General features: G+C 44.6%; 1 protein-coding gene and 1 pseudogene across 1 annotated transcript; both read left to right on the top strand.

Moving 5' to 3' along the window:
* Positions 1-34,132: 34,132 nt before the first annotated feature.
* LOC123166158 (protein GLUTAMINE DUMPER 1) lies at positions 34,133-35,075 on the top strand. Its single transcript, XM_044583929.1, has one exon. The coding sequence runs from the start codon at positions 34,262-34,264 to the stop codon at positions 34,910-34,912; it is 651 nt and encodes a 216-aa protein (XP_044439864.1). The 5' UTR covers positions 34,133-34,261; the 3' UTR covers positions 34,913-35,075.
* Positions 35,076-38,742: 3,667 nt separating this feature from the next.
* On the top strand, positions 38,743-41,893 carry LOC123168844 (protein GLUTAMINE DUMPER 4-like; annotated as a pseudogene).
* Positions 41,894-72,089: the final 30,196 nt, after the last annotated feature.

The following is a 72,089-nucleotide window of genomic DNA, read 5'->3' as shown; positions in this document are numbered from 1 at the left end:
CAAAGGATACTAATGGCGCATTACCCCACAGTGCGCCATTAGTATGACAAAGCACATGTGTAAATATCACCCCCTGAGAGGCACACTAATGGCGCATGTTGGTCTATACTAATGGTGCACGACATGATGCGCCATTAGTATACCAGATACTAATGACGCACCAGTGATGCGCCATTAGTATTTAATACTAGTGACGTGGTACTAGTGGCGCACCAGTAGTGCACCATTAATAGGGAAAACTGGTGCGCCACTAGTAGGCCTTTTCCTAGTAGTGGGATATGCACTTGTGTACGGTTGCAGCGGGAGTCGTCTCCCAAATTAGAAGAGCTCACTACACACAAGACATTGTCATATATGTGGAGCTGAGATCCACACAAAAGAGGCATCCATTGATATTGAGCTAAGCCCCATACGCATGTGGTGTGTGACCCTGACCCATTTTGTTTTTTGTAGTGTAGCAGCCACCATGTTGAGCTAGAGAACGTACATTGGGGTTCGTGTCTGCACACTGGAGACATATTGCAACCCTTTTTCTTCCACGCAATCATGCACGTTGTACCAAATACATAACCTATCTTAGCTAGCTCCGACGGGACCATCATTCTTTTGGTATGGATAAGGTCAAACCAAGCTACAGCAAGAGAGCTGTCCTTGTAGAATTTTGTATGTGCATTCATATATATCAAGTTTCCATGGTGTAGAGAAAGCACCTTTCTGATTAGTTGATGCACTATGGGTGTGTTAAGGTCCCTACTTAATGAGAGAGGTGGATACTCCCTAACAAAAAGTGGTTTCTGAGGGCATATATGTTTTGGTTAAAAGAAAGGTTAAAGTAGCACTACACTAACAAGTATAGTAATTAATCTACTTACTTGGAGATAATCCACAGAGTAGTACCATCTTATTGGGCATGTGTTGGGCCCTCTGGCCACTCATAGTCTGTCACGCCAAGCTAGCTCTAGGCTAACTAAAGTTTGCAGACGTAATCCGCATTCATTTTGGTGCTGGTAAAGCTCCACTAAGTGATGTATTTAGCTTGCTAGCCAGGTGGTCATGGATAAGGACACGGCCTTGTTAATTAACCAGAGTAATTAACAAGTAACTTTTGACACATGCATGGAACCATGAATATTTTGATCAACTTTGCATAGTGATTAAACTCACATATGTCTTGTTTGATCCCACAGATGATCTAGACATATCTACCGTTGTCGATTCGATTTTTGCAATAGTTTTTTACTCTATATAAAAGGTAAAGGAAGATCGTACATATATGCCAATTTAGATCATATGCGTTCAACAATGAGGCTATAATGTGTAATGATCTAGCTATTTAACTTAACTAGAAATATTCGCCAATGATTAGTGTCAATAGGACAGTACTAATATTACCATCAACATCGGGACACATCCCCAATGCTCTCCTTTTATTGCTGCTAACATGTCTATGTCTTTTCATTAATTTACTCCAAAGAAAGAAGGACGATGCTTACGTCCGGCCTAAAAGATATCATGAACTTGCCTTTTTGTATCTGGTTTGGACTTGGAGTCTCCCTATAATAAGTGCACAAAGCAATAATTCTAGTAGAGTCCTAGATGATCTCTCCCTCCCATGTATCCGCGTCTACTGGTATCCACACACACTTTTTTCTTCTGGAGAACAGTATCCACACACAAGACACAATTAATTAGTTTTCTTAACCCCTTGGAATAAGCTTACTTCAAATATGGCAGCACAACTATTACGGAATCTTCCTAGAGTTGTATGAAATACTGATTGCATCATAAAATAGTTAGTGATCTTCCCATGAAGTAAAGTTACGTATGGCCAAGCTATTCATTAATTAAGCTAATTGGTACCACATAGTTAAGCAGGTTTCAGCATAAGGTTTGTTTGTGCATGAAATTTATTCACTAACACATTTTGTAGAATCTAGGCCAAACTATTCACACCCCCACATTGAAGGAAACTTCTATCGTTCTAATTAATGCAGTTGTAGTGACTAGTGAATGAATGATTGGTTCACCCAGTATTTGAGAAAAAAAAATTGGTTCAACCAATGTTCTATCTTTCCTAGTTACTTGAAACTTATGTAGTATACCTGGTAATTTCATGGATATTTTTTCTAATTCTCAAGTACATGAATTAATTTAAATCTTAGTTGGCTAAAAGCGTCACTTAGACCAAAATGGAAGTACTTTGTGCACAAATGCAACAAAATTTACGTGATTTTTGGCGGTAAGTTATATCTAGAAGCGATATTAGGAGAATAATGGCCAGGTGTTGTTCCGAAGATCTAACTAATATTTAATAAATTTATAGTTAGTAATAAGTAGACAACTCTACCAATTAATTGATGATTGTCAAATATGAACCAACGTGTGATTGCTATATGGCATCGACCCGGACCCTATGAAATCGATTCGCCCATTGTAGAGCTACGATCTTTTGCTCTAAAACTAATCAATTTTCTTGTATCTGCGAAGTACTTCCAGATTAATACATAGGAAGATTTGATTTTTTTTGTATTGTTTCTTTTGTATGACCGAGTAATTTAATCCTTGTTTATTTCTTTGCACTAACTATATAATACAAAAACCTTAGCTGGAAGGTAAATAGGAAACACACTGAATAATCAGCATCTAGTGGTATCCAGATTCCACACACACAACATAATTAGTTAATTTTCTTAACTCCTTGAAACAAATTTAATACTAATATAGTAAGCCCATGATTTACTAGTAGTGTTAGATTTCTAATAAAAAGAACTAAGAGAAAGACAAGTTATTTAGTCACCTCCCTCATGAACAAAACAAATGCCCAAGGCCACTATGTAAATGGCTTCATATATATTAAGCAGGTTTTAACTTAAGCTTTCTTTATGTGTGTGGAATTTATGCAACAACACACGTGATAGAATCAAGGCCAAACCCATGGCCAAACTATTCACAACCCCTTACCAAAGGAAACTTCTAAAGTTCTAGTACTACTTAATATTATAGTTGAAGTGGCTAGTGCATGAATGATTAGTCGACCCAACACAACATACCTGTCAATGTGATTAACAGTTTTGCTAATTATCAACTGCCCATTTTTTTACTAATCTTAGTATGCTAAAAGCATATATCACTAAAAAAATTAAAGTGTTGAAATCCCTCAATTGCAGCAGAGCAAAATTTATGTAACTGTGATTTCTAGGCATTAAGTTGTATTGGAAGCATTGTAATTAGCTGCAGTGGCTAGTGCATGAATGATTTCTAGGCAAAATTTATCCCTAATTGTAGCAGAGCAAAAATGGCCGTAAGTTTATCTGAAGGTCTAACTAGGATTTACTCAATTTTGCTAACTAATAAGTAGACATCTCCTTTAGTTAATGAACATTCTAAAATGTGAACCAACATGTCAGAACTATGAGTTTTGGGCATTGACCTGTATTCTACGAAGTCATTTCCGATGCCCGTTTCAGAACTATAATTTTTGGTTGTAAAGGAAAATCACTATTTCCATGCAGAGAGAAGTCGAAGATTAATATGAAGGAAGATTTGAAATTTTACTCTTACATATGCTCAATATAAATTATTGTTGGGCTCTATGTACCAAGGAGTTAAGAAGAAACTAAGCCTAAAGGTAAAATAAAAGACACACCTAACAATCCTCGTTGTGAAGGGTGATCTAGAATTTACTACCCCAACTCCCCCCCCCCCCCCAATCGTGAAAATGGTGTGAAAATTTCCTCACTTTTTTTTTGCGAAAGAACGACGCTTGGAGCGAAACCATGGTACCGTGCCAAAATTACACCAATAACCCCGTTCACCTCGCCCATTACCCCATGCACATTGAACTCAATTGTCCGTTCACTCGCTATGCTACGGGTCAAAATAGCTGGAGGCAATTACGAAAATGAGAGCCAAGATAGTTAGGATTGAGGAGATTAAATTAACCACCTCTAAGGGGTAAAACAGAAAGCTCTACCTCTTATCGCACCTCCCTTGGTCTATGAGAAAAAAACTCATAATTTTCTCCGTGGACAGAAGAGTACCTCCATGCGAAAATAACATGTCGTTTGGAAACTGTCACTGTCTCTAACATGACAATTTGAAGAAAAAATGGGTATATCTCTTGCAAACATACATGGAGGGGGTGGTCTCTAGAAACAATAAGATGTTTAGGGACATAACACATAGTCTTGAGGTTGGAAGAAGGTAAGCACATGAGCTCACCATGCTTGGGCACATGGTGGCGATCTTAACCAAAATTCCGAGGAAGGCAAAATACAAAATGTGGATGTTTGGGCGGTTGGGGGACACTAAAATTTCCTTAATCTGAACTAAGCTCGGCCACCGGGCACACCATCTAGGGAGGCAATATTCCCCCCACCCTGCACTCAAAATTTAGATCATGACTTAGTAATCAGTTTTAACTCATCAGAGACAGCATTAAGACGGGAATAGAGTTATAGATACAAGTTAATGGAAAGGAAAAAAGGTCCGTTTGCGAGAGCAGTAACGGCTATACAAAGGATCTGAGTCTATGTCTCCCACGCCTCCTGGAGGAGGCTAATGCTGTCTCTGATGTTGTTGGTAATCTCCGTAGCCGAGCTGACTCGTTGCTGAAAGATCCTACCATTGCGCTCCTTCCATATATTTCAGACAGTGTAGGCTGCAAGTATCCTATCGGTGGTACACAAGTTACTCCACCAACCGTTTATGGTCGACTTGGACAAGGCATCCTTGGAGCCTGGTCGAAAGTTCTCCCCAATGCAAAACCAGGCCTCTTTGGTGAATGAGCAAAACAGGAAGACGTGAGTGCAGCACTCTAAGGTTTGATCACAGAGTGGGCAGACAGAATGGTTGCACTACTAGGGAAAAGGCACCCGCGCTACTACTACGACGCTACAGCTAACTTGTGCATGCTGTCAATGGCAGCAATGCTTCGATCCAGCGATGCTAGGGGTCGCCGGAGCTGCGGAAGGGCAGAGGCAGACAAGATCTAGCGCCGGCTGCTGCAGAGGGCCCGGATCCATGGCTGAGCAAGGTGGCGGCGTGGGGCTCTTCTTCGCAGCCAAGGCAGCGAGCTCCTGGTCGTCCATGGCGATGACCTGCACGGGCAAGGACATGGGAGGGTGCGTGAAACTAGAGGGTAGAGGGAAAAGGAGAAAGAAGGCAGAGCGAGGAAGGAGACGGAGGGAGCACCGGGGCTAGTCGTTGGTGGTGAGGTGCTCCGGTGTGGTGGCGGGAGGCGAGGGGGAAGACCGGCGAGCTCCTGGATGCCAGCGGCGTGACGCGATGGCCTCGTTGGGCGCCATGGAGGAGGGGACACGAATGGGCAGGAGCGCCATGGGAGAGCCTATGGAGAGAGAGGAGGAGAGGGATGGGGGAGAGGAGTGATTTGGACGAGGAGATGGGGATTTCAGGACTGTTAAAAAAATCCAGTACTTAGTAGTAGCGCGGGTTTTTACCCCTCGCTGCTACTATGGAATGTTTCAGGGGAGGGGGGCATGGTAGAGACCGCTTAGTAGTAGCGAGGGGTAAAAACCCGCGCTACTACTACCAACTTAGTAGTAGCGCGGGTTTATAACTCTCGCTACTACTATGGCATGTCCCGGAGGGGCACGGTAGAGACAGCTTAGTAGTAGCGAGGGTTAAAAACCCGCACTACTACTATCAACTTAGTAGTAGCGAGTGGTAAAAACCCGCGCTACTAGTAAGTAGCAGTAGCGAGGGGTATAAACCCGAGCTACTAGTAAGCGTCTATGTATAAGCTTTTCCCTAGTAGTGTTGGACCATCCCCTATTCGCAAGGCGATCAGATGCCCAAAGTCTGTTTTGCAGCAGAAACCACATGAAGAATTTGACCTTCTGCTCGATCTTGATTTTCCAGAGTTGGTTCAAGCGAGGGGTGGGGATGCGGCCGAGGAATTGCACAACATATGCTCAAGAAGCAGAGTACTGTCCATTTGCCGTCAGGTTCCATCGGATGGTGTCGGTTTGATCCGTCAACTGCGTATTGGAAACCAAATCCCAGAGAGCAAGGAATTTGGTAAGAAGCTCTGTCGAGTTAATGCGTTGTAATCCTCGCAACCATCTGACATTTTGAAGAGCCTCATCGAGCTTATGTCTTCTATTTTTTAGCTCTTTTGGCTTGTACGCATTTTCTTTGATATAAAAATTGCAGTGGGCGGTTTCCCAGCGGCTTCACCTAAAAAAGTGGTGGTATCTAGAAGGGCAGTGCTACGCGTCCGCCGGGTGATAGACCGATTAGATCAGCCGCCTCGGTAGCCATCGCATGGCACCCGAAACAGCTGTCCGATCTACCGTTTCAACCAACCGAGGACCTTTGCAACATCTAGCTTATTGCGCTCAGGGGCTTTGCAACAAGGGCCTTGTTGCGAAGGTCCACCGAGACATCACCGCTGCCCCGCCATGGCCTGAGCGCCACCAGCCACCAGAGTTGCCGCGCCTCCTCCAACCCAATACCCTGAGCAGCCGCCTCTACTCCAGCACGACGACGACGAGTTCTCACACCGGGCACTCCTGTGGTGAATTCTGCAACTGGAGCTATGTTACTGAAACATGCGTCGTGTTGCAATGCTTGGCCACATATGCTCTAATTCCGGGCACTCCTCTGACGCTTTTTGCAACCGGGGATATGCTTCTGAAACAAGAGCCCTGTTGCAGAACAAAAAAAATCTTCAGCGTCAAACCATTTTTTTTCTTTCTGAAACAAGACCTCGCTTGCAGAAACTTTCTGAATCTAGACCGTGTTGCTGAAAAAAACTTCACCACCAAACCATTTTTTTCTTCTGAAACAAGACCTCTATTACAGAAATCTTCTGAAACAATGCGCTTGTTGCAAAAAAAAATTGGCTGCACAGGACTGGTGGCCGACATGAGTGCTTGATCAAAATCGATCTGACGGCTACGCAGGCGGCGGACGCTGCATGTGCATCAGTCGGCTGAAGGATAGCGTTTTCCTAATTCTAATGGAGATTCTTATCCTTTATCAACTAACCATCTATTACTGCCAGTAGCTTTAGTTTCGTGACAATGTGGGACATTGTATTTCACAGATATTTCTGTATTATAGTTGTCTTGTTTGGGATGTGGAACTTATTCTAGTAATATCCGCTCAAAGATTTATACATTATCACCCCCCCCCCCCCCCCCCGCCCCCCTATCCCACAGTCCTCGTCTTCTCATAGAACGCTTCTTATCTTGGTGAAAATAGTCAAAGTACTTGCTCAAACCGTTGCATGTCTACAATGCTCTGTTTCTTATGTTAGTGAATGTTGTGGATAACATGTGCATGACCATTTACGCAATGACTTTGATTTCACTGATATCATTACAAGTTGCTTGAGGGACACGGAGTATCTGCTCCCGAGCTCAAATACTCCCTCATGATCAGTAAAATAAAAGAAAATAGTAAAAAAATCTTAAATATTTTTCTGAGAAACTTTGAGAGATGTTTTGTATGCTTGCAAACATTTATCATGAAATGACATTCTTGCAAGTTGTGGCAAAAAAAATATCAATGCTCTAAAAATGCTATTTTAAAAGCATTCTGGAATCCTGATTTTTATTCATGACTTCTATGAATGTCATTTCGTGCTGAAATTTGTCAAGCGCACAAAACATTTGTCAAAGTTCGGTAAAAAAACATTTCAGAATTTTTTGAATTTATTTTCATTTTTTGGAGTTTATTGTTCATCCTGAGCTCTTATGAGCTCGAGCACAAACGAGGACTTTTGTTGCTTAAGTTCTTATTGTAGAGGTCGTGCCGCCACATTCTTCGCATCATATGCTATATTTGTGTGAAGTTTTCATACCAGTTGACATCTAGTCACAGGCCCAAATTCAAAAGCAAGAATTTATTAATAATAACTGCAGTATCTTTAGAGATTTTTCAATGAGAGAAAACACCAGAGATACCGGTATCTCGGATCCCCGCTGTAAATTCTGAGTCGGAGCGTCGCGTAAAGCAATTTCGAAATATCGGGCAAAGATCCCCCACAAGGATAAGAAACGCCGGGTGATCTTTTTCCAGATCATTATGTTGGATTAAAGCAGCAATCACCTAAATGAAACACTTTGCTTTCCTGATGGGGACATGCACTGACACTTTGCTTCTCTTAGATGCTCCTGCTGCATGAAGCATCATCTGTCAACTTAATCTAATTACAGCATCACGTTTCTCTACCTGAGCAGATGATCCTGGACCTGCTACATAAAGATCTGGCCCTGCTTTTTGGCGTTGTTTATTCCTGCTCCCTGCGAGTGCTGGTGTCACTAGCAGCAGTGAAAGGGACCTGACAAATGCCATGGATCATGCTCTTCTCCTTTATTCAGGTTAGGGGAAAGGATTTTTCCTGGGAAGTGCTGGTGCAGAGCAGTTGAGCGCAAGGGCGGCTTGAGCAGTTGAGCTACTAAGGGCTGATGCACCGGACTATCGCCGAACAAGCTTGTGGGCGACGGCGCGGTCGCTATCACGCGTTGTGCTCGCGGCCTCGGTTCGTCATCTCGACAGCGACCGGTCGTGGGAAAGAGCTGGTGCAGATCAGCACTGCCATTCGTACCGGCCGGCGACGTCGAGGTTCAGTTGCATTATGGCGCACCATTTTCAGGCACAAGTTGTGGATTGATCCGGCCCTCTTGTTATGAGGAAAACAGCCCTTCCGGATAATGTCTTGTTTAGTTATTTTACCCCAAAACAAGAAGCGTTGAATAGATATTTCTTCAGGCTGCTGGCTGGGTGGTATCCTATCAGATGCTCCCTCATTCATCATGATCAGGGAGAACTCGCCCGGAAGCCCACCGGAACAGCAGGCGCGCGGTGCATCTGCTACAGTCTCGGAACACCTGAGCACTGTTACTGTGGGGAGGTAAGAGGTTCTCATTCGTGATTCCTGCAGCCCCTAGATTTATACAGCTTTGCACCTAGAATGATACTGCCGGCCGCCCTGGATAGTTTCTGGCCAGCTGATCCTCCACACCATCCATTGCAACGCCGACACGTCACCGTCGCGGCGGATTAGTGGCCGTGTGTGCTTAGGATGTCGTCATCGAAGATGACTGTGGAGCAACTGAAGACAGTGCGGCGAGATGCATTCGCTGGGCATTATTCTGGAGACATGCTGGGACGGCGACGGGACGCGGATTCAGTACATACACCGATGGAGAATGGTGTTCGATGGGGGTCTCGGTCTCGCGTTCACGTCGTCTGATCCCTCCACAACTGGGCGAGACATGTTGGGTTTACTGCTGCACCACGACCCGGAGCTTTGTGTGCTCGAGTCGGCACGCTGTCCTCTCGAGACAGTGATATGCTCTCTCCACGACTCCATGGAATCTAGAGAAAAGAATTTGTGGGCATAGTGTGCCACAGGAATGATAGGCTAGTGTATTACCTACGCCCTGTAAAAGTTGTCGTTTTGGATGAGGACATTTAACAGAAGGTGGTGTTGGTCCTAGTCACTTCTCTCACCATCAATTTAACAACGACGTGCAATGAAGATCACAAAGTAACATGTTTTGCACGTATTTTCGATTGGTTTTACCTGTCAGAAGTAAGGCCGGCCCTTCATACACCGCCTGACTCCTCTGCGTTTCTCTCCGCCTCCTAGCTCCGTAGCATGCTCGACTGAGGATCTGTGAAGATTAAACCAAATGATCGCAGAAGATGATTTCAGAGGAGCTACCCCACCCAGACGAAGCCGTGGCGCGAAGCGACCTCTCCGTGGAAGTTGCGGACTTTGTGGCCCAGCATGCATACAACATTCAGCGTCGAACTAGTAGAAGTGCACGTTACTCCTGCAGCTTCCTCCGCCTTGGTTCAGAGCTGCTGCTGCCAAGTGTCATTTCTTTTTTCTGCAAATAAATTATATCTCTTTTTTCTCTCCATGTATATCAACAAGTGTATCAATAAGTGTACGTGTATCAACAAGTGTATGTACTCCCTCCATTCCGAATTACTTGTCGAATAACGGATAGAAGTGAATGTATTTAGAACTAGCATACATCTAGATACATTCATTTCTGCGACAAGCAATTCCATACGGAGGGAATATGTACATACATACGTGAAGATAGTTATCCACAAAGTTGGCAACGGATAAGAGACTGGGGACTAGAAATGTACAGCATGGACATACCTAGCTATAGTGTACACGGGTGTACTATATACTTCTGGGGAACTCTCGATCATCTCATACACAATACTACTAGTAGCAGGCAATGCAAGGACCACAATATTCTTTTCTCAGAAAGAAAAATGATATATGGGCAGCGTCATCCCTTTGGCCGGCCATCATCTGGACCGGCCAGACAGGTGTGTGATCAACCTTGCAAGACATGCCCTCCCATTTGAAACTGTGCCTCGAGGAGATTGATGAGATGCACACCTATGAATTGATTCCCGCTTCATCTATCCACATCGAATACTTCATATAAGACAAGGTAACTTGGATACGTACTCCTCCTAGACCCTCCCTCGTTGGAGCCAGACAAAATTTGTTGTAGTAGACATGGGTCTTATTCACCAAATATCACTTAGAATCAACCAAAATTTCAGAAGTAGTTTGGATTTCATTTTTTAGAATTTTAATTTTAAAATTTGGCTTGGGGCCCTTGTTAAGTGTCAGTGCAGAACGTGATCGACTAACAAGTTCACAGCCTGCACAAGATGGACTTACCTTTGCTGGATGGATGGAAACCTGATGTGTGTCAAGGCCAAGTTGATGTTTCTGCGCGGGAAAGTCAAGGCGGGCAATGATCTCAACGCCAACCGAAACCGAGCGCGACACGTACGGTGCCCAACCATCGTTGCGGACACATAACCACCCAATTAGCGCCCCTAACATGTGATCGATCGACGAGCCAATCGACCGGACATCGTTGGGGACACATAAGTCTTGATGGCCTCCTTCCCTCCATCGCTACTGCGCGTACGTACGTATGCACGTATTGCCAATTGGGCCCTGTGAGAGTGGAATGGATCGTCATTTTGTTTGTTGAGGAGAGAAAATGGGTGGAATCCATCCATTGATCATGGAGACATGCACCATGGCAAAGTAAATTGAAGGGGAGATGCCACACTGGAGAAAATCGATTGAGGTGCCGTGGACGCATTCGTGGAGCCAATGATTAATCATGGATACTCCATTACCTAACGTTTTGGCTACGTACGCGACTTACTAGTAATGGCTCGAGATATATTAAGTAGTTGCCTGATGGTCCTCGAGTATGCCATTACTCACTCCTAGCTAATGTTAACAGGTGCGCTGGTATTTGCAGTTTCTTCTTTCTTATTACTTTTCTGTAGCACAGTTCTTTTATCTGCTTCTTGCGATGTGTTTTGCTGTATTTGCGCCTTCTGGCATTTCTTCATCCAATGATAGGTTTTCAGCTAATCAACAACTCATTGTAATTTTTGGGCGTATTAATTTTTGGTTATCTGTTAAAATTTCCATACAGTTATAGTTTGTTGTTGTACCATCTCTTCAAGGAATGTTGTGACCTAATTTACTCATACACGTTTAAGAAAATACTCCCTTCGTCACATAATACAAGATCTTTTTACATCCAATTTACTCATGTATTGGATGTAATAACATCCTATATTATGTGACGGGGGAGTGCATTTTAATACTTATCCAGTAAAGATATAAATTTTGTGGCACATAACCCACGTAGTATTGAATTAATTCATAGCCAAACCTTGATCGCAGTTTGACAATTCTAATAGGATTTTCATATCTGGATTGAGGTTTATTATTTTTTCTCGGTGGTTAGCGCACATCATGCCGTGCACTGAATGTATATTGCAAATGATAGACACAAACAATACATCATGATGATGAGTGGGGATCGGGAGGGGACACAATCCCTCTGAATAATCAGTGTGATCGCCGTCAATATTAATTCCCAATCCATACATATATCCTTGCTTCCAGCAAAAATATACGTGTATAGTTGCAGCAGAAGCCATTCTGGAAGAGCTCACGTCACATGAGACATTGTACGTTGTGCAGACACGCACACAAAACACATTCATCCCAATTGAGCTCACCCCGAAAGACATCTGATGTGAACCATGTTGTTTCTTTCTTTTGGACAAGCCACCATGACGCGCTAGAGAATGTGCATTGGGGTTTGTCTGTGCACACTCAAGACATATTGCATCCCTTTTTCTCCCGTGCAATCATGCACACTATACAAAATATATACTCTATTTCAGCTACCTCGGTCAGGACCACTGTTTTTTTGGTGTGGATAAGCTCACACCAAGCTATCCCGCAGAAAAAAAACACTCACACCAAGCTACAGCATGGAGCCAGATGGATACTCCCTCACAAAAAACAGTTTATGAGAGAATATATGTTTTTTTAGAAAGCAAGCTTAAAGGAGCACTACACTAAGTAATATTGTAATTAATCTACTTGCTTGGATATAATCTACGAAGTAGTACCATCTTATTGGGCATGCATGTGTTGGGCCCTCCGGCCACTCATAATCTGTCACGCCAAGCTAGCTCTGGGTTCTACTAAAGTTTGCAGACGTAATACAAATTCATTTGGTGTTGGAAAAGCTCCACTAAGTGGTGGATTTAGCTAGCTAGCCGGATGCTTACAGATAAGGACATGGCTTGTTAATTAATTGTAGTAGTTAACAACTTGCGCCACATGGTAGTTTTCAGCTAAACTATGTGTCGATGCTCGAGACACATAAATCCTCCTATCTTGATCTGATTGTTGCGTGCGATATATTTTTACCATATCTGAAGTTGAAAGAGGAAGATCCTACATATGTTCCGGTACAAATTCATATGTGTTCAGGAATGAGGCTATCATGCGTAACAATCTAGCTAATTAGCCTAGCTAGAGATATTCGCCAATGATTATGGTTAATATGATAGTACTAATATTACCATCAACATCGGGACACATCCCCAACGATCCCCTTTATTGCTACTAACATATGTGACTTTTCATTAATTTACTCCAAAGAAAGAAGGACGATGCTTACGTCCGGCCTAAACCATATCATGAACTTGCTTTTTATTTCTGGTTTGGACTTGGAGTCTCCTTATAATAAGTGCACAATACAATAATTCTTGTAGAGTTCAAAATGATCTACCCTTCCAATGTATCGCATCTACCGGTATCCACACACATGACAGGATCAATTATTTTTCTTAATCTCTTGGAATAAACTTACTACTAATATGGTGCCACCACAATTAAGGAATCTTCTTAGAGTTGTATAAAATACTAACTACATCATCAGATCACCCCACGAAGAAAAAGGACACAAAACCAAACTATTCACTAATCAAGCAAATGGGTACCACATAATTAAGCAGGTTTCAACTTATGTTTTTTTTGTGCGTGGAATTTATTCACTAACAAGTTTGGTAGAATCAACGATAAACTATTCGCAAGCCCACACCATAGGAAACATCTATATTTCTAATTAATGTAGTAGTTGTTGTGACTAGTGCATGAATGATTGGTCCACCCAGTGTTCTATCTTTCCTAGTTACTTGAACCTATGTAATGTACACTTAATTAACTTGTTTACTAACTCTCGTGTACCTGATTTTCTATAAATACGAGTCAGCCAAAAGCATCACTTAGACCAAAATTGAAGTACTGAAAGACGAAAGCACAAGCACACAAACAAAATTGCTTGATTTCAAGGTGAAGAGGCTGATATTTAACTCAAAAGACCAAGTCTTCATCTTATTCTCCTTGAGCTAAGGTGACTTAGAAATCGCCCAAACCACTCGTGTAAGTCTTCAAGTTAGACTTCTGAAACCTTCATAAACTTGTTCACCGGCAATCCATATTGACTCTTGGATGCTCAGAACATGATGCATAACTATCTAGAAGACCACAGTCTTCAAGTGTAATAACTAATAAGTCTTCGGTTCACTCAGAACAAAATGTCTTGAGTGATGCTCAATCACTTTGGGCTCTCGGTGTTTGGAGCTTTTACTCACAGGAATTCTCTCAAATGCTACGGAGGTGGGTTGCTCTAAAAAGACAGAAGCCGTGTGTAAGAACTCGAAGCAACCAACAACTTATGGTGGAGAGGGGCGACTATTTATAACTTGGGTAGAAACCAGACATGATATATCTGAAATGACCGTGGGTCAATGGCCAACCGACAAGTGTACCAACTGTCGGATATCAAACACACACGACAACTTTACTTGGGCTACAAGCAAAGCTGACTCAACCACTCGGAAGAGAATTCCAATGCCTTCACTCAAAGAAATAGGTTTGGGATGAGCATCACGTCAAATATCGTCTTTGTTTGCCTCGACCCCACTTAATAGTACGATGGTTCCTATGATTTAAGAAAGAATAAAATGAAACTACCAAAAGACTAAGTCTTCACACCCCATTGTCTTCAAGAAATATCTTCGTAGGACACCAAAGTTTTCAATGTCTCCAGACATTTTATGGGTCGTCTACAATGGTTAAACCAAATCTCCAGAGACTTCTATTTGTGTTATCATGTGTACACTCACAAACACATTAGTTCCAGAACCAAGTTTGTCGTCAGTATTCCAAAACCAACAAGGGATGGCACTAGATGCACTTACAATATGCAAGAAAACTCGCAGTAAAAGCATCCACCTTTTGTTGGGAACCTTTCTTTACAACTTTAAGACAATGAGATGATGACAACTCAGCTTATCAGCTATTTCATCTGATTGTGGGCAAAAAAAGAAAGGAAATAGAGTACATAAAATTGTGGTTAGCTTACTCTTAAACAATTCCAAATTCCGCTTTTACGGGGATAAACAATTCCAAATTCATGTTAAATAGTAATTTGATCCCATGTTACTTCATGCTTATCTGATTTTGTGATCTTACATTCATATGCAAAATGACATTTAGTTAGGCGTGTAGTGTAGAAAAACATTCATATGGAAAATAAAATGTTTTTCAATGTTTTAAGTGCTCATCTTTAGAGTGAAAATTAAAATATACCCCTGCATCTATTATTTCAAATCCTCAATTATCTTTGCTTTGCTTTGTAAGAGAAGTGTACATAATCTTCAAAATAGCTGGATATCACATTACATGTATCTGTAATATTTAAGAATAAGTTGTATTTTATGTACAACTACATTGCCGTAATTGGAAATGTGTTCCTTATACATAGAAGCACGAGTGTATATGTGATTAATATGCACCATCGTAATCAACAACCACCGAAATAAACAGTGTAGGTCATTTTATGTTTTTTCTACAATTTACATGGGACTAGCAACCTAGAGCGACCGAAGGAGCTCCTTTGAATAGTTTTTTTTTGTAAAATCACACACTTGCCAAAACTTCAGAACAACACATTATGAGAACAACTTCTTCACTTTACTAATTAACAATGGAACTATTTTCTTGAGACATTTTTATGTATTTTTGGCCATGAGACTGCACACAGTTCTCCATTTGGCTTTAAATGTCAATGCATAGGATTTCCTTGTGGCTTGTGAAGCATAGATGTGTTGGCTCGGCTAATACCCATATAACAATAGATAATACGGATTACAGACTATAAGGTTAGTTAGATTATGTTTAGATAATGTATAATAACTTTGAATATCATGATGCATTGCAGATGACAGGAAAATCATTCGCAGAGTGTTGATGAGTACCATGCTGCAGGCATAGGTTCCTACATATGTCTTTAAACAAGCTTTCACCTCACCTCATAAATAAAGCAATCTTCACATCCATACAACAAGAGATCCAAGTGTGAGAGAAGGAAATAATACGTTTGTTGGGGCAACCACACAAGACATTCAACAAGTTGGCGACCGAGCACCTAAAGACCATCCAGCATGCCTCCTAGTTGGTCCTTGTCCTGCCGCCTACATAGCGAGTGCCACTGCTATAAAAAATCCAATAATTTAAACACGGAGGCAAAAGCACACAACAAGAAGACATTCTTGATAACCATCTTATCACGCGTAGGCCATAGTCCATGTGATCGCCGCAAATACCAACTAGAAGAGGTGCCTCCTCCTACCAGTACGGTGGGCCTGGGCAATTAGAAAATCACCCAGGCTTGATACCTTCGATTCAGGCCCCAGAGCCTCACGGATAGAACACCGCAAGATCCGGGCAGCGACATATCTAAGCCAAGGAGCTTCGAAAGAAAACATTGTTTACGATGTTTTTTTGTTGTCTCAACAACTAATCAATTGCTGTAAGGTAGGAAGGTAAATTTTATCCTAGAAAGGTTTTTTAATCATATCAGTGTTTTCTTGTAAATGTTACTCATTTGAGACATCAGAAATGCAATAGATATAGTGTGTCCTATCTTCCGAACCACTTACCTTACAATTGGGAGACAGAAAGAGAGCTCTTCTTTAGATAGCGGGGCACACATAGCCCCATTAGTAAGGCTACATAGTTTACTCAAAGTTTAGAGTCCTCATTAATTGTATGAGACATGAACCTATATTGTGCCGCTCATGTATACATAATTCTAGTGGAGATTCTTATACTTCAACTGTACTAACCGTCTAATACTGCTAGTAGCATCGGTTTTGTGATGATGTGAGTGGAATGCTTCTTCTTATCTTGGCGAAAATAATCAAAGCACTTGCAAAAACTGTTGTATGTTTGCAATGTTCTCTTTATTATCTTATTAGGTCAATGCTACGGATAACGGCCATGGCCTTTTATGCAATGACTTTGTTTTCGTTGATATAATTATAGTATGTTAAGTTCTTATTCTAGAGATTGTGTCACCACATTCTTTGGATCATGCTATATATATATGCGAAGATTTCATACAGGTTGACATCTAGTCGCGGGCCCAACTTTAAAAACAAGAATTTGGTAACAATAATCACAACATCTTTAGAGATTAATCACTAAGAGGAAACATCAGAGATTTATGTATATCGGATTTCCACAGTAAATTCTAAGTTGGGGCACTGGATAAAGCAATTTTGAAGTATTGTGTAAAGATCATCCCCCACAAGGATAAGAAACGCCAAATGATCTTTTCCAAGATAATTATGTTTGATTAAAGCTGCAATCACCTAATATAACGCTTTGCTTTCCTGATGGCGACCTGCACTAAGCCCAGTGTTACTTATTCCCCTTCAAGTTAGTGACAAGAGATTTGCATCAAATCTTGTTCTACTACTCCTTTTACATGGTCCTGCTGCATGAAGCATCATCTGCTAGTTAATCTTATTACATCATCAATTTATCTCTTATGGCGGATGATCCTAGAGCTGCTGCATAAAGATTTGGTCTTGCTTTTTAGCGTTGTTTATTCCTGTTCCCCGCAAGTGCAGGTGTCACTAGTAGCAGTGAAAGGGGCGCGCTGAAGGGGAACATGACAAATTCCATGGATAATGCTCCTCTCCTTTCTTCATGTTAGGGGGGAAAGGGTTTTCTGCAGAATAGCAGTTGAGCACAAGGGCTGCATGATCTAGGGTTGATGTTTCGTATGCGGTATCGTATGTGGTACACTGAACGAAGTATGAATCGTTTTTCAAGGCAGTAAGCATGCGGTTGGAGTGGGTGTGGTATCTCGTTTCTTTATATGCTGCGTTCAGTGTGGCGGGAGGGGAATTCTCACACACGGCTTTACTGTTGCTAGTATATCGTTTGTTATATACTTTGTTGCAAGGTTTGTTTCCGACTGTGTGCATCTTACCAATGTATTGATCAGGTGTCGCTCATCATGTTGTATCAGCTTGATGCTATATTTTTTTTTCCAAAAAGGCTGATGCACCGGAGAAGTTTATGGTCGACGGTATGGTCGTCGTCACACATTGTGCTCGCGGCCTCGGTTCGTCATCTCGACTGCGACTGTTCATGGGAAAGGGCTACAGGACAGCAGCCATTCCAAGGGGCCGGCGACGGTGAGGCTCAGTTGCATTATGGCGCCACGATTTTCAGGTACCAAAAGGGGGGCACAAGTTGATGATGATGATGATGCAATAATGCGCCGGTGGTAGTGAACGGATCTGGACCTCTTGTGATGAGCAAAGCAGCCCTTCTGCAACATGTGCAACCGCCTACTCTGGATATTGTTTTATTTCTTAACCCCAACGGGATCCTCCTGGCTGGTATCCTCTGAAGCATCAGATGCTCGCTCACTCTTTCATCATGATCAGCGAGAACTCTCCAGGAAGTCACCGGAACAGCTGTCCCCGCCACCTTTCGCTTTGCATCTGCTACAGTCTCGGAACACCTGAACACTGTTACTATGGGGAGGTTCTCATACCTGATTCCTGCAGCCCATAGAGTGATACAGCTCAGCCGCCGGCCGGGACACTACACTGGCGTGGGCCGCCGTGGATTGTTTTGGCCAGTCGATTCTCCAGACCACTGACTGCTCCACGCTATCCAAGTCGACGCCGACACGTCGCCGTCGCGGCAGATTAGTGGCCGTGTGTGCTCAAGATGTTGTCATCCAGGATGACTGTGGATCAACCCAAGACAGTGCAGTGCGGCGAGTTGCAGTCGCTGGGTATTATTCTCTGGAGACAAGCTACCTAGGAAAATGACAGGACGTGGATTCAGTACATACGCCGATGGAGAATGGTGTTCGATGGGGCTCTCGCGTGCATGTTGTAGGAATCTTGGCCACAACTGGGCGAGACGTGTCGGGTTTACTGCTGCACCACCACGGCCTGGAGTTCGCTGGCTCTCTCTCTCTCTCTCTCTCTCTCTCTCTCTCTCTCTCTCTCGTCAGCAGAGCTGCATTGGCACTGGTGCTTTTATCTATTTTTCTTCTTCGCTTTTCTTTCCTTTCTGCAAGGTGGAATTTGTGGGCATAGTGCACCACAGGATATGCTGGTGAATTACCTACGGTCATGTAAAAAGTTTGTCGTTTTGGATAAGGACAGATAACAGAAGGTGTTGGTCTCAGTGACTTCTCTGACAAGCAAATAAAGCATGCACTAATCACCATCACAAAATATAGGACGGATATGGGGCGTCCGGGCACGCCTGTCACATCGGACCCGACAGCCTGACCCCGCCCCAAATTGCCCAAATTCACCCCGAAGACCAACCGGATCTATTTGCTCTCTCCTCTCTTCTTCCTTCTCCGCGCCGTCCGTTTCGCGCTCCGCCGCCAGCTCCAGCAGAGCCCTCCCATCCCCGCCGCGGGGGACGTCGTCGCCGTCCCGGACGCCACCGTGGTACGTCCGACAACTCTCCGGCTCCGGCTTGCACTTGATGTGTTCGACACATTGTCTATGTTAGGTAAACGATGGATTCCGATGCTTCGTCGGACGAGGAGTATGGACCAATGGAGCTTGACCAAATGATTCAAGATGACTTCTTCGATTTGCCGGATTCAGACGAAGAAATGGACATGATCATGCTCATGAACATGCAAGAGGAAATGGACCGACAAGTGGAGCATATTCTTAACTTTCAAGGGCTCAATCAAAGGGAGAAGAGTGAACAACCGGGACAAGGTGTCCAGAGCAAAAATACTACACAATGACTACTTTGCTCCCAAACCTGCTTTCCCGGATGATCCTTGGTTTCGTCGCCGTTTTTGCATACGAAAACCATTGTTTTTGCGCATTGTGGAGGGAGTGGACGCACACAACGACTACTTCTAGCTCATAAGGGATTGTTGCGGCGAACTCTCTTTCTCGGCCAAGCAGAAGTGCACGGCAGCTCTGAGGATGCTCGCACTTGGTACTGCTGCAGACGTCGTTGGTGAGATGGTCAGGATGGGGGAGAGCACGTGTCTGAAGGCTACTTTCAAGTTTGCCCGCGCCGTGGTGGAGGTGTTTGGACCTGAGTATCTCAGAGAACCAAATGTGCAGGACACAGAGAAGTTGTTGTCTATTAAAGAGGCAAGGGGGTTTCCATGAATGCTCGGATCAATTGATTGCATGCATTGGCAATGGAAGAATTGCCCCAAAGGTCTGCGGGGAATGTATCAAGGTCACACCAGAGAGACCGCCATCATACTAGAAGCGGTGGCATCACATGACTTATGGATTTGGCATGCTTTCTTTGGAATGCCCGGTTCTCACAACGTTATCAACGTGCTTCAACGATCTCCGGTGTCCAGGAGGATTTACAATGGGGAATCACCGCCGTGCAACTACACCGTCAACGGCCGAGACTACAACATGGGGTACTATCTTGCCGATGGTATCTATCTCAGTGGGCAGCATTTGTGAAGACCATATCCGAGCCGTGTGGCAATAAAGAAAGCCACTTTGCAACAATGCAGGAAGCAGCTAGGAATTACGTGGAGAAGGCATTTGGTGTGCTTCAGGCTCGTTGGGGAATTTTGCGGAGCACTGCAATGATGTGGGAATCAGAAACTGTGCAGCTGATGACATGTTGTGTTATTCTGCAAAATATTGTCGTCGAGGATGAGGGTGATGGTGTACTCCAAACCATGATTTCGAAGCACCTGCGGAAGAAGTTGAAATCCCGAAAGATCAAGATGCGGCTCAGCTTATGAACTTTTTGCAGATGCATCAGAATCTTCGAGATCAGCAGGTGCACACGTAGCTACTCAATGATCTTGTAGAGCACATGTGGATCCACAATGACAACCAATGCGGCAATGCTTGAGTTTGGCACTTAAAATAAATTTTATGTAAACGCTATCTATGCTTGATACCAACAATTGCAAGCGACATTATATTGCATGATCGATGTGCATGTATTTAAAAGTCTGGATTTGAGATATGTGAATGCCCGAAAGGAAATATGAGAACCTGTTCGGATGCACCCGCGGAAGTGCCCTGTTGCGTCTATGGATGTTTGAGGGGCCGGATTTGCCAAGTCCGACTGTAGATACTCTAATGGGTCAAGGTTGTGCTTGCAATTGCCGTGTAGGTGGCAGCAAACTGGTGTATGTTTACCTGCGTTTTCTATTTACCTTGGTGGAAAACATAATAAAATAAGAGCATATACTCTGGAGCTCTTATGCGTGATAAATTAGACCCTGATAAGGCGTGAACTTTTGTTTTTTTACCATGGCAAATCGAACATTTTGGATGGCAATTTTTGTGACCCGAGGTCTGAGGATGACAAGTCTAGTTGACACGCATGGAAAATTTGTGCTCATTGTATTTTTTTGTCATGAAATTACCGTGCGCATCAGCTAAACTTGCCATCCTCGTATCTCTAAAATTGCCATTGAAAACGTTCGCGATATGACCATGGCAAATCGAAAGTTCGGTATTTATCATTTCCGAAAATTTAATGATACAATAAATTTCTACCAGCATATACAAATACGTATGATTCCATGTTTTCTTTGACTTTTTCTAGCCGGACCGTAGGAGTTTCTCCCCCACAGTGTGTTCTTTTTTTTGAAAGATCCAGCAAATTGCTGGCTTGATTCAGATTTAGCAGAAAGCAGTGAAAGAACAACATGGTGAAGATCCGAAGATCAAAGAAAATGAAAAACAACATCCCTATTAGCTATAGAACGACACTACACTCATAAGGCGAAACGCCTTCCACCCACGACACAACAATGCAGCTCCGACAACGACAGAGAACTACGAAGAACTAGGCAAGGTTGGCGTCGCGGAAGATTGCCGAACGGACCACCTATCGCGCGTCATCGCACACCACCCGGGGCCTCACCGGCGTAGTTTCGACTTCACAACAACAAAACGGCCGAGGCAATCCCACGGACATGCCGGAGAAGAGCCGACTACCATGACCAATGCCACGCCTTCGACCTCGCTCACCCTCATCATCGTTGCCACAGAAGCCACCGTGCACGTCCAGCCTGTAGGAAGCACCCATGAGATCCAGATCTTCAAGACGGTGCCCTAAAGCGGGGAAACGACGTTGAACACGACGCCACCGTCCGACCCTGCAGTAGGATCTTGGCTTTCGCCCGAAGATCTTGATCCGGGAGTAGAGGTTGTGTGGATCCCGACGGCGCCTCCAAGGAGTGTGTTCTTTTAAATTCCTTATTTATTACAGACATATGGAAAAGGAAAAAGGAGCTGCTACAAGCTTGAGATATTTTGTCTTTCATACCAGCGAGATATTTGCTAGCCGAGTAGACTGGACGTCCGACGGGACGGAGGTCAGCGGTGCAGCACACAGACAGGGGAGGAGGTGGCCGGCCAAGCCGTGGAATCCACCTCACGTCGGTCACGTCTTGCACAAATATATTCGGTTCATCATGCAGCGTGAGCCTGGATTAATCGGAGAGACAAACTATCGAAGAGACAGGCTAGTGGATGGGGCGTGTGATCTCATCTCACCCACCGTTGTTCCGTTGAGGTTGAGGTGGCCGCCAGCTGCTACGTGACGCCACCGTACCCGATCGACTACCCGTTCTCGTAGGCTAACCGAACCCGGCCCCTCCCTTCTCTGTTTGTGAGAACTTCTCGTAGGCTAACCTAACTAACGGCATCCCCTCTTCTTCTTTTCGCTAACGGCCTGAGACTTGGTGAGAGCCGCCATGCTATCATCATCGGCTGGCCGTCGACGTACGTGACAGCTCGGTCCCGTACTAGCCACGGACTCTGGCCGGTGGGCTCGGCGCGCATTCCGCCGTCGCCCAGCACCCCTCGGATGTGACGGGTGCTGCTGGCTTGGTGACCTGCTGCTCGCTGTTTGTGCGTGCATGCATGCACTCCACAATCATGATATGCACTCTACTCCCTCCGTTCACAAATATAAGGTGTTCTAGCGTTTTTGTTTGTCGGATAAATATACACACGTTTTAGTGTGTTTGTTCACTTTTTTTAATTTGTATGTAGTCCATATCGAAATATCCAAAACATAATGAAATATCGATAAGTTCGTATATATTTGTATGGATAAGTTTCTTTTTCCCAAGGAGAAGGAATATGGTACTGTATGTACGTAAATGAAGAAAGGTTCCATAAAACTGGCAACAGATAAGGGATTGGGGACTAGCAATGTGACAGTATGGACATGCATGCCTAGCTCTAGTGTAACAGGTGTATATACTTCTGGAGAACTCGATCATCTCAGATGTGTACTCTTGTAGCCTTGTAGGAGATCCAAGATGAGACCAACTTCCAGTAGGCAACTCATGATTGGGACCTTTATATCTTATCACATTAATAAAAGACAAAACATATTCTTTTCTCGGAAAAAAATGTTTTGTTGGCAGCGTCATCCTATTGGCCGGCCATTATCCGGCCGGACAGGTGTATGATCTACTTTACCCAGACACGCCCTCTCATTTGAAACTGTGCCACCCCAGGGAGATTTATGCATGTACGCCTATTGATTGGTTGCCACCCTCATGTATCCACATCGAATATCTGAAAGACAAGGTATCTTCAATCCGTGTTCCTCCTGGACCCTAAGTGTTTTTGCCACGAGGTGTTCTCGTGGATCCGACCGGCCATCCAACCCCCGTTGTTGGGGATGACTCTGTGTATTGGTGTTGGCAGGGCATTCACTCCACATCCGCCTTCGCAAGAGAGGGCACCTCTTCGGTGATCATGATCACAGCATGGTGGTTCTGGAAGCAAAGTACCGCGATTATCTTCGGCGGCGTATAACCCAAGATTGCTAGCATTGTTCATACGATTAGGGTTGAGCCCGATTGTAGGTGAGAATGTGAGCATTGGCCTCATGACACTCTCCCGATGGCACTTAGCACTTAGGGGCATAGTGTTGTATGGTGTTGTAAATCCGGGTGTGTCCCATTTTCAGGCTTGTACATATTTCTCTTTTTTCTACCGATGCGTCGAGGCGTAAAGATTATTGTGTCTTACAAAAATTTGTTTCTCTATGTCAAGGATTAGACCTGATCATACCCTAGGTCGAGATGAGCTTGGTTTTGGACTAGGCTTGACAGCTCGTTCTGAAAATCCAAAGCATGAGCCTGACTTGGCTCATTTTTTAACATCAATAAGTTATTATACCTGTTTTTTAATAAATCTTTTGAAGTTCACCCTCTTCAGGCTTTTTTCGGACTTTCCTCGAAAAAATTGAGCATGATAAGTTATTATACATATTATAATATATATGTACCCAGGACACCAGGTTAGGATGCCCATGATCAGGCATGGCTAGGATAAATGGCTGCTAGGTAAAATGCTTTGCCACCTCAGTGTGGGCTGTTTGGTTTCTAGCCACATCTTGCCACACTTTGCCACACCTCACCTTAGGCAAGTTTAACCAAGTTAGGTGGGTGTTTGGTTATAGCCACATCTAAGGCAAGATTTTTTTATGAGAAGTGAACCCCACATGTCATAGACACAAAAAGTGTGGCAAGATTCCCTTAGGCAAGCCAAAGTGTGGCTAACAATTTAAGCAACTCAAGTTAGGCAAGTATGGCAAAAATAATGTGGCAATATGTGGCAAACATAGTCACAATCCAAACAGCCCGCCCCATGCTCCTGTCGGTCGTTCTTCACGTTAAAGAGTATGTGCTCCTAAGTGCTACTCTCCGTCGCCCCCCTGGCGTCGATCTTCTTCCATTTGCTGTCCTTTGTATATGTTACTTACCGCCAGGCAATGGAATGAAAATAATAATCCGGTGAACTAACGCCCTGGTAGACTTTTCCAAAATAAATGTACGTAAATGAAGAAAGGTATCCACAAAACCTGCAACAGATAAGGGATTGGGCATGGACATGCATATGCATGCCTAGCTCTAGTGTAACAGGTGTATATACTTCTGGAGAGCTCGATCATCTCAGATGTCTACTATTGTTCTTGTAGCCTTGTAGGCAGTCCAAGATGAGACCAACTTCCAGTAGGCAGCCCATCATTGTACCTTTATATCTTATCACATTAATAAAAGACCAACATATTCTTTTCTCGGAAAAAAATGTTATGTTGGCAGCGTCATCCTGTTGGCCGGCCATCATCCGGCCCGACATGTGTATGATCGACTTTACCCAGACACACCCTCTCATTTGAAATTGTGCCACCCCCGGGAGGATGATGCATGTACGCCTATTGATTGGTTGCCACCCTCATCTATCCACATCGAATATCTGAAACACAAGGTAGTAGCTTCGATCCATGCTGCTCCTAGACCCTAAGAGTTTTTGCCACGAGGTGCTCTCGTGGAACCGACCAGTCATCCAACTCCTGTTGTCGAGGATAACCCTAAGAGTTTTTGCCACATCGAATATCTGATCACGGCATGGTGGTCCTGGAAGCAAAGTACCGCGATTGTCTTCAACAGCGTATAACCTAAGACTGCTAGCCTTGTTCGTACGATTAGGGTTGAGGCCCGATTTTGGGTGAGAACGTGAGCATTGGCCTCACGACACTCTCTTGATGGCGCTTAGCACTTAGGGGCATAGTGTTGTATGGCGTTGTAAATTCGGATGTGTCCCATTTTCGGGCTTGTACATATTTCTCTTTTTTCTACTGATGCATTGAGGCGTAAAGCTTATTGCTTCTTACAAAAGATTATTTCCCTGGGTTGGGATGAGCCTGGTTTTGAGCTCGGCCTTACAGCCCATTCTGAAAATCAAAAGCCCGAGCCTGACTTGGCCCGAAACAAGTAAGCAATACACCTTTCTATTTAAGTAATCATTTTGAACATAAATACATTATCATACATGTTTTTTTAATAAATCTTTTGAAGTTCACCCTCTTCAGGCTTTTTTTGGACTTTCATGTGAAAAAATTGAGCATGACAAATTATTATACCTATTGTATTATTTTTGGACCCATGACACCAGGTTGGGATGCCCATGCTCAGGCATGGCTATGATAAATGACTGCCAGGTAAAAAGCTTTGCCACCTCATTGTAATCTTCCGCTCAGCCCGCCCCGTGCTCCTGTCGGTCGTTCTTCACGTTGTAAAGAGTATGTGCTCCTAAGTTCTTCTCTCCGTCGACCCCCGTGTGTGGATCTTCTGCCCTTTCTCGTCCATTTTATATTTTGCTTGCCGTTAAACAATGGAATGGAAAAAATTCCGGTGGACCAACCCCCCAGTAGACCTTTACAAAAAAAATGGTTGCCGGCGATGTTTAGTGGTATTAACTTCTATTCTTTTTACGGGGTTTACTTGAGAAAGGTCGGTGTTAATTGAGACCAGTTGTAAGTGAAAGTTATGATTGAATATGTGTGGTATGGTTGAAGTATATTGTATTTATCTACCCAACTGTTTCCAAATTTCTGAGAATTTAAAGCATGGATTTCTATTGTTACCAGTTGATGCCGGGTTTTTTTTACATTGTTTATTTTGAGGTTGCTTGTCACATACACCATGTGGTAGTTGATGTTGAGTTCTCGTCGCGAAAATCCCAAATATACGTTTTTGTTGGTGGACCAAGCAATGGCGCCCTATGCCCTAGACTTCCTTCTCTATGGCATTTGAAGCACGATTATGCTTGAAAATGCTCCGCGAGGCGAAAACCGCCTTAAAATCAGGCAAGAAAAAAAAAACGGTCTTAAAGTTCAGTTTTTCTTTCTTTTACAGATCAACACTGGAATTCAGCTTTGCGCTCCTGCAAAGTGTCAATACGGAACGTGACCGGCGAAGTTAATTCACAGCCTGCCCAAGATGGACATGACCTTTGCCGGATGGATGTAAACTCTGATGTAGCTCACGTGTCAAGGCCAAGTTGATGTTTCTGCGGGAGGAAAGTCAAGGCGGGCAATGATCTCAACGCCAACCGGAACCGAGCGCGACACGTACGGTGCCCAGCAACCCAATTAGCGCCCGTAACATGTGATTGAGTGAGCCCAGCAACCAGCATGCATGCATGCGCACACAAAACCCATCTCGTGATCTCCTTCCTTCCTTCCACCACTTGAACTCTTGAGCCGAAACAAAACACATCGATGGATGTTAATCAAAGCAGATTTGTGTTAACCACTACTGCGTACATACGTATGTACCAATTGGACCCCGCGAGAGTGGAGGAAAAAAGGGGTGGAATCCATCGATCGATCATGCAGACATGCACCATGGCAAAGTAACTAAAGGGAGATGCCGTACTTGAGAGAATGGATTGAGGTGCCGTGGACGCATTGGTACAGCTTATAATTAATCATGGGTACTCCGTTAGGGAATATGGATAGATACTTGCCGTTTTGGCTACGTACGCGACGTACTAATGGCGCGAGATATTAATTAAGTAGCAAGTAGTTGACGCTCAGAGTAGGCCATTATTCACTCATATGCAATATTAATGGACCCCAATGCAGAAAATTGATGCCCTCAGGTACGTCCCGATCGAAAGCATGGCAATTAGTCGCTGCAACATGGTAATTATTTTGACAATTTTTTACACTACATGACAATTTTATTTTAGAACATGGCAAATCCTATACAACATCATGGCAGCTTATCTGTTTTCGCATGGTGAATCTGGAGCGTTTGCTGCGAAGCATTGAAAAACTGACGTCAGATTTTTAATATTTCCCATATTAATTAATAGATGCACTGTTTTTGTAGTAGTTTCTTCTTTCTTACTTTTCGGTAGTGTAGTTCTTTCTTTGCATTGTGTTTTGCTGTATTTGCGCCTTGGCGGTTTTGTTCCAATAAATATGATGTGTATTTCGATGTGCTCGAGAAAAGAAAAATAGGCACACGAATAGAATTGCTATGCATGTGACAAATTTGGGTCCGATCTTTGTACGACATCTAACAAGAGTCATCCATCACATTTTTAGTCTAAGCTAGATGATCTGATGACACATCTTACCAACATCGGACTCAAATTCATCGTACATGCAGTATTACCAATCGTTGCTACGACTTGAAGCCTGGACTACGAAACCGACCATATTAAACCTTTGCCCTTCAAAAAACTATTTAGTCCAAACCCTATTCTAATACTGGGTGTGGTTTCACATTTTGTGTTTTTTCAAAGAATGTGAATATTTCATGGAATGCGACCGATCGGAACACCATTTATATATATATATTTGTGCAGTGTGAAAAAAATATAATAGATGAATAGGGATTTTCATCCTCGCATTGATGAAAATTTCACCCTTTTTTCTCCGCATCTTGAATTTTCAGTTCAAATTTGGCCAAAATATTTCAAACATATGCCTTCGAAATGGCTTCAAAAAAGATCTGTACAATTCCTAGAATACTCAGGCAGCTTGCATTTCAACTTTACCAGAAATATGTGAAAACATTCAAATCCCATAAATATCTAGGGAAATAATTTTTGTTTCCTAACACGTTAGAGTAATTAGTTCTATTTACTAAAGAATTCTCACGCTCATGTAATCATAATAATAGAAAACAAATTCAAGTAGTTATCCAATAATTATATTAACTTTGTGACAAATAATCTGCAAACTATGAGATTATTAATTCATAGCCAAACCTCGATCGCAGTTTTACAATTCTAATAGGCCTTGTATATTTAGATAAAAGGTTTATTAATTTTCCCTAGGTGGCTAGCTCACATCATGTCATGTATTGAATGTACGCTGCAAATGATAGACACAAACCATACATCACGACGATAAGTGGGAGAGGTGACACAAGGAATTCCTCTGAATCATTGCCGTGATCACCATCGATATTAATTGCTAGTCCACACTTATCCTTGCTTCTAGCAACAAAATATGTACACACTAGGGCAGACACGAATCTACGTGTGCGGCTGCAGCAGGAGCCGTTCTGGAAGAGCTCACTGCACACAAGACATCATAATGTTGAGTTGGCATCCATACAAAAGACATGCATCCCTATTCAGCTAACCCCCAAACGCATGTGGTGTGTGACCCATATGTTGTTGTTTTGTCCTGGATCAGCCACCATGGCGCGGTAGCGAATGTACATTTGGGTTCGTGTGTGCACACTCGAGACATATTGCACCCCTTTTCTCCCGCGCAATCATGCACGTTGCACAAAATACTGACCTATTAGCCCGGGACCATCATTCTTTTGGCGTGGATAAGCTCACACCAAGGTAGAGCAACAGAACAATTTTTGTAGAACTTTCTATGAGCGTTCATATATATCTTGTTTTCGCTAGGCACCTTTCTGATTAGTTGATGCACTATGTGTGTTAAGGTCACATACTTTATGAGAGATGGATACTCCCTACCAAAAAGTTGGTTATGAGGGAATATGTTTTGGTTAAAAAGCAAGCTTAAAGGAGCACGACACTAACAAGTAGAGTAACTGATGGAGTTTCCTTGGATATAATCTACGGAGTAGTACCCTTCTATTGGCCATGCATCGGGCCCTCCGGCCACTCACAATATGTCACGCCAAGCATAGCTCTAGGCTAAGTAAAGCATGCAGACGTCATCCGCATTCATTTGGTGCTGGTAAAGGTCCACTAAGCGATGGATTTAGCTAGCTAACTGGATGCTGAAGGATAAGGACGCGACATGTTATTTAGTTGTAGTAATTAACAACTTCTGCCACATGTTGATTTCAGCTAAACTTTGCACCGATGCTCTTCGCATATAAATCCACCTATCTTGATCTGATTGTTGTGTGCAATGTTTTTTTTACCGTTTCTAAAGTTGAAAGGAAGATCCTACAAATGTGCTGGTACAAATTCATATGCGTTTGGCAATGAGGCTATCATGTGTAATACTCTAGCTATTTAACCTAGCTGGAAATATTCGCCAATTATGTTGGCTAATAGGATAGTACTAATATTACCATCAACATCGGGACACATCCAGATGCTCCCCTTTATTGCTATTAACATATCTCTGACTTTACATTAATTTACTCCAAAGAAAGAAGGACGATGCTTACGTCCGGCCCAAACCATACCATTAACTTCCTTCTTGTTTCTGGTTTGGAGTCTCCTTATAATAAGTGCACAAAGTAATAATTCTTGTAGAGTCCTAGATGATCTCTCCCTCCCGTGTATCCGCGTCTATCGGTGTCACACAATCAATTAGTTTTCTTAACCCTTCGAACAAGCTTACTAAGAATATAGTAGCACCGCAATTAAGGAATCTTCTCAAGAGTTGTATCAAATACTAATTCCAATGAACTCCCCTCCAATAAAAAAGACACAAGGCCAGACTATTCACTGATTAAGGAAATGTGCACTACATAATTAAGAAGGTTTCACTTAAACTTTTGTTATTACAAGGATTTATTCACTAACACGTTGTGTAGAATCATGGCCAAACTATTCACAACCCCACACCATAGGAAACTTCTACAGTTCTAATTAATGTAGTTGTAGTGACTAGTGCATGAATGATTGGTCCACCCGACGTTCTATCTTGCCTAGTTACTTGATCCCTACGTAATATACATTGTAATTTAATTAACATATATGCTAATTCCTGACTATCAAAACTTTTACAAATCTTAGTCAGGTAAAAACATCACTAAGACCAAAATTGAAGTATTGAAAGTGCACAACTAGAGGAAAATTTACCTGATTTATATCGAAGCGCTATTAGGATAGCAATAGCCAGATGTTGATCCGAATGTCAAGCTGAGATTTACTCAATTTTAGGTAACTAATAAGTAGACGACTTCACCAATTAATGGATGGTTATCAAATATGAACTAGCCAGTCATCGCCATATGACATTGACCTGGATCCTTCGAAACCGTTTTGTTTATTTTAGAACTATGATCTTTTGCTCTAAAACAAAATCGTTTCACTGTATCTTTGAAAAAATTATGTATTAATACAAAATAAGTTTTGAATTTTTTTTATTACTTATACTTTATGATCAAGCAATACTCCTTATTGATTTCTTCACAACAACTAGTTTTTTTTGCGAGAAAACTTCCAATCTATTCATCTTCAATCATGGCAATACAACGAACACCGGAAATAACAAAAATTACATCCAGGTCCGTAGACCATCTACCGACGACTACAAGCACTGAAGCGAGCCGAAGGTGTGCCGCCATAATCACCCCTCCCTCACCGGAGCCGGGCAAAACTAGTTGTAGTAGACAGTCGGGAAGTCGTCGTGCTAAGAGCATCTCCAGACGTTCAGCCCCCTAGGGCGCCGAAAAAGAGCGGCCTGGGGGCGAGCCAGCGCTAGATCGGCCCCTGGGGTTCGTTTCTCCCCAGCCACGCCCCCAGGTGCCGCCCCCAAGGCGCCCCATATTCGAACTCCATCGTTCCCGCTCAAAGAAAAGCGATCATCGCAATAGTTCGGCGATTCAGTGCCACAGTTTGGCAATCAAATAAAAGGACACGCAGTAGTTCGGCGTACAGAAAAGGAAGGACGCGGAAGGAGTACATCAAACGTCGAGCTCAACCTCCGGCGGCGTCGTCGTCGGCGTACGCGGGCTGGAAGGAGTCGGCGCGGCTTCGGGCTGGTCGGCGTGGCTTCTGTGCTGCCGGGCGCGGCGGAGGCATCGTCGGTGGGGCTGGGCGTCGCGGAGGCATCGTCATCAGCCGCCGGGCTGGGCGGCGGCGTCGGCGGCGGCGTCGCCGGTATCTGATTCAGGATGAGGCCGCGCTCCGCCAAAAACCACGCCTTGAGCTTCTCGTCGCCGCTCTGGGGCATGTCAGCGCCACCCATCAAGAAGGCGAGGTCATTGTTCCTCTTCTTCGCGTCTTGAGCTTTGAGTTTCACGGCGCTGTTCGTCATCAAAACAGCCTACCTCGCCTCAGTTTTCTCTTCTCGCTGGGCGGCCCTGGTCTTGGCGTCGGCGAGGCAGTGTTCGATGGACTCTTGCATGCGCGAGGTAGCCGACTCGGCGTATTTCACCTTCTTGGCACCTTTGTTGCTGTCCGGTCGCCCGACAGCCGCGCCCGCGGTCGGCGCGTCCGGCTTGTACGTCTCTTTGGCTTTGGCGAGGGTGCGTCGGACGGCCGCCCATTTCTCGCACCTATCGATCCGCCTGAAGACGTGGAGGTACTTGAACTCTGCGTCGCTGTTGTCATCGCGGAACATGGCGAACATGCGTAGCAGCTGCGTCGAACGAAAGAACATCAGTCGGCGTGCTCGACGCGCGCGCGGCGCGCACGAGGCGAAAGTGTGCGCGCACGGCGGAAGGCAATAGGATGAGATACCTGATCCTCGACGCTGGTGCCGCTCTTGGGCAAGCCGCGACCTCCTCGACGATCTCATGCCATTTGTTGCACGCCGTTTGGATGAGCCCCCAATGGTTCGCCATCGCCTTGGCCCATGCTTCATGTGCACGCTTTTGAAGTAGGGGTCGACGAGCTTCCGCTCGTCGAACTCGGCCTTGATGCGGTCCCAATACGTCTCGATGCTCTGGTTCGTGCCGGTGACCGGGTCGAGGCAGACGACCTTCCACGCTTCGGCGAGGCACTCCTCTTCCTTGGACGCCCACTTAATGCATGGCTCGCCGGGCTTGGCTGCCTTCTTCTTCCTCTTCTTCTTGCCTTTCCTCGTCGGCGCCGGTTCCTCCTCCTCCTCTTCCTCCTCCTCCTCCTCCGGCTCTTCCTCGCCGTAGTCGAGCTCGTTATCCATATCGCCGAGGTCAATCGAGCCGTCCTGGGTAGTGAACCCGGGGGAAGCGGCGGCGGCAGCCGAGCCGGCTGCGATGATGTCCTCCATGTCGGCCTCCGTCGAGTCAGCGTCGCCAAGATGCGTCGAGGATGCGGCTTGCGAGTAGAGGACACGGCGAAGAGGTGGCGTCGGTGAGGCTGCATAGTCCGGCGGCGAGTATGTGTATGGCGGGTACTGCACGCCCGCGAACGCTGGCGAGGGCGTGCGCTGGACAGGGCGCCCATGGGGGAAGGTGATGTTGGGGTTGAAGCCACCATGGGCGTCCACATCGGCGTAGCCCGGCGACGACGTGCTCCATGGGTGCGGCGACGACAAGAACCCGGCCGGAGAGCCCACGCTTTGCTGGCTCCAGGCCGCGTACGGGTGCCCACTGGGTGGATTCATCATTGCCGCGCTCGCCGCCTCCGCTTGTTCCGCCGCCGCCGCAGCCGCAGCGTGCGCCGCTTTTTCCCTGGCCTTCTTGGCCCTGTTGCGCCTGTCGGCGGTGATGGCCTCCCGGCGCTCCACATCCGCCTTCCACTCGGCGTTGCTCATGCCGGGGGGCTTGGATAGCGGAGCCCTCGGCTTCCTTTGCTTCGGCTGGGCGGCGGCTGTGGGATCCGTCGCGGCGCGCGGCATCACATACTTCTTCGGCGGCATGGCGGGCATTTGGCGGGAGGAGGCGAGCGTTTGGCGGGAGGAGCCGAGCGTTTGGCGGGAGGAATGGAGAAGAGAGGGGAGCCTAGGGGGAAAGTAGGAGAAAACGGGGGGAAAGGGCTTCAGTCGCCGACGGAGCGGCCCCACGCCGCTTTTCGCTTGTGCCGGCGCGCCCAGGCGACACCCGGCCGCTTGGGTTCGGGGCGGGATCGCCGGCTCTGTATTTCGCCCAGACCGGCGCTAAACGAGATCCTGGGGGCGTGACTGGGCCGATTTTCGGCCACCGGCGCTAAAAATTCGCCTGGGGGGCCTGTTGGGGGTGCGGCTGGAGATGCTCTAAGGCCTCATAGGACCAGCACAGCAGAACATCAACCGCCGCCGATGAAGAGTAGCGTAGATCGGAAGGATCCAACCTGAAGAAACACAAACATAGACGAACTACGACCAAATCCGAGCAAATCCACCAAGGATAGATCCGCCGGAGACACACCTCCACACGCCCACCAACGATGCTAGACACACCACCGGAATGGGGGCTAGGCGGTTAAGACCTTATTCCATCTTCACGGAGCCGCCGCCGTCTCGTCTTTCTGAGCAGGACATAAGCCCTAACAAAACTTGAGGAAACATCTAAAACTGGAGCCCTCCCACCAGCAAGGGGCGGGATCCACCGCGCCGCCATGGTCCTAAGGCCACCGGAGACGAGGCGGATCGGCGGCGGAGCCGGCGGGAGGCAAAGGAACCCTAAACTTTTCTTACGGTATCACACCAACTAGTTATCACAAAAACCTTAGCCGATGATAAAATTGGAAACACACATAATCATCGGTAATCTTTTTTTTTTTACTTATCAAATTGTCTTCGTTTTTTGCTTATACATATTTTATTTGCGGTAAAAATTGCAGTGGAGATTTTCCCGCGGTTTCACTTAAAAAAGGGGTGGTATCTAGAAACAGAGTACACACTCCAGGCAGAAAATGTCTCATTGGTCCTATGATATTCCTTGGCATCACAAATAGACAACCCTCCTATGTTTTGCAAGTAGATTTCTCCCCGGTCTCTTCCCCTATAAATACATCCTATTTCTCTCTCGCCCTTCCGCACCAGACACCACACCACCCTTGAAACAACAACAAGCACACGGAGGAGAAAAACAGAGAGAGCAGAGCAGCAACAAGCACCCTGCAACTCCTCTGCTCTGCTACGCCGTGAAAGTGAAACACCAACACAACCATGAGGCCCGGAGCCGAGTTCGTCGCCATGAGCCACCGTGCGGGGGCGCCGACGGTGGCGCCAGCGCAGGGGCTGATCAACGGGACGGTGGCGCCACACTCGCCGTGGCAGTCGCCGGTGCCGTACCTCTTCGGCGGGCTGGCGGCCATGCTGGGGCTCATCGCCTTCGCGCTGCTCATCCTCGCCTGCTCCTACTGGAAGCTCTCCGGGTACCTCGACGGCGACCGGGACGGCCAGGCGACGGGGGACGCCGATGGGGAGAAGGCCTCGGCGTCCGGCGCGGCCAGGCCGGCCATGGATTTCCTGGAGCACGTGGTGGTCATCATGGCAGGCGACGAGCGGCCCACGTTCCTCGCGAAGCCGGCCGTCAGCCGGGCTGCCGAGGTGGAGCTCGCAACCGCGGCCGCGGCAGCGAGCGCGCTCGCCGGCGGTGAGGGGCAGGAGAAGAAGGTGGACGAGACGGGCAGCGAGGCGAGCTCGCATCTCGGCGCTGACTCGGCGAGCCCCAGCCGTGATCACCACGACGCGACGAGCCGGAGCCACGTCCATGACCAAGACGCGGCGGGCCAGAGCCTCGACCACCACCACGATGACCAAGACGCGGCGAGCCAGAGCAGCAGCACGACGGCCCTGCAAGAAAGCTTGCAATAAAAGCAGCCGCCTTTTGTTCGCTACAGCTTTCCCTTTTTTGGGGCTGCTTTTCTCCCACCTCCTCCTTTCCCCGCTCCTTCTTCCTCCTAGATTTAGGCTCGGCTGTGTAGATTCTTGGCGTGATTGGTTGAGTGAAAATTAATGGAGATATTTATGCGAGACTTGGAAATTTTGCCAATCGAAGGTCTCTTTGCACCCTAAATAATGGTTGATCGTAGCATCATGCTCTGCTTCAGTTACAGCCCTCTGAAGAAACGGACAGCACTCCACACCATTATTCCCCATCTTTCGGAAACTTACAATGAAATCCAAAGTGACTTGTGCCGGGAGACAAGAATAAATATTGATCGAATTCAGATTCTTTTGCTTTTGTGAATGCAGCTGTCCTGCAGCAAACAAGCAGCGCAACAGGGTCAAGCAACATAGGGACGGCACTAGGTCTGTAGGCCCAGCACTCACAGCCCATTTTTTTTATTACAAGGTAGGCCTCGGTCTGCTTTATACTCCCTTCACCCCATATAAAGTGTCCCTTGTATCTAGCACCGAAATACGACTAGATACGTCCGATTGAGCGACACTGAATATGAAAGGGAAGGAGTATATTCAAGAACCAAGGTGGTACGACACTGAATATGGAAGGGAAGGAGTATATTCAAGAACCAAGATGGTATGAAGCAAGCCTTGTCCAGGATACAAAAAATGGCACCATGCCAAAACATAAATAGACGATCAGCCCCATGAAGCTTAGCGATGCATCCTTTAGCGGTGCATCCGGTGTGTGCATCCTTTAGCGGTGCATCGGGTGCGTGTCACACGATATCAGCAGTTCATTGGCCACCTTTAGCGGTGCATCCGGTGTGTGCCTGCGGCTTCCACCACAATTGGTACTATATAAGGTAGAACCATGGCACAAAAATAGTATCAATAACAATTAAGCAATATTTAGAGTTGTATAAAAGTAATTGCATCTAACACAATTGATGATCCTTCCATCAACGAACAAAATTGAAGCATTGTACACACACAAATACATCAGAAGTAAAGTAATTTCTAGGTTGTAAGATAAATATAGAAACAATGATGGTGGGGGCATCGGTAAGCGGGACCAGTGGTTTTGCGGTGGTTGTGGCGGCCAGACTTCTGTGGCAACAATGATGGTTGGAGCGACGAAGGCAGCGCGACAATGGTTGCGGTAGACGGCTCTTCTCCAGCGTATCTGCGGTATTGCCACAGTTTGTTTCTTGTTGTGGGGTCGAAGCTAAGGCTCCAGGGCACTGTGGTATGTGATGAACGGCCACAGGTGGCCTGTTCGGTGATCTTCCGCAGCGCCAGCCGTGCCACGGCTGTATTTGTCCTTCTGAGCTCTCCATCGGAGTCGGAGTTGTGATGCCTGGCCACGGGTGGCTGAGTTTGGGCGTAGATCTTCATGCAGCTTCACGCATTCGCTACAATGTGGGTTGAGTCGACTATTGCATAAGGCGAAGTCAGAGTCATTTGCTCGAAGTGTAGGGATGGCGATGACGCCTCTAGGGGATGAAAGATGACGATGATGCCTGCGTGCTGTCTAGCTGAGGCCCTCTTTGGAGTGGTGTGTGTGTGTGGGGTTTCTTATTTGTGCCGCTCAGCGGTTGTAATGGTTTTCGCTTGGTCTACATAATTAACTGGGTAATCTAGTTTTTACTTGGTTTTCCCTAATTTACTGATCAACTCTTTTCTTCTTAATGAACGAAGGATAACTGCCATTTCCAAAAATATATAGAAACAATATTAGGATAAGTATGATCGGATGTTGTAGTGATGGTAACTAATAAGTAGACAGCTCCATCAATTAATGGATGGCTGTCAAATATGAACTAATATTTCATCGCCATATGGCATTGACCACGATCATCGTAAAACATTTCGAGTGCTCATTTTAGAACCACGATCTTTGACTCTAAAACAAAATCACAAAGAATTTCCGGATTAATACAATGAATATTTGGAATTTTTTATCTACTTCTGTTTTATGATCGAGCAAAACAAATCCTTGTTGATTTCTTCACGGCAACGAGCTAATACAAAGCTGAAAGGTAAATGTAAAACACATTTAATAATCCACATATACCTCTATCCACATTCCGCACACACGATCAATTTATTTTCTTAACTCCTTGAAAAAAACTTCAGTACAAATATAGTAACCCCACAATTTAGAAACTTTGTTAATTTCTATTAAAAAATAACAGCATAGGGTATTTAATGATATCCCTTAAGAATCCCCGCAAAAAAAAAGACCTCCCTTAAGAAAAACAGGCCAAGCCCAAGCTATTCAATCAGCAGGGTTGCGGCTTAAGTTTTCTTATGTGCTTGGAATATATGCACTAACACACGTGGTAGAATCAAGGTGAAACCCAAGGCTAAACTATTCACAACCCCTTGCCAAAGGAAACTTTTAATGTTCTAGTTCTACTACTTAATACTTTAGTTGCAGTGACTAATGCATGAATGATTGGTCCATTCAATTGTCTCTCTTGCCTAGCTACTTGAACCCAACATGACATAGTGGATAACTTAGTTAACAGTATTGCCAATTCTCAACCGTTTATTATTATTTACCTATGTTAGGTAAAAGCATAAACACTTGGTGCAAAAGTGATGTATTGAAAGCGCGCAACTATATCAAAATGTATATAATTGAATATTCTAGCAAGTAACTTATATATGGAGAGATATTAGGATAAAAGATGTTTGTAAGTTGATCAAGAAGGTATGACTGGAATTTAATCAATATTTAGCTAATTAATAAGTAATGAATCTTTAAATGAGCTTAGTTCACTTCTTGGTCAGAGTGGGTGTACAACCCAGGCATTCCAGTTCAAGTCCTCACATGCACCAAGGATGGGGTCTTATTATTGAAAAAAAGATGTAGGGCCACCCTTACCTCTTTCCTTTCCATAAAAAGTAACAACTTATGTAGTCATTGGGGACGAGGATCCCTTGCCGTATGGCAGGGTGCCATTCCACCACTGACATGTGGGTCCGCCTGGAACCTGGTCCACATGTCAGTGGCCCAACAACAGGTGTCGTGCGTCAGATGAGCTCTCTCTAGTCAATGGACGTTGTAAAATATGAACTGATGCGTCAGCAACATATGACATTTACCTGTATCGTCGGAAGCCGTTTGTAGTGCTCATTCTAGAACTTAGATTGTTGGCTCTAAAGATAGTTAAATTTATTCAGAGAGAACTTTGGATTAATCTAAAAGAAGATCTGGAGAATTTTCGTTACATCCTTTTGATAGAAATCTTTAGTGACTTCTTCTCAGTAGCTAGATTATGCAAAAAAAGGAAGGTAAATGGATAACATACTTAATTTTCGTCATTGTGATGAATGATCTACAATTCATGGGCCCACCCCCATCATGAAAAAGTGACTAACCAACCCCCCCCCCCCCCCCCCCCCCCCCCCCCCCCCCCCGCCGCTCCTAGGAAAAAATGCTGTACAAAAAGACGAAACGGGAAACCGTCTCGTCGTGCCGAAATTACCCCCATATAACCACTTTCACCTCGACCATAACCCACCGGCATTCAACTCAGCCGTTTGTCTCGCCGTGCTTTTGGCTGAAACCGTGTGATGCAGTTACTAGGAGAGTCGAGCATTGTTGGCATAGAGTGGATTAAATTAACCATTTCCTCTATGAACACCATTTTTTGGAATAGAGGCAGTACCTCCGTGCGAAAATAACATGTCATTAGGAAATTCATACGGTCTTTGACATTTGATACGACAACTTGACACTGAAGGGATGTAGCTATTGCAAATATGTACGAGCAGAGTTCACAGCTCCAAACAAAAAAGATCAGTTTGGTCTTTTGATATTCCTTGGCGTCACAAATAGACAGTACCCCCTAAATAAATAAACAAATAGAGAATACTGTGATGTTCTGTGAATATTTCTTCTCCACCTCTCCTATAAATACATCCCATTTCCCTCTCACCCTTCCCAGTTCCCACATCACGCCTAGCACAAACAAGCCCCAACACAAGAGAAACAGCTAGCAGAAGCAAACTAACCAGGCGCAGCTCCTCTGATACGCTTCCGCACCAACCCGACCATGAGACCCGGAGTCGAGTTCTTCTCCGTGAGCCACCGCGTGGGGGCGCCATACGGTGGCGCCAGCGCACGGGCTGATCAACGGGACGATGGCACCACACTCGCCGTGGCAGTTGCCGGTGCCGTACCTCTTCGGTGGGCTGGAAGCGATGCTGGGGCTCGTCGCCTTCACGCTGCTCATCCTCGCCTGCTCCTACTGGAAGCTCTCCAGCGGCGGGTGACGCCAACGGGGAGGAGGTCTCGGCGTCCGGAGCGTCCAAGTCGGCCCCGGATTTCCAGGAGCACGTGGTGGCCGGTCATCATGGCCGGCGACAAGCAGCCCATGTTCCTCGTCAAGCCGGTCACCAGCCGGGCTGCCGAGGTGGAGCTCGCGGCCGCAGCGGCGCCACCGAGCACGACGTCGATGGGCAGGAGAAGAAAGTGGACGAGCAACGCTGCGAGGTCAGCTCGAAGCTCCGAGGCAATGCCGCTGACGCGGAGAGCCATGACCATGAGAGCAGCAGCACGACGGCACTGCAAGAAAGACAAGAGACAAGAAAAGGAAGAGAGTATCTATAATTGCGGTAAGCTTACTCTTGAATAATTTTAAATTTATGTTAAACAATATCTCTGTCTCAGCTTTGTTTACTTCATGATTGTCCGATTTTGTGATAATACATTCATACGCAAAATGCCATGCAGTTAGGTGCGTGGTCTAGAAAGCATTCATAATAAAAATTTCAATGCTTTCAGTGCTCATATTTAGAGTGAAAGATATTAATAAATCCTTGTATCCAATATTTCAAATGCTCATGTTATCTCTGCCTTGCTTTGTAAGAGAAGTGCATGAATTCTGCGCCATTGCATAGCTGCATATATCACATTACTGTATCAAGTATTTAAGAACAAGTTGTATTTTCTCGGAAATTCGTAGGGGCACGTAAGTGCGGGGCGCATTCACCTGCCAAGCCCTGCCGCCTGCCCGATTTTCCTCGCGATTCGCGAAGTTGTTGAATCTCGCACGAGGGCACAGTAAAAAAGAAAACCCTCAAAAAGCTTTAACTTTTAATGATGAAACTTACTGTTTTTACATCAAAAAATGCCCAGTTTCAACAGGTTTTAGAGATATTATTTTAGGAAATTTTTTCTATCGTTCGTAGACACAAAATAACTGATTTTTATCGGTCACTCATACTGAGTTTCAAACATTGAAACTTAACATTTTTTTAAAAAATCATCAAAATATATTCAAAATTTATCTTATTTGAAAGCGTTGGTCGCGAGAAACACAAATATGAAATAGAACTTAATTCAAAATTTTCTTTTAAAAGATATAGATTTTTGAAAATCGAAAGAGAAAATAAAAAGCTAGTACTAGCGACCTGAGTGCTCCTGCACTTGCGTGTCGTAAATCTTCGTCCTGTATTTTCTGTATAACTACAGTGCTATAATTGGAAATGTGTTCCGTATACAATAACGTCACAAATGATATGTGATTCCACAAAAAAAAAGATATGTGATTAATATATGCACATGCACATTACAATTAGGTCTCCTTTGATTCGAAGGACTTTCGTAGGAATTTTGGAGGATTGGAATCTTTAGGAATTTTTCCCATGCTGGTTATTTGATTCATAGGATTCAGTCCTTCGGAAAATTACCTAAGGATTCTTTTGCACTGCGTTTCATATGAATTTTAGCATCCACTCAAAACTCCATGAAAGAATCCTTTGTTTTTCCTACGCAATCAAACAAGCAAAAACCCTATAGGATTGAGATGAGCCTGGCATTCCAATCCTATGTTTTTTCTGTTCCTTCATTTTTAGAATCATGTGAATCCAAGAGACCCTTAACATGGGACTAGCACCCTAGAGCGATCGAAGGAGCTCCTTTGAATCATTTTTTAGTAATATCATATACTTGCCCAGGTTTTGAAAGAACGCTTGTGACAACAACATTTCCTATTTACTAGTTAATAGTGGAAGTATTTTTCAAGTCTTTTTGCTGTATTTTTGTCCTTGGGGATTGACATACTTTTCCATCTGGCTTTAAATGTCAATGCAGAGGTTTTCCCCTTGGCTTCTAAATCATAGATGGTATGGCTCGGTTAATCCCCACATAACAATACATAATTGGAATTATGGACTATAATGTTAATTTGATTATTTCCAGATATTGTACAATAACCCCGGATATCATGATGCATTGGAGATGACAGCAAATTCATTAACGAGGAGTGCTTGTGAGTGCTTTGCTGCAAGCATGGATTCCTATATATCTCTCAAAGCAACGTCCACAGCCATACAACTAGAGCTGCAATTGTGAGTGCAAGAAAAAAATAGGCTTATTGGGGTAACAACAGAAGACATGCACCATGCTATCTGTCGACCACCTGAACACTATCTAGCATGTCTCCTAGACGGTCCCTGTCCCGCCGCTGCATAGTGGGTGGTACTACCGCAAATTTGCCAAGAATTTAAATATATAGTCGGGAGCATGTTGCAAGAAGACTCTCTTGATAACCACCTTATTACGTGGTACATAGGGTCCAATTCATCGCACTACCAGCACAAGAGCCGTCTCCTCCTACTGGTACGATGAGCCTACGCATTTAGGAAATCGCCCAGGTCTAAGGCCTACCACTCAGGCCCAGAGCCTCACGGGCAAAACTCCACAAGAACAGGGTGGTGGCATATCTAAACAAATGAACTTCCAAAAAACATAAAAGAGTGCCTGCAGTGCTTTTTCTTCCCGCAAAAAAAAAGTAGGAAGGTAATTTTTAGCTTAGTAATGTTCTGTGAAATCTTATCGGGTTTTCTTGTAAATATTATTCCCTTGACGCATCATAAATGCAATAGGTATAGTGTGTCTTTGTCTTCCAACTACTTATCTTACTATTCAGAGATAGAAACAAATCTCTTTTTTAGAGAGCAGGGTCAGTCCCATCAGTAAGGTCACATAGCTTACTCAAACTTTAGAGTTTTCATTAACTGTATGTATGAGACAGGAAGTGATATTGTGCCATGCATGTACATATAATTCTAATGGAGGTTAGTACCCTTTAGCAACTAACCGTCTACTACCTGAGTAGGTTCAATTTTGTGATGATGAGAGGCACCAATGTACGTATTGCCTAGATAACTGTGGATTAAAGTCATCATCTTTTTTACCTGGACTTATTCTAATAATATCGGCTCAAAGATTTATGCATCCCCCCCCCCCCCCCCCCCCCCGCGGCCCCCTTCCCCCGCGAAAATGATTGCCTTATCCCACTGTCCTCGTCTTGTTGTCAATTACTTCTTGTCTTGGTGAAAATAGTCACGAAGTACTTGCACAAACTGCTATTTGTCTGCATTGCTCTGTTTCATATCTTAGTAAGTGAATGTTGTGGATAACATGGCCATGATATTTTATGCAATGACTTTAATTTTGTTGATATGATTATACATTTGTAAAGTTCTTATTCTAGGGATTTTGTCACCACATTTTTCGCATCATGCCATATATGTGTGAATGTTTCTTACCGGTTGACATCTAGTCATGGGCCCAACAACAAAAGCAAGAGTTAGTTAATAATAACTGCAGCATCTTTAGAGATTTGTCACTAAGAAAAACACCAGAGATTCATGTATCTCGGATTCCCGCAGTAAATTCTAAGTTGGAGCATTGCATAAAGCAATTTAGAAGTACAATTTAGAAGTATTGGGCAAAGATCATCCCCCACAAGGATAAGAAATCCCGAATGATCTTTTCCCAGATTATTATGTTGGATTAAAGTAGCAATCGCCTGATGGTGGCCTGCACTAAGCCCGGTGTTACTTATTCCTTTTCTTGTTCGTGACAGCAGATTTGCATAAAATCTTGTTCTCCTACTCCTCTTACATGCTCCTGATGCATGAAGCATCATCTGTTAATCTAATTACAGCATCATTTTTTCTTCTGGATGGTGATCCTAGAGCTGCTCCATAAAGATTTGGTCCTGCTTTTTTGCATTGTTTATTCCTGCTCCCCGCAAGTGCTGGTGTCACTAGCAGCAGTGAAAGGGACCTGACAAATGCCATGGATAATGCTCCTCTTCTTTTTTCAGGTTAGGGGAAAGGGCTTTTCCTCGGCAGTGGTGCTGGTGCAGAACAGTTGAGCACAAGGGTTGGTGCACCGAGAGCAGCATTATATAGGACGGGCTCCACTTAAAAGTTCCAAAAAGATACAATATTTTTCTATTAATAAATATACATGTTCTCTAAGTACGTGTAAAGTTTCATTAACTGATACATGCTTTTGCAGCCTACATATAAAATCTGGCCCAAATACAACAAAGAAAAAGCATATTTTAATCGTATTTGTCTTTTTTGCGTACAACACATATGAACATATATATGTTCATGAAATTTCATACTTATATATACTACACATATATAATTATGCGATATTTTTTTAAAATATAGAAAATGTATTTTCGTAGAAAAAATACCGAGCTCCATGGAGCTCGCCACCATCTGCACTTTTCGCTGGTGCACCTGACTATCGCCGAACAAGCTTGTGGGAGACGGTGCGGTCGCTGTCACTCGCGGCTTGGTTCGTCATCTGGACAGCGACCGGTCGTGGGAAAGAGTCAGGTACAGATCAGCACAGCCATTCCTACTGGCCGCCGGCGAGGTTTTGCATTATGGTGCCACCATCTGCAGGTACCAAAAGGGAGAGGGGGGGGGGGGGGGGGGGGGGGGGACAATTTGACGATGATGATGGCATAATGTGCCAGTGGTAGACTGCTAGTGAATGGATCTGGCCCTCTTGTGATGAGCAAAGCAGCCCTTCTGCAACATGTGTTGCCGCTCCTCCGACTCATCAAGATCAGCAAGGGGTGCATCTGACCTTTCGCTTTGTATCTGCTACAGTCTCGGAACACCTGAGCACTGTTGGGAGGTTCTCATTCTTGCATCGCAGAACAGAGGGAGAGAGAGGTCTGGCGCCGCGACATGCACAATTGGCATCACTTCTTGGAATCTGAAATTGCTGCATGCTTGGAAGGCATATCATTAGCTATCCAACGGTCATCTTTGCCTATTGTGATTCATTCAGATTGTTCAGAATTGGTTAAGATGACCACCGAACAAGGAGAGGATAAATCTGGATACATGATGATGGTGCAGGAGATTAAAGCGTTACTTCTTCAGGATCAGAGGGAATTCATAGTTAAGCAAGTTAGGAGAGAACAAAATACCTCTTGTTTGTCACGTTTTAGCAAACTATGGTAGAAAAAAGAAGCGCACTGCGGTGTGGCTTCCTTCAAGACCGGATGAGGTACCCGATCTTTGTAATGCAGACTTGGCTGCCGCTTGATGAATGAATTTCCTTTTCCTCGCAAAAAAAGGCCAGTCGACCCTTGTCCTCGATGCACTCCGGTGCGACGCCGACAGGTCGTCGCCGCGGTGGATTCATGGCCGTGTGTGCTTGAGATGTTGTCCTCCAAGATGACTGTAGGGCAACCGAAGACAGTACGGCGAGATGCACTTGATTGGCGCGCGGGTATTATTCCGGACAGTGACTGTACGTGGACTCAGTATACTGAGTGAGAACGGTGTTCCGTGGGTGTCTCTGTCTCGCGTACGCAGCAGCAGGGTCGTGTATAGTACAGTAGTAGTAGTAGGATGATTCTTGGCCACAACTGGGCGAGACATGTTGGGTTTACTGCTACAGCACGACTGCATGGAATCTGGCTTGTCAAGAGGGGCAGCATTGGCACTGGTGCTTTATCTATTTTTCTTCTTCAATCACTTTTCTTTTCTTTCTGCAGGGTGGGATTTGTGGGCATAGTGCACCACAGAATATGTTAGTACTAGTGAATTACCTACGGCCATGTACAAGTTTGTCGTTTTGGATAATGCCAGTTAAAAGAAGGTGTTGGTCCTAGTCATGCACTAATCAGCATCACCGAATGACCAATATGTTTTGTACTCCCTCTATAAAGAAATATAAGAGCGTTTATACATCACTGAAGTAGTGATCTAAACCTTTTATATTTTTTTATAGAGGGAGTACTATTTTTGATGGGAGCTACCTGTCAAAAGTAAGATCCCTCGCACACTGCCTCGACTCCTGGAACGGATTAAAGAAAGGTGGGGCTGGCAAATTAGTTTGACAAGGATTGTATTCTTTAATTATTTCTCTATTTTTATTACTTAATTGAAAAAAATGTTCTAATGAATATTATTCTTATTCTTTTATCCAAAATAGTAGAATAAAAGAATAAGTAGAAGAATTAAGTTAAGTCAATCCAAAAAGAAAATGAGGTTCATGGCAAGGGAACAGATGTTAGAATCAAAGTTTTTTTTTTGGAATGCATCAATTATGTTTGAAAAGGTGCAAGTGAGGAATCCAGAGGGATCTTTTGGCATTTATTATTTAAACTCTCAAACACATCCGAAAACAGCTCCTGGTGAAAACAGGCAAAAAGAAATGCGCAAACACGATAAAATCTGGCAAAGCCTACTACGTAGGTGCAAAACAAACTGTAAAAACATCATTAATTTAGACTCATCAAATATGAGTATGTGACTTGCTAGAACTGGTCCTATTGATAATACACAGAAAGGCATGCTATCTCTATGAAGATGATTCTAATTCGTCTGAAATTATTTATTATAGTAGCTGGAACACGAAATAGATGGTGTGGATTAAAAATGGAACTATGATTCATACTCACTATTAAGACCTCGCAACTGGACTGAAAAATTCAAGTAGTTCTTAAATAAAAATAAAAAAGAATTTTCTTCCTTCCTATTTTGTTTGTCCAAAGGACAACTTTTTTTCTCTCGATTTTGTTGAGTCATTACACAGATTATATCAATGATTATCAAGTGGTTCTTATTTGAAGAACCCTTGCCTTTTGTTTAGCTTGAGTCTGAATCATCATGGCTCTAGTATGAATCTAAAGTTTTAACAGAGCTGATTCATAGGATAGCAACAATATAATTTATATATTACGCATAAAAAGAAAATCCAAACTAGGGAGGAGAAAAGTCAAGAAGCCTCTAATGGACAACATAAGGCAAAGAAAGAAAGACAAATGTGCCAACATGGATTTTTTTATTTGGCATTATCATCACAAAGAAGATACTTCGGATTTTTCTTATTTCATACCTTCAAGGCAAATCGACCCAATTCAGTGGCTGAAGAAGTTTTGATCCTTTTTTAGAGTCTTTCTACGGTACATTTTACTATTCGTAGGAGGCAGTAGTATTAAACCAGGTCCACCATTGATTAGATGGGCATTACAGTCATTTTCCTTTGGCTTAGTATTAACACGATTTTCGATCTTGCTCCGCATCCCTGGTCGTCATCGTATGTTGCCCTGCCCGGACGTTCACCATGCTCCTTCGGCCTATCCACCCCATTCCTCCCTAGCTCGGATGTCCGCCATGATCCCCCATACACCATGGAACTTTTCTTTGACTCCAACATGCATGGGCCATCAGCTTCAATTGTGCTTGTACACCTTGAACAACTTTGTCCGCGCTCATCAGTCCTCGGCCCGTAAATACGTCGGCGAGGATGATATGATCACATACTACAGATCTTGTACTCAATTACATTTGCACTAGTTGAATACCCATGTGTTGCCACATGATAACATGTAAATTTTACGATACAACTTATTGATTGAATGTGTTTTATTTGGATGGAGAGGTTAGAAACTATGGGGCAAAAAAAAAAAAAACATCACCGTCTATATCGTGCTTCCTCCCCCACCCCAGCACCCCTCTCATTCAATGCCATCCCATTACACGTGTGATCTTTCATCACCATCCATGAGCTTGTTGTAGTTCTGACGATTACCTAGAAACCCATATTTTCTCATGTTCCACGCATCTAATGTCCATCACTTAGATGGATAATAACAACTAATGTGTGACTGGCCTCAGCTTCACCTCAAACTAATGTGTTGGCATCGCTCCATGGATTAGATTATGCCAGTCGACCTCTCGACGCCCTCCGGTGCGACGACGATGACACGTCGTTGGGGATTCATGGCCGTGTGTGCTTGAGATGTTGTCATCCCAGATGACTACAGAGCAACCGAAGACTGTACAATGATTCTTGGCCACAACACAACTGGGCGCCATGTTGGGTTTACTGCTGCACCACGACTCCATGGAATCTCGCTTCAACAGGCTGCATTGGCACTGGTGCTTTATCTATTTTTCATCATCACTTTTCTTTCCTTTCTGCAGGGTGGAATTTGTGGGCATAGTGCACCACAGAATATGCTACTAGTGAATTACCTACCCTCATGTACAAGTTTGTCGTTTTGGACAAGGACAGCTAACAGAAAGTGTTGGGGTCACTTCTCTGACGATCAAGTAAAGCGTGCAATATTTCGCAAAAAAATGGTAAATCATGCAGTAATCAGCATCACAGAATGAGACAATATTATGTTCTGTATTTTCGATGGGAACTATCTGTCAAAAGTAAGATCCCTCGCATGTTGATTGATTTCAGTCTAGACGAAGCGGTGGAACGAAGCGACCTCTCCGTAGAAGCTGCGGACTTTGTATCCCAGCATGCACACTCAGCGTTGAACTAGGAGTAGTGCGTGCCGTTATCCAAAACGACGGCTTTTCAAGTTACTTCAACCGATGGTTCATGCACCAGTAGAAAAAAGGCCATTTGTCCCGGTTCGTAGGCCCATCTGTCCCGGTTATGGAACCGGGACTAAAAGGTCGTTACTAAAGCCCTAGGCCCTTAGTCTCGGTTCTTACACGAACCGGGACAGATGAGCCTCCACGTGGCCGCTGCGATGAGCCCAGGCAGGAGGGTCTTTGGTCCCGGTTACCAACCGGGACCAAAAGGCATCCACGCGTCAGCAGCCGGCAGAAGTTGAGGTTTTTGTTGTTTTTTTGAAAGGGGGTGGTTTTGGGGGTTAATTTAGGGTGTTAGCTAGCTAATAGAGAGAACTGTCCTCTCTTATCTCCGTGCTTGGTTTACCAACGCTACTGCTATGCCTAAACATGGCTTAGATTGAAGTGAAGGCAACATGTGGTGCATGTCGAAAGTAATACTAATCCTAACTTGATCAAGTTTGGATTAGTACTACGTACTTTCGACGTGCACCACATGCATGTTGCCTTCACTTCAATCCAATCCATATTCATTTCACCCACTGATATATAATAACTCTTCATGCTCGCATCATGCATCATCATAATAACAAGTCCTACTAATCATCATCATACAACTTCTACTCGTTATTAATAACAAGTCATACGATCATCATCCTTATAGTCATCGAACCAATCCTACTTAATTGTTCTTAGCACATGATCATTAGTATTAGGTAGGACCTAAATACCCTCTTTAAGGTAAACTAGTATAAAACAATATAGACCCTGACTCTCCATTATGGAGAATGGAGATCATCCTGTCTCCAATTCTTGCGCTTCGCTTCCTTTTGCTTCCAAGAACCTCCTTACGACTGTCCATACATTTTTTCCATTGTTTGATTAGCATGTCTCCACTTCTTTTAGAAATCCGGTATGGACAGTTGAGATTCGTAGGATGACCTGGTTGTATGTTGAAAACATCAAGGCTACCATTCTGATACATCAAATGAGGCACACAATCCATCAGGATTCTCTGTTGAAAAACATAGTAATAAACTCATAGTTAGCAATGATGTACTAGTTTTAGAAATATGCAAAAGATGCACGGATGTCGTAATAGTAAAAAATCTTACCAGGGTATCTCCATGGTAGTTACCGTAGTTCAACACGTGCACTAGTGGCACGTATTGACCATAATGTTGAGGAGTTTCATTGTAGATATTGTAATTCTTAAGATTAGTATAAAATGTGATTAGATGATTTTTCTCCTGATAAGTTAATTCGGAGCCTTTGGTGTAGTAGGTTATGTCTACCATCTTCCGCACATTCTTTGAAGAATGAAAATAAGCTGTCAATGAAAATAAGTTGTCAACTATTTTGAAATAGACTATATAAATTAGCTAATAACTATGTTTGAGAAACTCACATAGCGGTAGAATTGGAGGTGTATCAACAAGGACCTCAATGTCCATATTGTCTTGCTCGATTTCAGGATCACCAAGATCCATGGTGATAAGCATATCCTCATAAAAACCATACATCTTGCAAAGTGCTTCCCATTTTTCCAACCAAAATGGGTTACGCTCTCAGAATTGTACAGAGTTACTTCAAAATCCATACCATGATGGGTCCTTAAGTGAATTTTCTTTGTTTCCATACTTTCATGGTCTTCAAAACCCATCCTCTCCAAGACATAGCGTCTTGCATGGCATGGGATAAGCTAGTCGAATTGTAAAAGATGAAAATTACACGTTCAAATAGTTGAAGTCGTGCTTAATTACAAAAAAACACTTGTCGTCGTTGCGTACCATTTCAACATCGAAGGTCTCCTCGAGCTTAATACTGAAGCACCGATCTTCGTCCAGGTGAGGCCTGTCGCACAGACCTTGGTCGTTGTGGCACCAGTCGCACTCCCCCGGGAGACTTTCGTCGTCCGAGTACGACATTTCCTATGTTCATAATTCAAATATTAAACTTGTACAATTAAATATATGTACTAAAAAGCCTAAATTAGATCATTATTATTCATCACGGGTTGACAATCGGTCTGTTGAGTCTTTTTTTGAAAACTCTCAGCTCACGTGGTGAACATATTCGACCGTCGGTGATGGTAGCTCCTCCTTTCATTCCCGAGTGCATTACACCAAATTGTCTAGCACACGGGAATGAAGGAGAAACTACCCCCACGACAACAGTCGGGATTCTTCGTCCTCTCATATATATATGGTGGAGACTCTCCCTCACTGATTCCTCTCTGACATTTGCGACCGTCGGTGATGGTAGCTCCTCCTTTCGTTCCCGAGTGCATTACACCAAATTGTCTAGCACACGGGAACGAAGGAGAAGCTACCCCCACGACAACAGTCGGGATTCTTCGTCCTCTCATATATGGTGGAGACTCGACAGACTTTAAGTCAACCCGAAATGTCCTTTAATTATCTTTCTAAAAAAGGACATATCGAGCGCCTGAAATTTTCCGGAACGGAAATATACATGTTTTTATCTACATCATATGAGCATTCAAACTTGATGGCCATTACATTTCAATGGTTGAAAATATGAGCAAAAACATTTCAAAATATCTTATAGGACTCATATTGACATGGAGATTTGGCTGGTCTCACCTCGAGGTCGGAGGGGGGTCGTTGACGGGGACGACGGCGGGGATGATGGAGGGGGCTCCTAGATTTCTGCAAAAACAAAAACCCTATAAGCTATCAACTAATCAAATGCATACGCCTTGCATAGTGCTCTCCAATTTTAGCATTCAAAGTAGGAGTAGTTTTTCAATTTGAGCATTCAATAAGCAAAACCAAATCGTGAAATAAAGTAGTATTCAAATTAGCATGCATTCAATTATAAGCAAAACTACATCATCTCTTGCGTCCGTACATCGTCGAATATTATCACTAATACACCTCGAATAGTATCATACATATAGCATCGCTAATACAGCTAGAACCGTAGCGCCCGACGGGTATCGGCGCGGGCGATGGACACCCAAAGAGAATGAAGGATCACAGGATCATAGCTCCAGTGAGATCCCTGAAGAACCTGCCAGGTATTGTCGAACCTGCTCTCCAACGCAACCATGTAGCGACGGACGTGCTCATCCTCCTCGCTGACATGGTGACGTACCACCTCCGCGGTGTCCGGAAGCCTCGGCACCGTCACTGGCCCACGCGACCGCCACCAAACAAGGTTCGGGTCAACGACGGGCTGACTCCTCACCAACCTACGGCCCCCGGAAGGTAGCACCTCCCAATACCAGCCCGACAGAGCCCAGTTCCGGACATGGCCCCTCTGATCAAGCAGGCCTCCTCCGCCGAGTCGACCACGAGGATGCGGGATAGGCATCGTCGACGTCGATGCGGGAATAATTGCTTGAACTAAAAAAATAAACTAGTTCTATTAATTTCTTGCTAAAAATAAACTACTTCTATAGTAAAATAAAGTAGTTTTATTAAATCAACTAGTTCAAATACTAAGCACTTACTATAAATAAAATAAAGTAGTACTTACTAAAAATAAACTACTTCTATAGTAAAATAAAGTAGTTTTATTAAATCAACTAGTTCAACTACTAAGCACTTACTATAAATAAAATAAAGTAGTACTTACTAAAAATAAACTACTTCTATAGTAAAATAAAGTAGTTTTATTAAATCAACTAGTTCAACTACTAAGCACTTACTATAAATAAAATAAAGTAGTACTTATTAAAAATAAACTAGTTTAACTAGTTCTATTATTTTTCTAACTAATTATATTAAACACTTCTAAGTAGTACTTACTAAAAGTTATCGGGGAGGGGGGGGGGGGTATATCGACAACGACATACCCGATAAAAAATAAGAAGAGGAAGAAGAATACGTACACAATATGAACATATACATAAATGACTTTGATCATACACAATTTTCCTATACATACACAATATGAACATATACATAAATTGACAAAGAAAATTCTATGAACAAAAAAAATCATAAAAATTCTAACTTTTGCATATTCTTTGCATATGAATATACATACATTTTCTTATTTTTTTCTTAAATGTAACTTTTGCATATATGAACATACATACATAAATTATACATACACGGAAAAAAATTGATATGAACAAAAAAACATCATATACGAACATTTTGTATATACATCCATATCGATCCATCCATACATACATGCATACATGGACAAAAATATGCTATGAACAAAAACATCAGTAGTAATTATTTTTATAATGATTTGGCCTCAAAAAATTCTTTTATTAGTATTTTCAAACTCTAGAATGACCCTTTTGCACTAGAACTATTTCAAACAATTCTTTTCAAATGCCACAAATTTTTTGAGAAGTCCTCTGATGCCTATAGATCATTTTTATGCAAAAACCCACTTTGGTCATTTGAGAATTTTGAGCACAACTTCCATTTTTCAATTTTGGTCCAATCTTGGCATTGAACTACAACCCTATTTTTCCTTGCTAAAAAAATTCTGATTTTTTTACATCTTGCAGTCCTTCCAACTAAAGCCTTAAGTCCAGAAGGGCAGCCCCAATTTCATCTAGCAAGTCCACCAAAAAAATTCATGTAGTTTCTGTCCAGCACTAAATTTTAATAAAACTTGCACTAACAAGTTTTTCCTTCTATCAAACCAACTTGACCATCTTCACTAACATCCAAGGAGACATCATCCTGCCAAGTTTCACATAAAACAAAGTTCCCTAGCTAGCCCTAGCATTTCATCAAACACCTTGTGGACATGGCTGAAAACATGCAATTCCCTGAAATTTTGCACTCAACCAACTTCACCATCATCACATACATGGAGGAAGGACAGAGGAAAGGGGTGTGAGGGAGGAGGGAGTACCGACCTGTCCGGCAGGAAGTGGTGCGGCGGCGTTGACGATAGGGCAGGGGCGTGGCGCAACGTCGGGGCAGGGCAGGGGCGCGGCGGCGTTGGCGTCAAGGTCGAGGCAGGGGCACACGGCGGCGGCGGTGAGGTCAAGGCAGGGGCACACGGCGGCGTTATCGGGGCAGGGCAGGGGCGTGACGGCGTCGGGGCGAGGCGGGGGCGCATGGCGTCGGCGTCGGGGCAGGGCAGGGGCGCACGACATCGGCGTCGGGGCAGGGCAGGGGCGTGGCGGCGCCGGGGCAGGCAGGGCGCGGCGACGACGACGGCGTCGAGGTCCGGCAGCCTGGCGGCGTCGAGGTGTTCGGCGGTAGAGAGGCAGGGCGCGGAGTGGCAGATCGAAGAATTGAATGAAAAATTTGACAAGTGCTTCTTATATACACTCAGCATTTGTCCCGGTTAGAGGCAGGAACCGGGACGAATACGCCCCTTTGGACCCGGTTGGTGCCACCAACCGGGACCAAAGGTCTCTTTTCAGCAGCCGAAAGGGCGGGAAGTAGAGACCTTTGGTCCCGGTTGGTAGCACCAACCCGGACTAAAGGGGGGCATTGGTCCTAGTTAGTGCCACGAACCGGGACCAAAGGCCTTGTGCTGCCCATGTCAAAAGTTTAGTCCCACCTCGCTAATTGAGAGAGCTCGAGAGTGGTTTATAATCGATGATGCGCCCACCCTCTCGAGCTCCTCTCAATAGCAGGCTTTCGGGCCTAACCTGACACTGTGTGCCTATGGGCCTACTGGGCCTGTTGCGGGCCTGAATCCTAGCTCATGATTGGGTTTCTAGTTGTATACACGCCGTGGTGGCCCAGTAGGTGGCATTTTTTTTTATTTTTTTCCAGTTTTTTTGTTTTCTTTGTTGCTTTCTTTTTTTATTTTGTTTCTACTTACAACAAAATACTTACTGTTGCTATTTTTATTTATTTTATTAAGGTTTATTTATTTTATTTTGTTATAGTTTATTTTATTTTATTATAGTTTATTTTATTTTATTTTATTTTGTTTCTACTTATTTATTTTATAAAAGTTTATTTTATTTTATTTTACTTTGTTTTTACTTATTTATTTTATTTTATTTTATTTTGTTTCTACTTATTTATAAATGTTTGTTTTGTTTATACTTATTTATTTTATTTTACTTTTTTCTTTTTGTATTTATTTTATGAAAATTCTTTTTGCTTTTAATGTTTTGAACAGAAAATACTTTGATAATTTTAGTTGCATAAATTCTTTATAATTTAGTTTCAATAATACTAGAGGTTTATAAAAGCTTTAGTACCGTCCTTTTTAGTTGATTCCTTTAGTTCCTTCATTTGTTATTTTTCATGCATTTGCTGATTTTTTTTGAGTTATAACACCCTGAAATTGAAAAGCATTTCAAATGAACTATGAAAAGGTTGAAAGTTGGCATGATATCATCATTTCACCCACATAGCATGTGCTGAAAAGTTGAGAGGGTTACGGCAAAAACTGGATGCACTTCGTGTACAAAACGGACAATCTGTTTCGAGATATCAGGGTTCCATACGGAAACTCGTCTGTTACAACAGGCATTTCAAATGAACTACGAAAAGGTTGAAAGTTGGCATGGTATCATCATAATAGTTGTGGAGAGAAATTCTTCGCTTGTGTCCTTTGCTTATTGCGACCTAAGCATGGATAATCTTCATCGTTTATCAGGATGCTTGGGTCAGCATTGACTTTGGAGGGAGGAATTTCATGAAACTTTTCATAATCTTCAGACATGTCTGTCTTGCCCTCCACTCCCACGATGTCCCTTTTCCCTGAAAGAACTATGTGGCGCTTTGGCTCATCGTATGATGTATTCGCTTCCTTATCTTTTCTTTTTCTCGGTTTGGTAGACATGTCCTTCACATAGATAACCTGTGCCACATCATTGGCTAGGACGAACGGTTCGTCAGTGTACCCAAGATTGTTCAGATCCACTGTTGTCATTCTGTACTATGGGTCTACATGTACCCCGCCTCCTGACAGATTGACCCATTTGCACCTAAACAAAGGGACCTTAAAATCATGTCCGTAGTCAAGTTCCCATATGTCCACTATGTAACCATAATATGTGTCCTTTCCCCTCTTGGTTGCTGCATCAAAGCAGACACCGCTGTTTTGGTTGGTGCTCTTTTGATCTTGGGCGATCGTGTAAAATGTATTCCCATTTATTTCGTATCCTTTGTAAGTCAATACAGTCAAAGATGGTCCCCTGGACAACGAGTACAGCTCATCACAAACAGTGTTGTCACCTCTGAGACGTGTTTCCAACCAACTTCTGAAATTCCTGATGCGTTCACATGTAATCCAGTCGTCACACTGCTCCGGGTGTTTGGAGCGCTGACTGTTCTTGTGTTCATCGACATACGGGGTCACCAAGGTAGAGTTCTGTAGAACTGGTAGTGTGCTTGAGACCAAGAATGCCCGTCCCTGCATATTATTGAGTCCCCTTCAAGCGTGCCTTTTCCAGTCAGTCTCCCCTCATACCGCGATTTAGGTAGACCTATCTTCTTAAGGCCAGGAATGAAGTCAACACAAAACCTAGTGACATTCTCTATTTGATGGCCCATGGAGATGCTTCCTTCTGGCCTAGCACGGTTACGGACATATTTCTTTAGGACTCCCATGAACCTCTCAAAGGGGAACATATTGTGTAGAAATACGGGGCCCAGAATGACAATCTCGTCGACTAGATGAACTAGGACGTGCGTCATGACATTGAAGAAGGATGGTGGGAACACCAGCTCGAAACTGACAAGACATTGCGGCACATCACTCCTTAGCCTTGGTATGATTTCTGGATCGATCACTTTATGAGAGATTGCATTGAGGAACGCACATAGCTTCACAATGGCTAATCGGACGTTTTCCGGTAGAAGCCCCCTCAATGCAACCGGAAGCAGTTGCGTCATAATCACGTGGCAGTCATGAGACTTTAGGTTCTGGAACTTTTTCTCTGGCATATTTATTATTCCCTTTATATTCGACGAGAAGCCAGTCGGGACCTTCATACTGAGCAGGCATTCAAAGAAGATTTCCTTCTCTTCTTTGGTAAGAGCGTAGCTGGCAGGACCTTCATACTGCTTTGGAGGCATGCCGTCTTTTTTGTGCAAACGTTGCAAGTCCTCCCGTGCCTCAGGTGTATCTTTTTTCTTCCCATACACGCCCAAGAAGCCTAGCAGGTTCACGCAAAGGTTCTTCGTCACGTGCATCACGTCGATTGAAGAGCGGACCTCTAGGTCTTTCCAGTAGGGTAGGTCCCAAATTATAGATTTCTTCTTCCACATGGGTGCGCGTCCCTCGGTGTCATTCGGAACAGCTAGTCTGCCGGGATCCTTTCCAAAGATTACGTGTAAATCATTGACCATAGCAAGTACGTGATCACCGGTACGCAAGGCGGGCTTCTTCCGGTGATCTGCCTTGCCTTTGAAATGCTTGCCTTTCTTTCGAAATTGATGGTTGGTCGGAAGAAATCGACGATGGCCCAGGTACACATTCTTCCTGCATTTGTCCAGGTATATACTTTTGGTGTCAGCTAAACAGTGCGTGCATGCGTGGTATCCCTTGTTTGTCTGTCCTGAAAGGTTACTGAGAGCGGGCCAATTGTTGATGGTTACAAACAGCAACGCGTGCAGGTTAAATTCCTCCTGTTTGTCCTCATCCCACACACGTACACTGTTTCCATTCCACAGCTGTAAAAGTTCTTCAACTAATGGCCTTAGGTACACATCAATGTCGTTGTCGGGTTGCTTAGGGCCTTGGATGAGAACTGGCATCATAATGAACTTCCGCTTCATGCACATCCAAGGAGGAAGGTTATACATACATAGAGTCACGGGCCAGGTGCTGTGATTGCTACTCTGCTCCCCGAAAGGATTAATGCCATCCGCTCTTAAACCAAACCATACGTTCCTTGGGTCACCTGCAAACTCAGTCCAGTACTTTCTCTCGATTTTTCTCCACTGCGACCCGTCAGCAGGTGCTTTCAACTTCTCGTCTTTCTTACGACCCTCTCTGTGCCATCGCATCAACTTGGCATGCTCTTCGTGAAGGAAATATGCCCTAGAGGCAATAATAAAGTTATTATTTATTTTCTTATATCATGATAAATGTTTATTATTCATGCTAGAATGGTATTAACCGGAAACATAATACTTGTGTGAATACATAGACAAATAGAGTGTCACTAGTATGCCTCTACTTGACTAGCTCGTTGATCAAAGATGGTTATGTTTCCTAGCCATTGACATGAGTTGTCATTTGATTAACGGGATCACATCATTAGGAGAATGATGTGATTGACTTGACCTATTCTGTTAGCTTAGCACACGATCGTTTAGTATTCTTCTATTGCTTTCTTCATGACTTATACATGTTCCTATGACTATGAGATTATGCAACTCCTGTTTACCGGAGGAACACTTTGTGTGCTACCAAACGTCACAACGTAACTGGGTGATTATAAAGGTGCTCTACAGGTGTCTCTGAAGGTACTTGTTGGGTTGGCGTATTTTGAGATTAGGATTTGTCACTCCGATTGTCGGAGAGGTATCTCTGGGCCCACTCGGTAATGCACATCACTATAAGCCTTGCAAGCATTGCAACTAATGAGTTAGTTGCGCGATGATGTATTACAGAACGAGTAACGAGACTTGCCGGTAACGAGATTGAACTAGGTATTGAGATACCGACGATCGAATCTCGGGCAAGTAACATACCGATGACAAAGGGAACAATGTATGTTGTTATGCGGTCTGACCGATAAAGATCTTCGTAGAATATGTGGGAGCCAATATGAGCATCCAGGTTCCGCTATTGGTTATTGACCGGAGACGTGTCTCGGTCATGTCTACATAGTTCTCGAACCCGTAGGGTCCGCACGCTTAAAGTTTCGATGAGAGTTATATTATGAGTTTATATGTTTTGATGTACCTAGGTTGTTCGGAGTCCCGGATGTGATCACGGACATGATGAGGAGTTTCGGAATGGTCGATACGTAAAGATCGATGTATTGGACGACTATGTTTGGACACCGGAAAGGTTCCGGAAGGTTTCGGACATTTATCGGAGTACCGGGGGTTACCGGAACCCCCCCGGGTACTAATGGGCCTTGTTGGGCCCTAGTGGAGAGAGAGAGGGGCCGGCCAGGGCAAGAGGCGTGCCCCCTCCCCTTGAGTTCGAATAGGACAAGGAAGGGGGGGCGGCGCTGTTGGAAATATGCCCTAGAGGCAATAATAAATAGGTTATTATTATATTTCCTTGTTCGTGATAATCGTTTATTATCCATGCTAGAACTGTACTGATAGGAAACTCAGATACATGTGTGGATACATAGACAACACCATGTCCCTAGTAAGCCTCTAGTTGACTAGCTCGTTGATCAGTAGATGGTTACGGTTTCCTGACCATGGACATTGGATGTCGTTGATAACGGGATCACATCATTAGGAGAATGATGTGATGGACAAGACCCAATCCTAAGCCGAGCACAAGATCGTGTAGTTCGTTTGCTCAGAGCTTTTCTAATGTCAAGTATCATTTCCTTAGACCATGAGATTGTGCAACTCCCGGATATCATAGGAATGCTTTGGGTGTACCAAACGTCACAACGTAACTGGGTGACTATAAAGGTGCACTACAGGTATCTCCGAAAGTGTCTGTTGGGTTGGCACGAATCGAGACTGGGATTTGTCACTCCGTGTAAACGGAGAGGTATCTCTGGGCCCACTCGGTAGGACATCATCATAATGTGCACAGTGTGACCAAGGAGTTGATCACGGGATGATGTGAGTTATGGAACGAGTAAAGAGACTTGCCGGTAACGAGATTGAACAAGGTATCGGGATACCGACGATCGAATCTCGGGCAAGTAACATACCGATAGACAAAGGGAATTGCATACGGGATTGATTGAATCCCCGACATCGTGGTTCATCCGATGAGATCATCGTGGAACATGTGGGAGCCAACATGGGTATCCAGATCCCGCTGTTGGTTATTGACCGGAGAACGTCTCGGTCATGTCTGCATGGTTCCCGAACCCATAGGGTCTACACACTTAAGGTTCGATGACGCTAGGGTTATAGGGAAAGTATGTATGTGGTTACCGAATGTTGTTCGGAGTCCCGGATGAGATCCCGGACGTCACGAGGAGTTCCGGAATGGTCCGGAGGTAAAGATTTATATATGGGAAGTCCTGTTTTGGTCACCGGAAAAGTTTTGGGTGATATCGGTAATGTACCGGGACCACCGGGAGGGTCCCGGGGGTCCACCAAGTGGGGCCACCAGCCCAGAAGGCTGCGTGGGCCCAGTGTGGGAGGGGACCAGCCCCAGGTGGGCTGGTGCGCCTCCCCACCAAGGCCCAAGGCGCAGGGAGAGTGGGAGGGGGCAAACCCTAGGTCCAGATGGGCCTTAAGGCCCACCCTAGTGGCGCCCCCCTCTCCTCCCCTTGGCCGCCCCCTAGATGGGATCTAGGGCTGGCCGCCACCCCTTGGGGTGGAACCCTAGAGGGGGCGCAGCCCTCCCTCTCCCCCTATATATAGTGGAGGCAAAGGGGCAGCCCAACACACGAAGTTCATCTTCCTTTTGGCGCAGCCCTATCCCTCTTCCTCCTCCTCTCCCGCGGTGCTTGGCGAAGCCCTGCGGGATTGCCACGCTCCTCCACCACCACCACGCCGTCGTGCTGCTGCTGGACGGAGTCTTCCCCTACCTCTCCCTCTCTCCTTGCTGGATCAAGGTGTGGGAGACGTCACCGGGCTCCACGTGTGTTGAACGCGGAGGCGCCGTGGTTCGGCGCTTAGATCGGAATCAACCGCGATCTGAATCGCTACGAGTACGACTCCCTCATCCGCGTTCTTGCAACGCTTCCGCATCGCGATCTACAACGGTATGTAGATGCACTCCCCTTCCCCTCTTTGCTAGATTACTCCATAGATTGATCTTGGTGATGCGTAGAAAATTTTGAATTTCTGCTACGTTCCCCAACAGTGGCATCATGAGCTAGGTCTATGCGTAGTTTCTATGCACGAGTAGAACACAAAGCAGTTGTGGGCGTAGATGTTGCCAATTCTTCTTGCCGCTACTAGTCTTATCTTGTTTCGGCGGCATTGTGGGATGAAGCGGCCCGGACCGACCTTACACGTACGCTTACGTGAGACAGGTTCCACCGACTGACATGCACTAGTTGCATAAGGTGGCTAGCGGGTGTTTGTCTCTCCCACTTTAGTCGGAACGGATTCGACGAAAAGGGTCCTTATGAAGGGTAAATAGAAATTGGCATATCACGTTGTGGTCTTACGTAGGTAAGAAACGTTCTTGCTAGAAACCTATACAAGCCACGTAAAAACTTGCAACAACAATTAGAGGACGTCTAACTTGTTTTTGCAGCATGTGCTATGTGATGTGATATGGCCAGAAGATGTGATGAATGATATATGTGATGTATGAGATTGATCATATTCTTGTAATAGGAATCACGACTTGCATGTCGATGAGTATGACAACCGGCAGGAGCCATAGGAGTTGTCTTTATTTTTTGTATGACCTGCGTGTCATTGATTAACGCCATGTAAATTACTTTACTTTATTGCTAAGCGCGTTAGCCATAGAAGTAGAAGTAATCGTTGGCGTGACAACTCATGAAGACACAATGATGGAGATCATGATGATGGAGATCATGGTGTCATGCCGGTGACAAAGATGATCATGGTGCCCCGAAGATGGAGATCAAAGGAGCAAAATGGTATTGGCCATATCATGTCACTATTTGATTGCATGTGATGTTTATCATGTTATGCATCTTATTTGCTTAGAACGACGGTAGTAAGTAAGATGATCCCTCACTAAAATTTCAAGAGACGTGTTCCCCCTAACTGTGCACCGTTGCGAAGGTTCGTTGTTTCGAAGCACCACGTGATGATCGGGTGTGATAGATTCTAACGTTCGAATACAACGGGTGTTGACGAGCCTAGCATGTACAGACATGGCCTCGGAACACATGCGAAACACTTAGGTTGACTTGACGAGCCTAGCATGTACAGACATGGCCTCGGAACACAAGAGACCGAAAGGTCGAACATGAGTCGTATAGTAGATACGATCAACATGGAGATGTTCACCGATGATGACTAGTCCGTCTCACGTGATGATCGGACACGGCCTAGTTTGACTCGGATCATGTATCACTTAGATGACTAGAGGGATGTCTATCTGAGTGGGAGTTCAATAATCAGATGAACTTCATTATCATGAACATAGTCAAAAGGTCTTTGCAAATTATGTCATACGCTTTAGTTCTACTGCTTAAGATATGTTCCTAGAGAAAATTTAGTTGAAAGTTGGTAGTAGCAATTATGCGGACTGGGTCCGTAAACTGAGGATTGTCCTCATTGCTGCACAGAAGGCTTATGTCCTTAATGCACCGCTCGGTGTGCTGAACCTCAGCGTCGTCTGTAGATGTTGCGAAAACATCTGACATACACGTTTTGATGACTACGTGATAGTTCAGTGCGTATTGCTAACGGTTTAGAATTGTGGCACCAAAGACGGTTTTGAAACGTCGCAGAACATATGAGATGTTCCGAAGACTGAAATTGGGATTTCAGACTAGTGCCCACGTCAAGAGGTATGAGACCTCTGACAAGTTCTTAAGCCTGCAAACTAAGGGAGAAAAGCTCAATCGTTGAGCATGTGCTCAGATTGTCTGAGTACCACAATCGCTTGAATCGAGTCGGAGTTAATCTCCCAGATGAGATAGTGATGGTTCTCCACAGTCACTGCCACCAAGCTAGTAGAGCTTCGTGATGAACTATAACATATCAGGGATAGTTATGATGATCCTTGAGCTGTTCGCGATGTTTGACACCGCGAAAGTAGAAATCAAGAAGGAGCATCAATTGTTGATGGTTAGTAAAACCACTAGTTTAAGAAGGGCAAGGGCAAAAGGGATACTTCATGAAACAGCAAGTCATTTGCTGCTCTAGTGAAGAATCCCAAGGTTGAACCCAAACCTGAGACTAAGTGCTTCTGTAATGAGGGGAACGGTCACTGAAGCAGTACTACCCTAGATACTTGGTAGATGAGAAGGCAGGCAAGGTCGACAGAAGTATATTGGATATACATTATATGAATGTGTACTTTACTAGTACTCCTAGCAGCACCAGGGTATTAGATACCGGTTCGGTTGCTAAGTGTTAGTAACTCGAAATAAAAGCTGCGGAATAAACGGAGAGTAGCTAAAGGTGAAATGACGATATGTGTTGGAAGTGTTTCCAAGGTTGATGTGATCAAGCATTGCATGCTCCCTCTACCATCGAGATTTGGTGTTTGCGTTGAGCATGATTGGATTATGTTTATCGCAATACGGTTATTCATTTAAGGAGAATAATGGTTACTCCGTTTATTTGAATAATACCTTCAATGGTCTTGCACCTAAAATGAATCTCGATCGTAGTGATACACATGTTCATGCCAAAAGATATAAGATAGTAATGATAGTTCCACATACTTGTGGCACTGCCATTTGAGTCATATTAGTATAGAACGCATGAAGAAGCTCCATGTAGATGGATCTTTGGACTCGGTCGTTTTTGAAAAGATTGAGACATGCGAACCATGTCTATTGGTATATATGCATGAAGAAACTCCATGCAGATGGATCGTTTGGAATCACTTGATTTTGAATCACTTGAGACATGCAAATCATACCACATGGGCAAGATGACTGAAAGGCCTCGTTTTCAGTAAGATGGAACAAGAGAGCAACTTATTGGAAGTAATACATTTTGATGTATGCAGTCCAATGAGTGCTGAGGCATGCAGTGGATATCGTTATGTTCTTACTTCACAGATGGTTTGAGTAGATGCTGAGTGTATTTACTTGATGAAACACAAGTCTGAATTATTGAAAGGTTCAAGTAATTTCAGAGTGAAGTTGAAGATCGTCGTGACAAGAGGATAAAATGTCTGTGATATGATCATAGAGATGAGTATCTGAGTTACGAGTTTGGCACACAATTAAGACATTGTGGAAAGTGTTTCACAATTAATACCGCCTGGAACACCATAGTGTGATGGTGTGTCCGAACATCATAACTGCACCCTATTGGATATGGTGCATGCCATGATGTCTCTTATCGAACTACCACTATCGTTTATGGGTTAGGCATTAGAGACAACCGCATTCACTTTAAATAGGGCACCATGCAATTCCGTTGAGACGACACCGTTTAGAGAAACCTGAGTTGTCGTTTCTTAAAAGTTTGGGGCTGTGATGCTTATGTGAAAAAGTTTCAGGCTGATAAGCTCGAACCCAAAGAGGATAAATGCATCTTCATAGAAAACCCAAAACAGTTGGGTATACCTCCTATTTCAGATCTGGAAGCAAAAGTAATTGCTTCTAGAAACGGGTCCTTTCTCGAGGAAAAGTTTCTCTCGAAAGAATTGAGTGGGAGGATGGTGGAGACTTGATAAGGTTATTGAACCGTCGCTTCAACTAATGTGTAGCAGGGCACAGGAAGTTGTTCCTGTGGCACCGACACCAATTGAAGTGGAAGCTTATGATAGCGATCATGAAACTTCGGATCAAGTCACTACCAAACCTCGTAGGACGACGAGGATGCGTACTACTTCAGAGTAATGCGTGATCCTGTCTTGGAAGTCATGTTGCTAGACAACAATGAACCTACGAGCTATGGAGAAGCGATGGTGGGCCCATATTCCGACAAATGGTTAGAAGCCATGAAATCTGAGATAAATGGATCTTTGAGAAGAAGACGGACGTGGACGGTAATGTTACCGTCTATAAAGCTCGACTTGTGGCAAAGAGTATTTCCACAAGTTCAGGGAGTTGACTACGATGAGATTTTCTCATCCGTAGCAATGCTTAAGTCCGTCGGAATCATGTTAGCATTAGCTGCATTTATGAAATCTGGCAGATGGATGTCAAAACAAGTTTCCTTACCAGTTTTCGTAAGGAAAGGTTGTATGTGATACAATCAGAAAGGTTTTGTCGATCCTAAGGATGCTAAAAGGTATGCTAGCTCCAGCGATCCTTCCATGGATTAGAGCAAGCATCTCGGAGTCAGAATATACGCTTTGATGGAGTGATCAAAGTTTTTGGGTTTATACAAAGTTTGTTAGAAACTTGTAGTTACAATAAAGTGAGTGGGAGCGCTACAACATTTCTGATAAGTATATGTGAATGACATATTGTTGATCCGAAATGATGTAAAATTTCTGGAAAGCATAAAGGGTTGTTTGAAAGGAGTTTTTCAAAGGAAGACCTGGATAAAGATGCTTACATATTGGGCATCAAGATCTATAGAGATAGATCAAGACGCCTGATGATACTTTCAAAGAACGCACACCTTGACATGATTTTGAAAGAGTTCAAAATAGATCAGCAAAGAAGGAGTTCTTGGCTGTGTTACAAGCTGTGAGTATTGAGTAAGACTCAAGACCTGACCACAGCAGAAGACAGAGAAAGGACGAAGGTCGTCCCCTATGCTTCAGACGTAGGCTCTACAGTATGCTATGTTGTGTACCGCACATGAAGTGTGCCTTGCCATGAGTTGGTCAAGGGGTACAATAGTGATCCGGGAATGGATCACATGACAGCGGTCGAACTTATCCTTAGTATCTAGTGGACTAAGGATTTTCTCGATTATGGAGGTGAAAAGGAGTTCGTCGTAAAGGGTTACGTCAATGCGAACTTTGACACTAATCCGGATGACTCTGAGTAGTAAGCCGGATTCGTATAGTAGAGCAGTTACTTGAAATGGCTCCAAGTAGCTTGTGGTAGCATCCACAAAGATGACATAGATATTCGTAAAGCACACACGGATCTGAAAGGTTCAGACCCGTTGACTAATAACCTCTCTCACAAGCATAACATGATCAAACCGGAACTCATTGAGTGTTAATCACATAATGATGTGAACTAGATTGTTGACTCTAGTAAACTCTTTGGATGTTGGTCACATGGTGATGTGACCTATGAGTGTTAATCACATGGTGATGTGGACTAGATTATTGACTCTAGTGCAAGTGGGAGACTGTTGGAAATATGCCCTAGAGGCAATAATAAATTGGTTATTATTATATTTCCTTGTTCGTGATAATCGTTTATTATCCATGCTAGAACTGTATTGATAGGAAACTCAGATACATGTGTGGATACATAGACAACACCATGTCCCTAGTAAGCCTCTAGTTGACTAGCTCGTTGATCAATAGATGGTTACGGTTTCCTGACCATGGACATTGGATGTCGTTGAAAACGGGATCACATCATTAGGAGAATGATGTGATGGACAAGACCCAATCCTAAGCCTAGCACAAGATCGTGTAGTTCGTTTGCTCAGAGCTTTTCTAATGTCAAGTATCATTTCCTTAGACCATGAGATTGTGCAACTCCCGGATATCGTAGGAATGCTTTGGGTGTACCAAACGTCACAACGTAACTGGGTGACTATAAAGGTGCACTACAGGTATCTCCGAAAGTGTCTGTTGGGTTGGCACGAACCGAGACTGGGATTTGTCACTCCGTGTAAACGGAGAGGTATCTCTGGGCCCACTCGGTAGGACATCATCATAATGTGCACAGTGTGACCAAGGAGTTGATCACGGGATGACGTGAGTTACGGAACGAGTAAAGAGACTTGCCGGTAACGAGATTGAACAAGGTATCGGGATACCGACGATCGAATCTCGGGCAAGTAACATACTGATAGACAAAGGGAATTGCATACGGGATTGATTGAATCCTCGACATTGTGGTTCATCCGATGAGATCATCGTGGAACATGTGGGAGCCAACATGGGTATCCAGATCCCGCTGTTGGTTATTGACCGGAGAACGTCTCGGTCATGTCTGAAATGGTTCCCGAACCCGTAGGGTCTACACACTTAAGGTTCATGACGCTAGGGTTATAGGGAAAGTATGTACGTGGTTACCGAATGTTGTTCGGAGTCCTGGATGAGATCCCGGACGTCACGAGGAGTTCCGGAATGGTCCGGAGGTAAAGATTTATATATGGGAAGTCCTGTTTTGGTCACCTGAAAAGTTTCGGGTGATATCGGTAATGTACCAGGACCACCGGGAGGGTCCCGGGGGTCCACCAGGTGGGGCCACCAGCCCCAGAAGGCTGTGTGGGCCAAGTGTGGGAGGGGACCAGCCCCAGGTGGGCTGGTGCGCCCCCCACCAAGGCCCAAGGCGCAGGGAGAGTGGGAGGGGGCAAACCCTAGGTCCAGATGGGCCTTAAGGCCCACCCTAGTGGCGCCCCCCCCCTCTCCTCCCCTTGGCCGCCCCCTAGATGGGATCTAGGGCTGGCCGCCACCCCTTGGGGTGGAACCCTAGAGGGGGCGCAGCCCTCCCTCTCCCCCTATATATAGTGGAGGCAAAGGGGCAGCCCAACACACGAAGTTCATCTTCCTCTTGGCGCAACCCTATCCCTCTTCCTCCTCCTCTCCCGCGGTGCTTGGCGAAGCCCTGCGGGATTGCCACGCTCCTCCACCACCACCACGCCGTCATGCTGCTGCTGGACGGAGTCTTCCCCTACATCTCCCTCTCTCCTTGCTGGATCAAGGCGTGGGAGACGTCACCGGGCTGCACGTGTGTTGAACGCGGAGGCGCCGTGGTTCGGCGCTTATATCGGAATCAACCGCGATCTGAATCGCTACGAGTACGACTCCCTCATCCGCGTTCTTGCAACGCTTCCGCATCGCGATCTACAATGGTATGTAGATGCACTCCCCTTCCCCTCTTTGCTAGATTACTCCATAGATTGATCTTGGTGATGCGTAGAAAATTTTGAATTTCTGCTACGTTCCCCAACAGGCGCCCCCCTTGCCTTTCCCCTCTCCCACTCCTTCCTTCCCCTCCTTCTTGGACTAGGAAAGGGAGGGGCAAACCTACTTGGCGTAGGTTTCCCCCTCCTAGGGCGCGCCACCCCCTTGGTCGGCCCTCTCCTCCTCCCCCCTTTATATACAGAGGAGGGGGGCACCCCATAGACACAACAATTGATCATTGATCGCTTAGCCATGTGCGGTGCCCCCCTCCACCAGAATCCACCTCGATAATATCGTAGCGGTGCTTAGGTGAAGCCCTGTGTCAGTAGAACATCATCATCGTCACCACGCCGTCGTGCTGATGAAACTCTCCCTCAAAGCTCGGCGGGATCGGAGTTCGAGGGACGTCATCGAGCTGAACATGTGCTGAACTCGGAGGTGCCGTGCGTTCGGTACTTGATCGGTCGGATCGTGAGGACGTACAACTACATCAACTGCGTTGTGCTAACTCTTCCTCTTTCGGTCTACGAGGGTACGTAGACAACACTCTCCCCTCTCGTTGCTATGCATCACCATGATCCCGTGTGTGCGTAGGATTTTTTTTTGAAATTACTACGTTCCCCAATAGTGGCATCCGAGCCAGGTTTTATGCGTAGATGTTATATGCACGAGTAGAACACAAGTGAGTTGTGGGCGATATAAGTCATACTGCTTACCAGCATGTCATACTTTGGTTCGGCAGTATTGTTGGATGAAGCGGCCCGGACCGACATTACGCATACGCTTACGCGAGACTGGTTTTACCGCCGTGCTATGCACACAGGTGACTAGCGGGTGTCAGTTTCTCCAACTTTAGTTGAACCGAGTGTGGCTATGCCCGGTCCTTGCGAAGGTTAAAACATCACCAACTTGACAAACTATTGTTGTGGTTTTGATGTGTAGGTAAGAACGGTTCTTGCTCAGCCTGTAGCCGCCACGTAAAACTTGCAACAACAAAGTAGAGGACATCTAACTTGTTTTTGCAGGGCATGTTGTGATGTGATATGGTCAAGGCATGATGCTATATTTTATTGTATGAGATGATCATGTTTTGTAACCGAGTTATCGGCAACTGGCAGGAGCCATATGGTTGTCGCTTTATTGTATGCAATGCAAACGCCCTGTAATGCTTTACTTTATCACTAAGTGGTAGCGATAGTAGTAGAAGCATAAGTTGGCGAGACGACAACGATGCTACGATGGAGATCAAGGTGTCGCGCCGGTGACGATGGTGGTCATGACGGTGCTTCGGAGATGGAGATCACAAGCACATGATGATGATGGCCATATCATATCACTTATGTTGATTGCATGTGATGTTTATATTTTATGCATCTTATCTTGCTTTGATTGACGGTAGCATTATAAGATGATCTCCCACTAAATTATCAAGGTATAAGTGTTCTCCCTGAGTATGCACCATTGCGAAAGTTCTTAGTGCTGAGACACCATGTGATGATCGGGTGTGATAGGCTGTACGTTCAAATACAACGGGTGCAAAACAGTTGCACCCGCGGAATACTCAGGTTAAACTTGACGAGCCTAGCATATAACAGATATGGCCTCGGAACACTGAGACCGAAAGGTCGAGCGTGAATCATATAGTAGATATGATCAACATAGTGATGTTCACAATTGAAACTACTCCATCTCACGTGATGATCGGACATGGTTTAGTTGATTTGGATCACGTGATCACTTAGAGGATTAGAGGGATGTCTATCTAAGTGGGAGTTCTTAAGTAATATGATTAATTGAACTTAAATTTATCATGAACTTAGTACCTGATAGTATTTTGCTTTTCTATGTTGATTGTAGATAGATGGCCGATGCTGCTGTTCCGTTGAATTTTAATGCGTTCCTCGAGAAAGCAAACTTGAAAGATGATGGTAGCAATTACACGGACTGGGTCCGTAACTTGAGGATTATCCTCATTGCTGCACAGAAGAATTACGTCCTGGAAGCACCGCTAGGTGCCAGACCTGCTGCAGGAGCAACACCAGATGTTATGAACGTCTGGCAGAGCAAAGCTGATGACTACTCGATAGTTCAGTGTGCCATGCTTTACGGCTTAAAACCGGGACTTCAACGACGTTTTGAACGTCATGGAGCATATGAGATGTTCCAGGAGTTGAAGTTAATATTTCAAGCAAATGCCCGGATATAGAGATATGAAGTCTCCAATAAGTTCTATAGCTGTAAGATGGAGGAGAATAGTTATGTCAGTGAGCATATACTCAGAATGTCTGGGTATAACAATCACTTGATTCCACTGGGAGTTAATCTTCCGGATGATAGCGTCATTCATAGAATTCTTCAATCACTAACACCAAGGTACAAGAGCTTCGTGATGAACTATAACATGCAAGGGATGGATAAGATGATTCCCGAGCTCTTTGCAATGCTAAAAGCTACAGAGGTAGAAATCAAGAAGGAGCATCAAGTGTTGATGGTCAACAAGACCACCAGTCTCAAGAAAAAAGGCAAAGCGAAGAAGAAGGGGAACTTCAAGAAGAACATCAAACAAGTTGCTGCTCAGGAGAAGAAACCCAAGTCTGGACCTAAGCCTGAGACTGAGTGCTTCTACTGCAAACAGACTGGTCACTGGAAGCGGAACTGCCCCAAGTATTTGGCAGATAAGAAGGATGGCAAGGTGAACAAAGGTATATGTCATATACATGTTATTGAAGTGTACCTTACTAATGCTCGCGGTAGCACCTGGGTATTTGATACTGGTTCTGTTGCTAATATTTGCAACTCGAAACAGGAACTACGGATTAAGCGAAGATTGGCTAAGGACGAGGTGACAATGTGCATGGGAAATGGTTCCAAAGTCGATGTGATCGCGGTCGGCACACTACCTCTGCATCTACCTTCGGGATTAGTTTTAGACCTAAATAATTGTTATTTCATGCCAGCGTTGAGCATGGACATTATATCTGGATCTTGTTTGATGCGAGACGGTTATTCATTTAAATCAGAGAATAATGGTTGTTCTATTTATATGAGTAATATCTTTTATGGTCATGCACCCTTGAAGAGTGGTCTATTTTCGGTGAATCTCGATAGTAGTGATACAAATATTCATAATATTGAAACCAAAAGATGCAGAGTTGATAATGATAGTGCAACTTATTTGTGGCACTGTCGTTTAGGTCATATCGGTGTAAAGCGCATGAAGAAACGCCATACTGATGGACTTTTGGAACCACTTGATTATGAATCACTTGGTACTTGCGAACCGTGCCTCATGGGCAAGATGACTAAAACGCCGTTCTCCGGAACTATGGAGCGAGCAACAGATTTCTTGGAAATCATACATACAGATGTATGTGGACCGATGAATGTTGAGGCTCGCGGCGGATATCGTTATTTTGTCACCTTCACAGATGATTTAAGCAGATATGGGTATATCTACTTAATGAAACATAAGTCTGAAACATTTGAAAAGTTCAAAGAATTTCAGAGTGAAGTTGAAAATCATCGTAACAAGAAAATAAAGTTTCTTCGATCTGATCGTGGAGGAGAATATTTGAGTTACGAGTTTGGTCTTCATTTCAAATAGTGCGGAATAGTTTCGCAACTCACGCCACCCAGAACACCACAGCGTAATGGTGTGTCTGAATGTCGTAATCGTACTTTACTAGATATGGTGCGATCTATGATGTCTCTTACTGATTTACCGCTATCGTTTTGGGGTTATGCTCTAGAGACAGCTGCATTCACGTTAAATAGGGCACCATCTAAATCCGTTGAGACGACGCCTTATGCACTATGGTTTGGCAAGAAACCAAAGTTGTCATTTCTTAAAGTTTGGGGCTGCGATGCTTATGTGAAAAAGCTTCAACCTGATAAGCTCGAACACAAATCAGAAAAATGTGTCTTCATAGGATACCCAAAGGAGACTGTTGGGTACACCTTCTATCACAGATCCGAAGGCAAGACTTTTGTTGCTAAATTTGGAATCTTTCTAGATAAGGAGTTTCTCTCGAAAGAAGTGAGTGGGAAGAAAGTAGAACTTGATGAGGTAACTGTACCTTCTCCCTTATTGGAAAGTAGTTCATCACAGAAACTGGTTCCTGTGACACCTACACCAATTAGTGAGGAAGTTAATGATGATGATCATGAAACTTCAGATCAAGTTGTTACTGAACCTCGTAGGTCAACCAGAGTAAGATCCGGACCAGAGTGGTGAAAGAACATGCGGTGCCCCCATGTTTGGTTTTGGTAATTGATGACAATCTCTATGGACTAATGGTTACCGTGAGTTATATTTGTAGGTTTTGTGTCGGTGTACAAAAAGAGGGGTGCGTTTTTGTACCCCTATACCGGTGCACGGGCAGTCGGAGCCGCGCCTACGGTCACGCCAAGCAGAACAGGGGAGGTGAGCCAAGGTAAGACCAAAGCCCAAGATAATCAGAGCAACGCCAAGGCCAAGACCACAAAGAGCTGAGGGACGAAGCAGGTTCCCCCGGCAAGACCCTTGTCGGGGCAACCTCAGCAGCCCCGGCAAGATCCTTGCCGGGACAGCTCGCCCCCACACCAACAGAGCGGGCCACCCTTGAGCCCACGGTCTCCAACATCACGTTGGGCCAGGGCTCGGGAGGCACCTCCGTGGTGGCATGCAGATCTTTGTGAAGACATATTCAAGATCAGATGAGGATTAGAAGACGACGATCCTCGGCAAGATCCTTGCCGAGGAAGGCCACTAGGCCCCCGGCAAGGCCCTTGCCGGGGACGACAGCGCGCCACGGCAAGACCCTTGGCGGGCCACGCGGCAAGACCCTTGCCGGGCCACCCGCCAAGGCCCTCACCAAGGACGCCCGCAGGGCCACCGCCAGGCCCACGCCAACCAAGCTTCCACCACCGTTCACATGCAGCTGCCAGACCCAACCAGCTGGGCGGGCACCTGCGTGGCAACATGCAGCCCCCAGGCCAACTCATCGAGCGCCTGCATGGCGGCATGCAGATCTTCGGGAAGGCTCCACCACCGTGCCACCTCAGCTGCCTGCCTGCCTACATGGTGCCGCACGCATCGCTGGCCAGGGCGCGTGTCAAAGCGAGGAGGAGCGGCGACGGACGGGACGGGCCTCGCCCCCTTCCCCAATAAAGCAAGGGGACACCTAAGCTACGCATTAAAGGCATCTTGTCCTGTAATACAAGCGATAAGCTCAGGGCACTGTACGCCTTTCCACCTCCTGTGTGCCACTGTGGCAGCCCCTTCCGACTATAAAAGGCGGCCCATGGCATACTGGAGAAGGATTCGGCTCTTTCGAACCACGCCCTGACCACAGCTAGTTCGAGAGCTCAAGAACTCTCTAAAATACACCCACCAAAGCAGGACTAGGGTTTTATGCATCCTTGCGGCCAGAACCTGGGTAAACGATCTTTGTGATGTCTACTAGCCCTGCTTGTCGGTGCGGAGCGACACCTATGGGATCACAAGAATCCCTACTATGGTTGCCGGGGCGCAGGGTTGCGAGGAGAGCAGGGCTAGTAGACAGCACAAGGATCGTTTACCCAGGTTTGGGCCGCGAGGATGCGTAAAACCCTAGTCCTGCTTTGGTGGGTGTATTACTGAGAGTTCTTGAGCTCTCGAACTAGCTATGGTCAGTGTGTGGTTCGAAAGAGCCGAATCCTTCTCCAGTATGCCATGGGCCTCCTTTTATAGTCGGAAGGGGCTGCCACAGTGGCACACAGAAGGTGGAAAGGCCCACAGTGCCCTGAGCTTATCGCTCGTATTACAGGAGAAGACGCATTT

Source organism: Triticum aestivum, chromosome 7D (assembly GCF_018294505.1).
Source record: "Triticum aestivum cultivar Chinese Spring chromosome 7D, IWGSC CS RefSeq v2.1, whole genome shotgun sequence".
NCBI classification, from domain to species: Eukaryota; Viridiplantae; Streptophyta; class Magnoliopsida; order Poales; family Poaceae; genus Triticum; species Triticum aestivum.
The sequence above is the reverse complement of the archived record's forward strand: the minus strand, read 5'-3'. Positions and strand labels throughout refer to the sequence as shown.

What these genes read in the sequence shown, in the direction of transcription:
- LOC123166158 (XM_044583929.1), top strand. Translation starts at nt 34,262, where the DNA reads ATGAGGCCCGGAGCCGAGTTCGTCGCCATGAGCCACCGTGCGGGGGCG.